Source organism: Triticum aestivum, chromosome 4D, assembly GCF_018294505.1.
Source record: "Triticum aestivum cultivar Chinese Spring chromosome 4D, IWGSC CS RefSeq v2.1, whole genome shotgun sequence".
Lineage (NCBI taxonomy): Eukaryota > Viridiplantae > Streptophyta > Magnoliopsida > Poales > Poaceae > Triticum > Triticum aestivum.
In genome coordinates this window covers 3780273-3851841 of record NC_057805.1, presented here as the reverse complement: position 1 = coordinate 3851841, position 71569 = coordinate 3780273, and the positions used below count along the sequence as shown (strand labels likewise).

Sequence of the window (71569 nt, the reverse complement as noted above, 5' to 3'; positions counted from 1 at the left end):
CACGCATCAATAGTTCAATACCAACTACATAGAGCTCGCTCGGGGATGGGTGAGGCGGTGCTCAGCTTTGACATCGAGGCCGGCGAGCTCGCGGTGGCAGCGAGGAACGGCCGCCGGTCAGTGGAATGCATGGTGTGCACCGTCGGCCTCCTCACCGCCTGCATGTCGGCCGCCTCGGCCATCTACAAGGCCCCGGCCGGCATCTTCGTCGGCCACAGGTGGGCCTACTATGTGTCCGTGGTCGCCGCCGGCGTTTTCTGCCTGGCCGAGGCCTGTGCCGCGGTCGCCTGGCTATCGGCCGTTGCAGATGGCCCGGGGCAGGGGCAGCAGCAGCGCCTCACACGCCGATGCGTCCTGTGCGCTTCCCTCCTGCCACTGGCGTTCATGGCGGGCATCGGTGGAGTCCGCATACTCGTCAAGTGAGAAGAAGAAATGTATTGCTGCTCCTGCTCCATGCATTCATGCATGGCGGCAGCCCTTGCCTGCTTGTACGTACGCAAGTCCTGGTTAGACTTGCATGCGCACATGATTTTGATACAGTTTGTGTGTATGTATGTATGTATGTGCTCTGTACTGTAACGGTGTATGTGTGTATATGTACGTGTAGATGCCAAGCTTCGTGTCCATAGTGTATATGGTGCCTTGCTCGGTCCATGAGTTCACCCATTGCCAGCTTCCGATTCAGCTCAAAATCTGCACAATTATCCTGCTAGTAGCATGCTCTATCCAGTTTTCTTTTTGTCCACGCTGTTGCACCCGTCGAGTCCTGCGCTCTTTATTTTTTCTTCCGTCACTTTCAAACTCCCGATGGTGCAACTCCGTCAACTTCCGATGATGACTCCTCCCCATCATACCATTGGAAATACTCTTCTATTTTAGTTTTCTTATTGCTTATGCGCTGTTAAAATGCCGATGCCCACATAAGTGGTTACCACATACCCATGGGCAAGCCCGCCACCACCTTCGTCTCTCCCTATTTGTTCCTTTAAAAATATGTGAATATTTTATTACTTAAGTGCATTTAAAAAAAGTGAGTGAAAACATTTTAGGTGAACAAACTTTTTTAAAGCACATTAATCTTTTTAAAAATATGTGAAAAATTCTTATAAATTACATAAATATTTTCCAAAATATGTGAACACTTTATGAAAGCATACACATATCTACTTATAACAAACAAGTAGGTTTTATATTTTATTACACAAATTAACTATATAAGTTAATACGATAAAAAAAATTCTTCCCAGAAAACAAGATACCTTTTTGGTATAGAACTATACTGTTTCTAATGGACCATATTGATGTGGCGATTTAGCTCCGATTGGGCCGGCCCGATACTATTGCCACAATAGTCTTCGTAAGTTCGTAGAACTTGGGTGCGTCTATGTCTCTGCTTGACGCCAGATAGACGAAAGCAACTAATGAGTACCCCTTGCAGGAGCCCCTCAACGGATACTTTGGGTGCGCTGAGAGCGCATGGCGCACTCTCAGCCGCCGCCACGTATCACGTTTTGGGCGCTCCCTTGGGATTTTTTATTTTATTTTTATGTAAGTGTTTTTGGGTTTTATATGTTTTTGTTTTTGTTTTTTGCCTTTTCGGCTTTTGCCTAGGCTTTGGACGCCAAAAGAAATATTATTACACGAAAAACCATGTTTTTTCTTTCATGAGAGACACAAATTTGCTTCTCGTGGAGGGACAAGTCTGGTTCCGTGAGTTGTGCCTCTTGAAAAATAAAAAATAATTTTTTTCTTTCACGAGAGGTACATATATGCCTCTCGAAGGAAAACATGAGTTTGTTTTTCTTCCATGCCTCTTAGAAACGAAAAAACGTGTTTCTTTTTCTTCCGCGAGAGGCACAGTTGTGCCTTTTGCAAAAGGAAAAAAATCATGCTTCCGGCCCAGTTTGTTTTCCTCCGTTTTTTTAATGGAAAACAAAGTTCGTCAAAACGTAAACATGGGATCTATTTTCATGGATCTCGACGCAAAAATTCTAACGGTGAAAACAATATGCTATTTGGACGGACAATTTATGAGATAAAACGATTTGAATCAACGAGTCTATGAAAAAAGGGAAACTCCCAGGTTGTGGCAAGTGACGCAAATATAGTGCGCCACTTGTTACAACTTGGAAAGATGAGAGTGATCTTTGCAAAGATTACCCCTTAATACCATTGGAAATACTCTTCTATTTTAGTTTTTCCTTTTCTTATTGCTTATGCTGTTAAAATGCCGATCCCCACATAAGTGGTTACCACTTACCACATACCCATGGGCAAGCCCGCCACCACCTTCTCTCCCTAATTTGTTCTTTTAAAAATATGTGAATATTTTTTTACTTACGTGCATTTAAAAAAAGTGAGTGAAAACATTTTAGGTACACAAACTTATTTAAAAGCACATTAAAAAAATAAAAGTATTTGAAAAATGGTAACCAAGTACTTGAAAAATGTTAAATGTGCATAGAAAATATGTTGACCTTGTATTAAAAATTGGTAATATTGTAGTTGAAAAATGTTAATTAAGCATTTGAAAATGTTAAATGTGTATAGAAAAACTGATGATCATATATTAAAAAATGTTAATCTTTGATTTGAAAAATATTAAAACTGTATACAGAAAATGTTGACCATGTATTCAAAAAATGTTAATCTTGTATTTGAAAAAAATAATCATCAAAGCAGTTGAAAAGTCATTAAATGTATATAGAAAAAATGTTGAACATGTGTTTAAAAATGTTAATTTTATATTTAAATAATATTATATGTATATTAGGAAAATGTATTAGATATGAAAAATGTACAATTTGTATGAAAGAATTAGACATAAAAAATATAAGTTCTCAAAAAAGGTTTATCATGTATTTAAAAAATGCCCGTGTATATAAACAATGTTTCTGATGTATGCTATGAAAAATGTTGAATTTGTGCTCAAAATAAAAAACAAACAAACAAAACCGAAGAAAGAAAGAGATAAAAGCAAAAAACAATGAAAACCAAAAAAAGAAACAAATAAAATGAAGGAAAACGGAAAATCGGTGAAAATCGAGAGCAAAACTAAGAAAACCCATGAAGCAAAGAAAACAAAAAAACCAGGAAGAAAAAAGAAAGAAGGAAAGGAAAAACCCAGAAGAAAACTGGACCGAAACATTTAGCAACCAACCGAGCGAACCAGCAAGCTCGATCAAATGAAGGAAAAAAACATATGAAAACGGGTTGGGTCAGTAGCTACAACGTTGGGGCAACAACTTGAGTGTGACGAAACGAGCAGTCGCGTGAAGTGAGATGTGGTCGCACCGTGTTAGTAAGGCCGGCGATGAGCATGTGCAAGTAAGGCCCCCAAAATAACCCCCTCCCCCCCCCCCCCCCCAATTCGGCCAAATTCCTGCATATGGCCCTCTCAGAACTGGAAGTATTAGAGTTCATCAATCCATTTTGGTCTTCGTTATCCTTCACTTGGAGCTCCCATTTTAGGCCTCGTGAGCTCGCTGGATTGTTGTTGTCACGGACTTCACGTAGGGCATGCGGCAACGGTCGTTTGGTTTCTATTTCTAAATCGACATGATCGTTTTCATTTCTATTTCCTCAGTTGGTCCATCCACCGCGGCTCTCTTAACTGTCAGCCTTCCAACCTGCAGTCCCTGCCAAGAAGATCAGGAGGTACTTGATCTAAAAAAGAAGATCAGCTGGCACACCAGGTCCTGGCGGTACCTGGAGAGAGGCTCAGCGATGCCTTTTGCCACAGCACATCAGCTCTTACTACCAAGCCAAACATGTCTTTTTCTCTCCAGCAAATTTATCAGTAAAATGTAGAGACAAAGGGAATAACCGCGCGCGCATGTTGCGCTCCAGTTGTTTAATTTTGTCTTTATGGATTGTGATTAAATATTTGTAGTTACTTTTATGTTGAGCTCCAATTTTTTAATTTTTTCCAACATTTGAGTTTTGCAAATAAGTTCCCATGCATTCTTAAAGTTCGGGAGAAAATACAGGAGAACCTAATACTTGCATGAATATGAATTGATTCCATCTTGTCTTATAATGTCCAGAATACCCGACACATGAGATTTTTTTTCTTTGCTAGTTTTATAAGTTTTCTCCTAGTTTTTTATTTCACTTATTTTTTTGTTTTCCTTTTTTATTTTAAAATTCTTGAATATTTTTTGAATTTGCAAACAATTTTTTGGATTCATGAATATTTTTCAAACTCATGATTGTTTTTTAATTCACAAACTTTTTTGAACTTGCAAATTCTTTTAAATTAGCGAACATTTTTAGAAATTCAAGAATACATTTTGGAATTCATGTACATTTTTTCATATCCAAGAACATTTTCCAAATCCACGAACATATTTGAAATTCATGAACATTATTAAATTCATATTTTTAAAAATTCACGTAGGAAAGTCCACATAGCCTTTATGAACTCCTCCCATGCTCCGTCTAACATCGAGCTCGATGCTCATGCACATGTCTCGAGTGAGCTATGCATCATCAAGAGCTAGAACATCCTGCATCCAATAGCACTGTACCGACGAAGCACCATCAGGGCATTTACAACGCAGGGCGCGAAGGCAGGTACCAGGGTCAGGATCCCGGTCGTGGATGAACGGCACCGTCCCAGGAGGGATGCAACTCGTTAGCAAAAAACAGAAGAAGAAAAAAGATAGAAGTGACGGGGCCCAACTCAGCCCAGCCCAGCTCAGCCCAATGAACGAGAATGATGAATCCGGTTCGGAGACGAGAGCCGAGTCTGACCCGAGGCGGCTAAGCTACGGCTGGCCGGACATGTATATAGGCCAGCCCCCGCCTCCTCCCCCGTTCGTTTCCCATTGGATCCAGCGAGCGAGAGCGAGAGAGATCCAGCGATGGCCGGCGAGAAGAAGCAGTTTGCCATGCCGATGGCCGCCGGCGACGAGGTGAAGAAGGGCAAGGCGGAGGAGCCGTCGTTGGTCGTCAAGGCGGGGTGTGGCTCCACGACCAAGGCGTCGGATGAGTCGTCGTTGGTCGTCAAGGCCCGACCGAGGGGCGCCGGTATGCCGGAGCCGGGCGAGGTGGACTACTCGTCGGACGAGGAGTTCGACTCGGACGAAGACCCGGAGGTGAGCTACGCCAAGATCTGCGAGCGGTTCGAGCGGCGCACACGGCAGACGCTTGCTGCCCTGCCATGGCTCACGTTCGAGTCCGACGCCTCCATCCTCGAGAGGCAGGAGGAGTACGAGAGGGACCAGGAGCTCAAGAGGCAGCAGCAGCAGGAGGTTTCCGTGGCGGTCTGAGAAGCACATAGATAAAGAAACAGTGCTATCTATCATGCATCCATGTATCAGGTCCAAGAAAAGGGGAAGGGCTAAAGCCATTTGGCCAAACATATACCGTATATTTACATGTTTTGGATATATGTTAGTGTCAAAATCATCTTCATATAGTGATGATATATACTACTCCCTCTGTCCCATAATGTAAGACGTTTTTTAACACTAATGTAGTGTCAAAACATGTCTTACATTATAAGACGGAGGGAGTATTAAACAATCAATTTTATAAGTCCAGCGAAAAACAATTCATATTTTTTTATCATGTTCATACTGATTGAGGAATTAATTTGTTTGTCCATGCATGCTACTCTTGATAAATTAGGCGCGCATGCAAGCCCAATAAATTATTTTGTGTGATACGTGCATGAAACTATTTTTTGATACTATCTACTGAAGATACTTTTTATGTAATGCAAAACAAGAGTTAATAACTATAAAAAATTATTCAATCTCTTCAGTTGAGGCGTTCGTCCATGTGTTTGAAAATAAAGTAGATCATCAAAGCCCAATAAATTATTTTGTGTGATACATGAAACTATTTTTTGGATACTCTCTACCGAAGATGTTTATGTAATTCAAAAGGGTGTGTCTAGGGCACATCTAGATGTGCTCTAGTTATTGCACATCTAAGTGAGTGAATCAAGCATAAAGATGAAAAAGAAAAAAGAAAAGGAAAATATCCACACGAATCTCGATGTAAAATCAATGATATAGGACTTAGATGTGCAATACTTATAGCACATTTAGATGTGCTTTAGCAAAACTGAATTCAAAACAAGAGTTAGTGACTATGACACACATTATTTAATTTCTTCAGTTGACACGTTCACCCGTGTGTTTGAAAATAAATATTCACGAATATGAAATAAGTAACGGCATGTCTCCGAAAGTTGCCCTTGTATTTTCTCTAATACAAACGTAAAAGAGGAAAAATACCCAAATGATAACTGTCACACGTGTGTCATGAAGCACTACGGCCCTGATGTTTTATACAACTAAAGTTGTCATCCGAAAAGAAAAAAATAAACCCAAAGAAAAACTAAAGGGCACCGCTAGGAGCCGGTGCGCCGAAATTTTTCGGCCGGTCCAGCCCTAGCCGTTCGATGCGAGCCGCGCGGCGGTTGGATCTGGAGCAAAAAAAACTCGCCCCAGCTTCTTCTTCCTTGGGCTCGATCCCCTTGCTCGGGCTACGCGGCGCCGCGGATCATATCCCTTCCAGTAGCCGTCCTCGTCGCCGGTCCACACCCTCGCCAGCCATCCCCGTCGCCGGTCCCCAACCTCACCGCCCGTCCCCGTCGCCGCTTCCAACCCTCGCCGGCCGTCCTCATCGTCGCCGTGACGCATTAAACAACTGCATCTGCGGTTGCAGCTTGCAGCGGCGACACTTGTAGCTCTCCCCGGTTGTAGCTCTGCCGCCGCCCCTCGCCGTTGATGCTCATCACTGCACGAAATTGCGTCCACGACGGCCACCAGGCCATCAACTGTGATTGCAGCTCCGGTGGCAACGCACGCCGGTTGAAGCTTTTCGCACATACGATTGAAGCTTTCTCTACAACAGATGCAACTTTTCTGACTATGGTTGTAGCTTTCTCTTTCAATGGTTGTAGCTTTTTTCATCTACGGTCGAAACTTTTCTATCAACGGTTGCAGCTATTTTTCTTTGTAGCAGCCTTGGTTAATGTTTTCTCTATCGTTTCGGTTGAAGCTTTTTTCATCAAGGGTTGTAGCATTTTATGTCAACGGTTGTAGCATTCCGCCATGGCATTGACTGCTTGCAGATTTTCGTATATTTGGTTGAAGCTTTTTTCCATGGCCATTGAAGCTTTTTCACTCATCGGATGAATCTTTTTTATGCACTGGTTGAAGCTTTTTCCGTTTTTGTTACAAACACAAAGACAGCGAAAGTGTGGCCGGCGACGAAGGTTGCGAATTTGTTGCAACCGGCAGTGGGAAAAGCTACCTCCGGCGACCGAATTTGCTACAACTGGTGTGCGGTGGTGCGAGGAGCCGGCGACATAGGTGACCACGCCAGCAGCAGAGCGGGGGGGAAGGAAGAAGAAAACACGGGCATGGAAAAGGGATGAGGCTGGAGGTAGGGGATGAAGGTGTGCGGTTGGGAATAGAGAAGGGAGGAGGGCACGATCTATGTGGGGCCACAAAAACGCGTCTCGTGCGGGGGCGCTGTTTTCGTGTGCGCGGGATGCCAGCGTGGCTTGCGTCCGGCTGAAAATTCGGCCGGCGCACCGGTCAAAATCGTTTCCCAAAACTAAATTAGTTTCCATGCTTGATAAATAAGGTTGCCCCTTGTCACTAAGCTTGCCATAAAAAATGTTCGGAGTTGTCATGTGTTCATGCCACACGTGTGGCACTTGCTGGGGTCCAACAAATAAAGAGGCAAACCTAAAAACATTAATAAATAATAAATGAAAAACATATGACAAATTAAAGTGAAAGAAAAAGAAACATAATGATGAAAATAAAAGCGGGACGACAAAAAATGAAAGAAAGACAAAATGAAACATAACAATGAATAAAATGCGAATAATGAAAAAATGAACTAGGAAAACTAAAAACAAAGATAAAAAACATTCAAAAGCATAATGAGTAGTTCGTTTATAAGTTGAACAAGTTGCACGTTTTAGATATGGTTGGTTGCAAACATTAATTGTGTGCATCAGTGTCTATAAAGATCAATACTCTCTAAAAAGGGACAGTAAAAAGCAACTAGAGAATACCGGTAAAAATGTGTCAAATATTTAAAAGACTTTAACTCAAAAGTGCGTACATAAAATCATAAGCTATATTAATAAAAAAATTATATCAACTGAAGAATGTTTTTGTGGAACAACAGAGTAGAGTTTCTGGCCGATAGCTCTTGTGGCTCGCAATCCGGTCCATCGAGGTGTTGCGTGTTTTAGACCAGACATAACCTTGTATGGGCCTAGGCCACTGTTGGTAGTGTCGTCGGAGTCCGGCTACTTGTTTGGCTAGGGATTGCGCTCGGTGGATCGACATGGCTAAACGTGAAGACAAGGGACTTTACCTAGGTTCGGGCCTACCAGGAGGAGGTAAAACCCTGCTCTTGCTTATATTATTGAGATTATATTGTTGGGGGGAGGGGGGTCGACGGAGACTGGTTGTTCTACCGCAAGATCTAAGATGCTATTACAACTTTCTTGCCCCCCCCTAGGGTTACCGGCTTGCCTCTGTATTATATCACCCTTCCTCTTCGGGTAATCCAACAAATCCATTGTGAGTAGCATGGGTCGGCTGAAGAAATTCTCGCGGCTAGGAGGCATAACCTAGCCACGGCAATTGTCACATTTCACCAACATTTTTCATCACCTCCGATGTGTTCTAGTTGGTGAGATAGATCACTATCGGCCTCTTCATAGTGTTCCTAGGTGTGATCGTGTATAGGAAAAGAAATTATGTAGTACGTTCCCCAACATGATACAAGTATATGATGATCCCCGTTAGGATTCATTGGATACCTGGAGGTTGCATGTAGCTCAACAAGGAACAGATCACATATTTTATCTCGAAAACGCTAGTAGAACCAGCTCTAACTACTCATCGACAAACTCACCATAAACACTTAGCATACTAGAATCCTCCAACAAGATATTCGTTAGATCATGCACTTTAGAGTTATGTACCAAACTTATGAATAATAATGCACGCGACACACAAATATGTACGTGAGATTCCATTGCTCAAGTGAACTGAGAAATAGTTGGTTCTAAGTTGGCGATATTATCCCTAACGGTGAATTAAGTGAATGGACAATTTGAAAATTAGGTGTATACATTTAGAAACATTTCTAGGCCTAAAAGTTGCACAAACATTTTCCTATAGATAGTTTTGATAATGTGCAGCTCCATGATCTGAGTGATAGCTATTTTTCTCAAGAGACTAAAATCATAGTGAATCCCTAACACACACATACACACTATGATCCGAGCAAAATCACATGATTTAATACTAATAGTGGGTTGCAATATTGTCATTTCTATCTTTTTTTACTTAAAGATTTTTTTTGTTTTTAAATGAGGACTTTTTAAGGAGCAATGTCTTAAAAATTGCAAAGAAAAATCTTTGACTACAATTATTAATAACTTTGACAAACATCATTATATTGTTAATTAATCTAAGCAGGCAATAGAATATATTATAGCTAAGCTCATGGCTGGTTAAAATAAATCATATAAATGTAAAATTGTTTTGTATAAAATAAATATATAGAACACGACCCATCGTTTCCCTTCTGAAAATAAAATGCATCCAATAATTTCACATAGACCAAAATAAATAAATGTTCGTCAGGAAGTGGGACATAGCTTCCTCTAGTCCTCGTCAAAGTCGAAGATCACCAGAGCAAAGCAAGAGCAAAGCAATCGGAGATGGTGACGAAGTGGAAGGCGTTGGTGTTGGCGTACATCTCGATGGTGCTCTTGATGAGATCATAGAGATTGATCATGGCGATATCAAGGTGAGCGAAAGCAAAGTGGCACAGATCATGGACACATGCGACAAGGAAGGCAAGAGAGGATGCTGTGGAATGAGTGTCAGCCAGCGTGGCGGGTTGACCTCAATTGCTTGGCTAGTAGAGTGTGTCGATGAGCGCTACGACACGACGAAGAACTGAACATAACTTGAAGAATTGACCATCAGCTATTTGATAACCTCTCTGATTTCCACTAAAAGAAACCACAATGTCTTTACATGTACCAAAAGAAAACGCAACACAAAATACAATGATGCATGATCATCTTGAAAGAAGAGAGGCTATGCCCCCCTCCCAGTGATCACCTAGACCTAACCTCAACAAGACTAGGGGCGGTTCCCACCTAATAGAACGAGTCCAACATAACAAAATCGCCAGACCCCACTACGATCCCACAAGGACCAGGTCTCTAGTGAGATAATAACATAGTGTCCTCTAAACATAACCTACCAAAAGCAAATAGGTTTACCGAACACAAAGACAAAACTCGAAAAGGAAAACATGCAGAGAGAGTGCCTTCACAGCAGCATATGTCAGGAGGATCAAAGATTTTTTTTCTTTGTCACAACAAATTCAGTTGGTCATGATCCTGTTAGATCCAACCCTCCATCCATGCACTACTTTGAAGACATCCCCCGCTACCCGTTCAACCAGTCTTACGCGCAATGTCATTCATCATCATCTTCTTCGTTAACTTCAGTGGCTTTGTGAACATCTTTCTTCCTCTCTATTCAGGGGTGCACTCTCTCGCAACCCGTTGTAATCCCCTACTTGAACATGGTGTTGGATGCTATAAATTATTGGACGCGTCTAGCGGGTGGCCGGTTGCCTGCTACCGCTCCGCAGTGGCCGGCTAAAAAAGGAAATAATTTGTCCCCCTAATCCATATTAGAAAAAATGAATATGTGTGAACATGTCTGAAGAGGACATTAAAAAGTAATTGCAAAGATCCCATGTGAACAGATGTGGACACATTTAATTCGGGTTGTCAAATTTTTAAAAAACCATAACTTTGAAACCACGCATCGAAATTAAGATCCGTTTTCACTTTTGGAACTCTCGCGGCGTGCTCTTCGAAACTAGGTCCCGCATGGGTATGTTTTGACGAAATTTTTTTGTGCAATTTTCTCTCCGTTTTGTGCAACTGTCTAGCCTTCGGTGTGCAACTATCTGACAGGGATGTGCAACTTTTCTTCTATACTGTAAATGCGCAGTTTTCAATGATGGTATCTTCACCCCCAAACTACCTCCTTCCAATGAGATGTGAACTTCGTCTGTTGCCCAGACCAACTGCATAGTAGTTGATGTGCAACTTTTCCCTGCCCGTGGATGTGCTTCACTGTTTGCTGCATCGGCCAACTACCTAACAGTGGATGTGCAATTTCGGATACTGCCATGGCCAACCGTCTAACAATGATTCGCAATTTTACTCTCGTATCCCCATGGATGTGTAGTTTCCCTGCTAGCACACGGCCCAAATCACCCCTGCTAGTGAGATTTGCAACTTTAGCACTTTGTTTATATGTAACTTTTCACTACCCTCATGAATGTCATTTCTTTACCATTCAACTGTCCCTGCCTGTGAGATGTGCAACTTCGTATGTTGACCTGGCCAACTACCTAGCACTAGTGCAGAACCGGGCTTTAGCGCCGGTTCGTAAGGGCCTTTAGTGCCGGTTCTGCAACCGGCACTAAAGAGTGGAGACTAAAGCCCCCCCCTTACTACCGGTTCGGCACGAACCGGCGCTAAAGTGCCACCACGTGGCACGAGCCAGGCCCGGGTGCTGGTAGACCATTAATTTTGGTTTTAAATGTTTGGGGGGTTTTGGTTTTAATTTTTATTTTTCCATTAATTTTGTGTTTTCCATTTAATTCTTTTTTGTTTGCTGGTATTTTACGATACTACATATTGTACACGTTATGCATATATATAAATAGATTTTCTCGTAGAACCGATCATATATATATATATATATATATATATATATATATATATATATATATATATATATATAATCGAATGTCTCACAACCACCATTAATTATTCACACATACACATGTATATATATACAATTTCTCTTACATGTTGCCATGGTGCCTTCGGAGCACGATGACAAGTGGTTCATGGAGGCGGTAGCGGGTAATAGTATTCTCCTTTGGGATCTATGACCTGATCGAGCAAAAATCCCGCTATTTCCTCTTGAAGTGCTCGTATGCGCTCTGTTGGTAGGAGCTGGTCCCGCACCTCTTTGAACTGTTAAGAAGGAGATCAATATGCATGTGTATTAGTTGTGTGACTAGATATCGACAATCATGTAAGATTTGTGAATAGTGTTCTGGCAAACGTACCCAGTCCTGTCTATCAGATCTGCTCCTTTCGGACGCCATCATGTGAATGTTCTCGCAAACATAGTATGCACACACTTCAGTCCCCGGCGCCTGCTTCAGGGCCTTTATGAGAATAGAATTTGATCAGATAATAATTAATCAAGCATGTTAATTAATTGATGGTATCGAAACAAGAATTAAAGAGATGGTAGCTAGCTAGCTATTACTACTTAATTATTTACCTTGGGTCGATACCAACATAGCTTTTGTCGCCATTTTCCTGGAGTCACCTTGATGTACTTTGCCCAAGCCCTGCCCGCCGGCAAAGAAAATTAATAAAGGGGTTATTAAAAATAATTCATATCAGGAAATGACGAACTAAATAGGCCGAGATATAGTTAATAATGATTGAAATAACCTGTCGACTATCCCCTTCACGATGCTGTAGTCACTATCTTTTTTAAGTAGTGAGTCCAGTACTTCAACTTTTCCTTCGTCAACTTTAATGTCTAACAAGATCCAATGGAAGCTGCATGCGCATACGTTTGCATGTATAAATTAAGCGGGCATGTGCATAACACTAATCAACTATAACCCTAAACCCTATACACTTATTAACATCTAGCTAGTAAGCAAAAACAGAATTTGTAGTACAAGACAGTGTGACTCACTCGAAGTTGTAATGAAGTAGTATATCTTCATTGCTATTGAGGCGCTTCAAGAACTCTACCATGTTTTTCTCTACATCTTGTCTACATCATTCCAATTTCCATGTGTATTCATTAATGGTATTTGGGTCAATGAACCCAATGCCATAGCGTACAACTTTTTTCATTTCATACATCTTCATCCTGCATAATACCACAGAAAAGAATATATAGTGGGGATATATAATTACAGATAATTAATGATCAATCAATGAGCGATAGAGAGCTAGCTTGAGACTTAAATTACAGAAAGAAATTACTTACAGACAATAGCAACTGATGATAGATTTGTCGAGTGCATCTTGATTGAATAACTGAAATTGTTCTGAATACTCAACGGACAGAGCTTTCTTATTGAAGTAATGATCTTCCTCGACTTGCACCATGAGGGACTCTCGATTGAAAATCTTGGTAATTTTCATGTACCAATCATGCAATTCATACATTCTCGTTGGGAGGTTCTTGACCTCCTCGGGCTCGACCAAAGGTTGGCCCCGGACATATTTCCGTTTTATTTCCTCCTCTCTAAGCGCAGACATGGGCTCGATATCGAGGAGTTGTCCAACAGTGACCTTGAGCATTTCAGCCTGCATTATATGCTCCTCGGTTATTACCACATCGCCCAGCTCGGGAACGTAAACGGTTTGCCCACAATAATATTGGGCGCGCGTACTCTCATATGTTGTTGGCACAACAAGCGGGGGGGTCGATTGCGCCGCCTGTTCTCCCAGCTGGGGAACGGTTTTCCCGCATTTTTTGACAGCTGCTTGTTGGCTCGAGCTCGAGCTCGCTTCTTTCTGTAGTCGTGCTCGATGTGCCTTCCTGATTTGGCACTCATAGTCTGAGTCAACAGGCTTGGGAGCTAGTGGTCTAGCCATATGAATGAAGTGGTCAATCTTTTCCTCGGGCACTTTCTCCCTCGGCGGCGTTGCCGGTATCGGTCCAAAATGAGCGTCCACTTCGGCCCGCACTATTGCATCGTTTTGCTCCTCGGTCATGTCGTAAGGCCTCTGAGGAAGAGGAGCAAGGCTGCTTGGACCATATTTATATCGCTTGTCTCCGCCTGTACTTCCTGTACTACCTCGACTCGTACCGCTACGCACCATAGCTGCGGCGTGTCTTTTCTGCGATTGCTTAGGCGGCGGAGACGGCTGACGTGGCTTAGTTGGAGCAGGAGGAGTGGCCTGACGCTGTGCCGGACTTGAAGCGGGAGGTGTGGCCTGACACGGTGTCGGACTTGAAGCAGGAGGTGTGGTCTGACGTTGTGCCGGACTTGAAGCAGGAGGTGTGGCCTGACACGGTGTCGGACTTGAAACAGGAGGAGTGGACTGACGCTGTGCCGGACTTGAAGCAGGAGTCTGCTCATGCATTCGTGGACTTGGAGGAGCGGGAGTCTGCTGACACGGTGGCGGACTTCGAGGAGGAGTCGGCAGACGCGGTGTCGGTGGAATTCGAAAGATGATGCAATCCTTTCTCCATAGGATGATACGATGTATGGCCTCTCCCAGTGTGTGCTCGTCGTGACCTCCAGGAATGTCAAGCTCTAGCCCCGAATATGGGTCCACCACCTCATCAACCAAGACACTAGCATAGCCCGCTGGAATCAGGGCACAATGCAAGGTTGCTTCGGGGGTAATTGTAAAAGCAACGGCGTCCGCCACCTTCATGGATATGTTCTTCATTTTGAAGTGTAGCTCACAGTTAGTGTTCTCTATGATGTCATCCACGGGGCATGTATCCAGCAGTGCGTCGCCCGGGGCGGAACCAACGCTGCTTCTCGGCATGGATGGGACGGTGCTATCCAATGCTGGATGATCATCCGCTTGCTGCTGCCGCTGCTGAGACCCCCTTTCCTGGCTAAGTGAGTCGATCTGCTGCTGCTGGAATTTGAGTGCCAAGTCCGCGTGCCTTGCTTCTAGGCCTTGAAGGCGTTCCGCGTCCTGCTTCCTCTGCTCCTCCTCCAGCTTCCTCTTCTTCTCCTCCTCCATCTTCTTTCTTGCACGGGTCCTGTAGTCGTCGTTCCATTCCGAAAAGCCCTCATACCAGGGAATAACGCCCTTGCCTCGTGTTCTTCCCGGGTGTTCAGGATTTCCCAGGGCGCGCGTAAGCTCGTCGTTCTCTCTGTTGGGCGTGAACACCCTCTTTCGAGCAGCTTCTATTACGTCAAGTAACTTTTGTTCTGCTCCTTTTAGACTTGCCTTCTTCGAAACCGGGCCTGTCTTCGGGTCCAACGCCCCCCCATGCGCATAGAACCAAGTTCTGCACCTGGGGGCCAGCTCCTAGTAACCGGAGTGACCCCTGCATCCTCCATCTCTTGCTCAGACTTATCCCACTTAGGCATTGCCACCGCGTAGCCACCTGGACCCAGCCTATGGAACTGCGTCTTTTTTGCGGCATTGGCCTTGTTTTTTCTCGACCGTTCCTTAGATAATTTTGATTCCTTGAATTTCACGAAAGCGGGCCAGTGTTCTCTTTGCTTCTCTAGTGTTCCCTTGAATTCTGGAGTCTTCCTTTCTGCAGCGAGGTAGTTGGCCCATACAGTTTTCTTGTGGGTGTTGAATGCAATTGCCATCTTCTTAAGAGCAGCGTCCTTGACTTTCTGCACATCTGCATCAGTGAAATAATCTGGTAGGGTGAAATGTTCCATCAGAGATTCCCAAAGCTTTTGTTTTGCTCTGTCGTCGACCCAAGTAACATCTGGGCGTTTAGTTTTTGGCTCTTTCCATTCTGGAATGGAGATCGGGAGTTGGTCCTTCACAACAACTCCGCACTGACGAACGAACTTGTTCGCAATGTTCTTAGGCGTGAGGGGTTCGCCACTAGCTTTGATGGAATCGATGTTGTACTTTACACCCTCCTTCAACTTTTTGCCCGGGCCGCGCTTTGTCCTGCTGTCTGTAGAAGCAGATTTGCTCGATCTGGAGGGCTGAAAGAAGAAAGATCAATTCGTTAATATATCTTCAAATAAAAAAACATGTGATGATCACTAGATGCCTTCTTATATAAATATACCTCGCCAGTAGTCTTTGTTATTTCAAGATCAACAGTGTATTCGTCATCATAATCATTGTCTGCGTCATCATAATCATAATCATAGTTCATGACTTCATCAGCTCGGTCGTCGAGATCGAATATCTTATCATCACCCTCCCCGGTATTGTTCAGATATTGGGAGCCGTCATTTGCTTCATTCAGATCATCTGGCCTGTTAGGGCTGCGTATGATCTCGAACAGGGCCTCTTCTCCCTCTTTGCCGGTATTGTCCGCCATAGCTTTTATTTAACTAATACAGAAGAAATATAAAACAATTTAGTATTCAAATTACAATGCATGGATGCAATCAATAAGGAAAAACTGAATCATATAGTACATAATATGCATCATCTCGAATAATATATAATCTCGAATACATCGTCTCGAATAATATATAATCTCGAATACATCACTGGCTAGGTAGCTAATAAAGATCGAATACTATAGAAAAATCTAGGCCACTCGCGGTTCCTGGGGCGCGGGCGGTGGACACCCAAAGACAAGGAACCATCACAGGATCATATCTCCGGTCATCTGCCCAAAGAACCTGCCAGGTATTAGAGAACCTGACGTCCATAGCAGCCATGTAGCGATGGACGTGCTCGTCCTCCTCCCTGACACGACGACGCACCACCTCCGGCGGGGCCGGCTCCCTCTGCACCGAATGTGGCCCACGCGAACGCCACCAAAGGAGATCAGGGTCGACGACGGGACCTGAGGCCGGGTTCCTCACCAAGCGGCGCGCCCTCCAGGTAGCACCTCCCAGTGCCAGCCCGGCGGAGCCCAATCCCGGACATGGGTCAGCCGAACGTCGTCGCGAACGGGTCGACGGCGAGGATGCGGGCCGGGCATCGTCGAGAACAAATACTATATGCCCGCAAAAAGTAACATTTTTTAAATGATTGGATTGTGATAACTAAAATTCTATATGCAAATTCTAACAATTTGACATTAATCTAATTCATCTAACTAAAACTAATTCTAAAATTTATTTTTTTATTTATTTTTTTGCTTTATTTTCTTATTTTTTTGCTTTATTTATTTTGTTTTATTTATTTTTGAGTTGTTTTTTGCTGTATTTAGAGTTTCTTTGTGAATATTTTTGTTTTAGGTACAAAAAATTACAATTTCTATTAGTGCCGGTAGTTTACAAATTTGAATAGTTTACATTTTGAATTATTTGAAATTTGTGTGAATCACTAGTTTGTGAATAACTTAACTTTGAAAATAGATTTTTCAGTGATTCTTTTTTCTAATGTTTAATATTAGTGTGTTTTATCATTATATTCAATTTGGTAATGCTTAGGTTACTTAAAAAATGAAATGTCTTTGTAACGGATGAGTTTTCGTCCGAAACCCTGATACTTCGAAAGAGATTGTCCATTTTGTACACGAAGTGCATCCAGTTTTTGCGGTAACCCTCTCTACTTTTTTGCTCATGCTATGTGGGTGAAATTATGATACCATGCCAACTTTCAACCTTTTCTGAGTTTATTTGAAATGCTTTTCAATTTCAGGGTCATTTAGCTGAAAAAATCAGTAAATGCATGAAAGAATTTGTTTGCACATAAAATTTCTTCGGGTTTCAAATGCCAAAACACATAACTACCCTAACTATTACAGAGATTCCCTCCTGGGTGTGAAACACAGAAGAAAGTGATGATAGTGAAGCCGATCACATCCCAGATCTTTGGGTGTGAAACTTTTTCTTCGCGTGTGTCCCTTTGCGCCGTAGCCATGGAAAATCTTCATCATTTAACTGGATGCTCGGGTCAATATTCACTATGAATGGAGCAATTTCATAACACTTTTCACAATCTTCAGACATGTCTGTCTTGTCATCCACTCCCATGATGTTTCTCTTCCCAGAAAGAACTATGTGGCGCTTTGGCTCATCGTATGATGCATTCGCTTCCTTATCTTTTCTTTTTCTCGGCTTGGTAGACATATCCTTCACATAGAAAACCTGTGCCACATCATTAGCTAGGATGAATGGTTCGTCTGCATACGCAAGATTGTTGAGATCCACTGTTGTCATTCCATACTGCGGGTCTTCCGTTACCCCGCCTCGTGTCATATTGACCCATTTGCACCGAAACAAAGGGACCTTCAAACCACGTCCATAGTCAAGTTCCCATATCTCCTCTATGTAACCATAATATGTTTCCTTTCCCGTCTTGGTTGTTGCATCAAAGCGGACACCACTGTTTCGGTTGGTGCTCTTCTTGTCTTGGGCGATCGTGTAAAATGTATTACCATTTATCTCGTACCCTTTGAAAGTCATTATATTCGAAGATGGTAACTGGGACAGCGAGTACAGGTCATCTTCAATAGAGGCGTCATGCATGGTACGTGTTTGCAACCAGCCGGCGAAACTCCTGGTTTGTTCACGTGTAATCCAGTCATCAGACCGCTCCGGGTGTTTGGAGCGTAGAAAATTCTTGTGTTCGTCCATATACGGAGCCACCAAGGCGGAATTCTGTAGAACTGTGTAGTGTGCTTCAGTGAGAGAATATCCGTCCATACATATTTTTTGATTCCCTCCTAGCGTGCCTTTTCCATCCAGTCTGCCCTTATGTCGCGATTCAGGAACACCAATCGGCTTAAGGTCAGGAATAAAGTCAATACAAAACTCAATGACCTCCTCATTTTCATGGCCCTTGGAGATGCTTCCTTCTGGCCTAGCACGGTTATGAACATATTTCTTTAAGACTCCCATGAACCTCTCAAAGGGGAACATATTGTGTAGAAATACAGGACCCAAAACGTTAATCTCTTCGCATAGGTGAACTAGGACGTGCGTCATGATGTTGAAGAAGGATGGTGAGAACACCAACTCGAAACTGACAAGACATTGCACCAAATCATTCTCTAACCTTGGTATGATTTCTGGATCGATTACCTTCTGAGAGATTGCATTGAGGAATGCACATAGCTTCACAATGGCTAATCGAACGTTATCCGATAGAAGCCCCCTCAATGCAACCGGAAGCAGTTACGTCATAATCACCTGGCAGTCATGAGACTTTAGGTTCTGGAACTTTTTCTCTGCCATGTTTATTATTCCCTTTATATTCGACGAGAAGCCAGACGGTACCTTAATACTAAGCAGGCATTCAAAGAAGATCTCCTTCTCTTCTTTGGTAAGAGCGTAGCTGGCATGACCCTGATGTATGCCGTCTTTTCCATGCATACGTTGCTGGTCCTCCCGTGCCTCAGGTGTATCTTTTGTCTTCCCATACACGCCCAAGAAGCCAAGCAGGGTCACGCAAAGATTCTTCGTCACGTGCATCACGTCGATTGCAGAGCGGACCTCTAGGTCTTTCCAATAGGGCAGGTCCCAAAATATAGATTTCTTCTTCCACATGGGTGCGCGTCCGTCAGCGTCATCCGGAACAGGTTGTCCGCCAGGACCCTTTCCAAAGACTACCTTCAAATCCTTGACCATATCATGTACATCAGCACCAGTACGTGGCGAGGCTTCGTCCGGTGATCCGCCTCACCTTTGAAATGCTTGCCTTTCTTTCTTACGGGATGCCTGCTCGGAAGAAATCGATGATGTCCCAGGTACACATTCTTCCTACAATTGTCCAAATATATATTGTCGGTATCATCCAAACAGTGCGTGCATGCGCGGTATCCCTTGTTTGTCTGTCCTGAAAGGTTACTGAGAGCAGGCCAATCATTGATGGTCACGAACAACAAGGCCTTTAGGTCAAATTCTTCCCCCATGTGCTCATCCCACGCACGTACACCTATTCCATTCCACAGCTGTAAGAGTTCTTCAACTAATGGCCTTAGGTACACATCAATGTCGTTGCCGGGTTTCTTAGGGCCTTGGATGAGCACTGGCATCATAATGAACTTCAGCTTCATGCACAACCAAGGAGGAAGGTTATACAAACATAGAGTCACAGGCCAGGTGCTATGGTTGCTGCTCTGCTCCCCAAAAGGATTAATGCCATCTGCACTTAGACCAAACCATACGTTCCTTGCGTCATCTGCAAACTCCTTCCCGTATTTTCTCTCGATTTTTCTCCACTGCGACCCGTCAGCGGGTACTCTCAACTTTCCGTCTTTCTTACGGTCTTCTCTGTGCCATCGCATCGCCTTGGCATGCTCTTTGTTTTGGAACAAACGTTTCAACCGTGGTATTATAGGAGCATACCACATCACCTTGGCAGGAATCTTCTTCCTGGGGCGCTCGCCCTCGACATCACCAGGGTCATCGTGCCTGATCTTATAGCACAATGCACCGCATACCGGGCAAGCGTTCAAATCCTCGTACTCACCGCGGTAGAGGATGCAGTCACTAGGGCATGCATGTATCTTCTGCACCTCTAACCCTAGAGGGCAGACAGCCTTCTTTGCTTCGTACGTACTCTCGGGCAATTCGTTGTCCTTTGGAAGCATATTATTTATCATTACCAGCAACTTTCCAAATCCCTTGTCAGATACACAATTCCCTGCCTTCCATTGCAGCAATTTCAGTGTGGTGCCCAACTTTTTCTTGTCAGCTTCGCAATTCGGGTACAACAATTTCTTGTGATCCTCTAACATGCGCTGCAACTTCTTCTTCTCCAAATCACTTGCGCAGTTTCTCTTTGCATCGGCAATGGCCCGACCTAGATCATCAGCGGGCTCATCTGATGCCTCTTCTTCAGCTTCTTCCCGCATTGCCGGCTCAGCTTCTTCCCCCATTGTTGTATCATCGTATTCAAGGAACCCATGGCCAGGATAGCTGTCGTCGTCCTCTTCTTCTTCATTGTCTTCCATCATAACCCCTCTTTCTCCGTGCTTGGTCCAAACATTATAGTGGGGCATGAAACCGGACTTAAACAGGTGGACGTGAATGGTTCTTGACGTAGAGTAATTGTGATCATTCTTACAGACTAAACATGGACAAGGCATAAAACCATCCGCCCGCTTGTTTGCCTCAGCCGCAAGCAGAAAAGTTTGCACGCCATTAATGAACTCGGGAGAGCATCGGTCATCGTACATCCATTGTCAGCTCATCTTCATTACACAACACCGAAAAGACCAAATTAATACAAGTTCATACATAAAGTTCATACAAGACTTAAATGCAACAAACAAATAACTCTCTAACTAAAGAATTTAAATGCAACAACAAATGCGATCAAGATCGCAACTAAGGTAACAATTGATCCAACAGCATAATGATACCAAGCCTCACTATCAATGGCATATTTTCTAATCTTTCTAATCTTCAAGCGCATTTTCTTCATCTTGATCTTGTGATCATCGAGGACATTGGCAACATGCAACTCCAATTCCATCTTCTCCCCCTCAATTCTTTTTAATTTTTCTTTCAAATACTCATTTTCTCTTTCAACTAAATTTAACCTCTTGACAATAGGGTCGGTTGGAATTTCCAGTTCACAAACCTCCTACACAAAAATATCTATGTCAACTTGATGGGCATAATTTGTCATAACACGAAATGCAACAACTAGTTTTAAAAGAGAATATACCACATCCGAATCATAACAAGGACGAGGGCCGACGGGGACGGATATCAAAACCATGGCACTATGTATAACAAACAACGTACGGGTAAGATAATTATACGAGTAACTATATATCCAAATCACACAAACATCAATTTGGTAATGTAAAACATTCATGAACAAGAGGCTCACCACAAGGTGGTGCTGGCGACGGAACGGTGCGGGCAATCGACTGTGGTTACGACGGAGATTTAGAAGGCACTAAGTAAACCACACCTACATATGCAAACTAAGTGTTATTTTTGACCTCAAATTGCATATAAATCAAATACTAGCACATATATTTCCTCCCAAATTACTAAACTCATAAATTAATCACTATACAAAGCATTGCAAGAGCTAATCTAGCAATGAGAGATGAAAGGACAAAGTTGCTAACCTTTGTGATCATTTGAATGGATGGGGGCCTTCAAATCTTGACAAATTTTGGGCAAAATGTGTGATGAGCTAGAGAGGAAAAGGGGAAGAACAGAGAGGAGAGGGAAAAGGGGAAGAACAGAGCGAGCTCGGATGGACGAAGGGTTTATGTAGGACGACCTTTAGCACCGGTTCGTGCCACGAACCGGTACTAAAGGTGCTGGAGGGGCCCCGGACTGACAACATCCTGCCACCACTCACTTTAGTACCGGTCCGTGGCACGAACCGGTGCTAAAGGTCGGCCACGAACCGGTACTAGTGAAAGCGGCCGGCTAGCCGTTGGAACCGGCACTAATGCACACATTAGTGCCGGCTCAAAAGCAAACCGACACTAATGTGCTTGACATTTGACCCTTTTTCTACTAGTGTAGTAGACTATATGCAACTCTATCTGTTGCCTCCGCCAATTGAAAATACATGTCCACAAATAGGGAGGGGAAGGAGTTGCACATTGACTAAAAGGCAGTTGGCTTGAACATTAGACTAAGTTGCACATATCGCTTGCAGGGGTGAGGGTAGGGTGTGCCAACAGTGAAAAACTACGCATCCACGAATAGGGAGGAGAGTTGCACAATGACTACTAGGTAGTTGGTCGAGACAGTAGACCAATTGCACATCAAAGTTTTCATGGTTGCTACAACCTTATGGAAGTTGAATCACGCAGATCCAAAAATTGGTTTTTGAAAAAGTTGCACAATGTAGTACTAAAGTTGCACAATGCAGTACTAAAGTTGCACCATATAACATGAAAGTTGGCATCGAAAAAATTTCAACAAAACATACACATGCGGGATCTACTTTCAAAGATCTCGTCACGAGGAATCCAACGGTGAAGACGGATCTGCCGACACATGGTTTGAAAGATATGACTTTTTAAAAATTTGAAAACCCGAAACAAATACAGGTGGATCTGTTTTGTCCTTCACAGGTTACAAGTCTGACCGCATTTAATGCCGGTAATCACATGCACTACCAGACAAACACATGTATGCATGCATGCATGCGAGTGACCGAGCGGCCGCTCATCCTCTCCAACAAGCGCGCGCACTTTTTAGATTTCAGGCAAATTATTTTCCAATGTTTTCTTTCATCGCTATTATGTCTGAGTAGTTTCTTTTTGATCTATGTGTTAATTGTGATATGCTATGGTTGATTTGAGTTGCATGTTATTATGGTGTTGTTCTATGGTGCCCACCCTTTTTCGCACATGTGTGTGATTCTGGAAGGGTGATGCAATATATGATAAGTTTGCTTATGATATATGGTAAACTTTTTTAGTACAATAAATTCCGGTTTTTTAAACTAGACCTTCACAACCCTAGGGGTGTAAACACTAGAATTAAAACAAACATGCGTATGAGGTCTCGATTCTTACAACCATCATGATATTAATTTGTGCTACCCGTTAAGATGTGCTTGCGATGCAATGAAGTGGGGGTGTGTGTGTCTAAATTACGTCTTGACCAGTTCACGACCTGCATCAAGAGTACCGTCTCGCGAGGTTACCTCGATTATCAAGAAGAATAAATATTCGGGCAAAGGCATCGGGCGTTTAACGGCTACACCTCATGAACCCCTAAGGAATAATCCGGGTTTAAACAATGGTGTGATAAGCGTGAAAATATCGCTCATCATACAAGTCGTCCACGGTACAAAATATGGTCAAACCCTAGATGTTGCTCGCGAAGTGCTGGATCCATCTCTTCCAAAGCCTTGGTTTGCATCTAGATGGCCCCAAGTGCGTGCGTGCGTGCACAGGCAAGGCAAGGGATCGATGGAGGGAGAGAATGTCTCCCGCGTAAGGCCAAGGCAACGCACCGCACGTAACGTGCCGTGGGCGTGATGGAGAGCAGACCGCTCCGCGTACGGCAGGCACACCCGCACCACACCACACCAACCCCGACCGGAGCCGGCACGTGCACCACGAGCCCGGGCGCGACCCGGGCGACCGAATCCCCGAAACGCCCCCTGTCAGACGGGCGGGCGCGGGGGGCAGGAGGGTAACTTCCCGTGCCCGCGTGCGTGCCGCTAGATGAGATGAGAATGAGATGAGATGAGATTCCCTTGGACCCTTCTTCCTCCCCACAAATCCAGACCAGACCAGGCCAGGCCAGGCCAGAGAGGACCAAACCCTAGCCAGCTCGCCGCGCGCAACCCTCCCCAGATCTCGCCGTCGATCCCCGACCCCCGATGGCCGCTCGCGCTTCCCCCGCTCCCCGCCTCGCCGGCTTCTAGCTCGCGAGCTAGCCGCGCGCGGATCGGGGTAACAAAGCATGGAGGAGGACGCGGTCGCGGCTGCTGCTTCTGCGGTGGCGCCCGACTCGTGGGAGACGGCCGACCTCGACGGGGCCATGAGCCGCCTGCTCCTCTCCTCCTCCTCCTCCTCCTCCGGTGGCGCGGCGCGAAGGGTCTCCTCCTCGCCCGACCTCGCCGACGACCGCCAGGCGGACGCGCAGCAGGAGGAGGGGCAGCAGCAGCGGGCCGACGATCCGGCCGCGCAGGTCGACCAGTTCCTCCGCGAGGCCCTCGAGAAGCCCCGCGAGCGCCTCCAAGGTACGCACGGCCTCGACTCCGCGCTCCTCTTCTTCTTACTAGACACACGGCGTCTGCTCCCTAGTTTCGGTTGCTGCGAGTCGCGCTAGCTAACTAGCTAGCTAGCTTCCGTGTAGAATTTCAGGCGCTTGCGCACAGCGAGGAATTTGGAAAGCGCGCAAAATTCTCACGTCCTTGCTTTAAGCACCGCGCGGTCGTTAAGGTCAGGTGCACCGACCCATGGCCAGTGCTAGCTCCGTGGTTTGTCGTTCCAGGTAATAGGATTGCAGGTACTTGTGCAGGACGAGGAGTTCGCGTATTGAAAAATTGGATGGCGATGTTGCGATTACTCGGCGGTATAAGTCAAGCTGCATATTGACAAATTGTGTGGCGATTTTGTACTAACTCTTGGACGAGGAGTTCCTGCTGAGACAGGCGCGTGTTCCTGCTGGATGCACGGGAACACGCTGCAGAGCATCGCTATGCGACATAGCTCCGAAGCCTGTTCCTTCTTCTTGTTTGCGATTACTTGGCGGCATAAGTCGAACTGCATGTTGACGAATTGTGTGGCAATTTTGTACCAACTCTTGGACATGAAAACGCTGGAAGACGTGCGCTAAGCTAGCGGATAACTTGTGTGTTCGTCTGGGTTGCTCAAGTATCATCATGTCAGCTATTGAAAACATTTAAACACTCTGAATTGTTTCATAGGCAGTTGCTTTATGTTGGTCGGATTCCCCCCTTTAACCTGCTGTGTTGCATCATGTTTCTGCATCTTGTCGTACTATGTGACTATGTGATTATATTCCTAAATATGAAAAGTTGAACATTGCTTCAATAGTTTTATTATCTCACTGAAATCTTATCTCTCATTGCAGTGCTGCGGATGGAGCAAGACATTCTCAAGTTCCTTCGTGACCCTGGACAGACGCAGTTTGAGTTCCAGGGTCTTCCGACTTCGTACCTGCGTCTCGCTGCACACCGTCTGGCACAGCATTATTTCCTGATATCAATCGCCCTGCCGGATAACAGCCTGCCTGATGGCACCAGTTCGCGGATCATCCTTCGCAAAACGTCGGCTGAGTGCCGATTGCCTGCTGTCCGCCTAGCTGATATTCCAGTTAATCTCCCTCAAGAAGAGAGCAGCGCTGTGGCCACCAAAGTAGCTATTAAGCAAAGGCCTCAGAAGAATCACCATGGCGGTGCAGGCGCAGGTGCCAACTCTAACAGAGGCAACCTTCAGAAAAGCGTCGAGGAGAGGAAAGAGGAATACAACAGGGCACGTGCTCGCATATTTAACAGCAGTAGTGGTAGCACTAGTCCGGTTGATGGAAGACCAGCTGATGAAGTGGTTTTGCCCAACACCCTACATAGGTCCACTTCCTTGGAGTTGAACTCAAACACCAGGTTCGGTGAATTGACTGAAGCTACCCTCGAAAGGAGTTTGACTAGCACTGCATCTAGCAGCAGATCAAATAATAGAAGCAGGATTGACAAGGAGCCTCCAGTCAATAGGGGCAGGCAAGGCAATAGGGTGGCGATATTTCGAGACCGTGACTCTGATCGCAAGGATCCTGATTATGACAGAAGCTATGACAGGTTTGCTCCACATAACACAGTTTCTTTTTGTTGCTAAATCTCATCTGGGGTTTCATGTGTCGTAATAAAGAACACCTGATCTGTTCTATTGATCTTTCGCCGCTGATTAATTTTTCCTGATAACACTACCCTTCATAAACCACCAAAGCATGTGGCTAAGTTCTATTGATCTGTCATATGTATTTGATTGCTGATGATTAGAGAAAATGCATGCGAAACATGTAAAGAATAGGGTGTAATGTCAGAATTTTTTAAAGCATGGGGGGGGGGGGGGGGGTTAGAAATCACATGAAAAATATTCCATGTGTATTTTGATAAAAGATGAATTCAATCTTACTGTTTCAGACACTTGTTAATGTTACTCTACACAAGTGCATATAGTACATGCCATGGTTCTTAGCCTTTTTAATCACATGTTGTCATTTTCATTACAAGGACACACATATCCTTTTGATTGTGAACTTCATGACCAGTTTACTCACCGCTGAATGGCCATTTCAGGTACATGCAAAGATTTGATCCTGGATTTGGATTCAATGGCGGCGCGTACACCATTCAACCTCTGTATGCTCCTGCTGTTACCTACAACACTGAGTTCCCCCAGCTTGGGTCACCACAAATGTCTCCTGTTCCTGTTGAACAGCAGCAGCCTCATCCAATGGCTCAGCACATGCCTGGGCCCTGGTCGCCGGCTCAATCACCTAATGCAGTTGGCTACAGGCCTCCAGATGGTGTTATGCCACCCTACAGTCCTGGTCAAGCTGGTGCTCCTGTCAGGTCTTCTGTTTTCATGCATGCTTCCCAGCAATATGCCATGCCTTCACGCCCAGGAGTCACATTTGTACATCCACAGGATTCCATGCGACCATTTGCACAGGTCTGTGTTTTTTCCTATCATTTGTACTGAGCTGATTTCCTAGAGTAATCTTTTGATGGCCATGACTGCCTATCACTGTTTTACTTCCTTTTTATGTTTTTGGCATACAATCTTCTCCTTAAACAAGCCAACTTCTGTTTTTTACCTCCAGTGTTCAGTGATAGACATTTTTCTAATGATTTTAGTTTCTGTATTTGGAGATGTGAAATGTTACCTAGGCAGTATACACTATAAATTCGTATCTATGAGGTTGGAAAGTGGGAAATGTGTGCATGCAGCTTTTTCATAAGATTGAATCGTATACTATGTACTTGCAGAGTTTCTTCATGTCTTGACACACCCCATGTTTTTGCAGACACACCACCAACAACAATCTGAAGCTAGTCTACGCTTAGCCCGGCCCCGGTGAGGGGCCTGGGCGTGCCTGCTCCTGCCAGCATGGGCCGAACTTCCAACTCAAATCGGATGGGACATCCTTCTCATTTCTGGCTGGCAGGAGCAGGCATGAAAGAGCCGAGAAGCGCCGGGCCGAGCTAGTCATCCGCCTGATCCTGTCATGCTCGTGCGCTTCTCGGTATTGTTCCTCCCTGCACATTGAGATGCAGGCGGGGTACCGTACTCCTTCGACGGTGGAGTAAACTGCAGACAGTTGCGTGGGCCTCAGAAGTCCATGATCACATGAAAAGAAGCTGAGAGGTCAATGGCAGTGCTAGTCGCCGCCTTGCCCCCTTGCCCCCTTGCCCGGTTTCTTTGTTCTTGGCAATGCTGTTCCCCCTTGCATATGTGAGTGGCGCCACGGGGCGCATGTTGCCGCCACTGGCTCCTTGGAACATGAGTGGCGCCACGTGGGCTGCAAGAGAAGAGAATGGCGTGGGGGTATCCAGCACGTGGGTCGACGACCAGGACCTGGGTTAGTCCCGTGATCTTTGTGCTCCGCTTCTTCACTATATCCTTTTGATGAAAACTAATGACGATGAACTGCCACGTGCAGCTGCCGGACTGGATCACCAGGCCCTATTGTGTCTGGCTGAAGCCGCACTGGTGTGAAGCTGCGTGACCCGAGCTGGAGCAGAGGCAGGCTCCATCGACCGCCGCCCTGGCGTGACACCCTCTCTCTCTCTCAGGGTCTGTCTGCAGGGAGCTGCCGCTGATGATGATGACGACGAAGAGTTTCCAGTCCTCGCTTTGTGTTGTCTTAAGATTCTTCAACTTGAACTTGGTAGTAGTATAGAGTACTGGTATGTGTGTCTGTACATACATGGTAGTAGCAGTTGGGTGACCCCCAAACTTGTTTATTAACCGAGTATTATGTTGTTATTATGTTGCTACAACTTGAGATGCTGCTTCTGCTCCTGAGACCCGTTAGCTTTTTATCATGACATATTTGTGCTGTGAAATCGAGTATGTTGCGCGCGTGGTTGTTGGTTTGGTTCATGTTGATGTTTGGACTTTGGTTCAAACGATGAGCCAAGTTCTTTGTTTTGAAACGAAGTCAGAAGCTTTGCCCAATCATGATGGGCATTCTGTTGCGATGATGTAGCACTTGCTGGTGTTGGGTTAAGTTGTTGCTGCTTGTGTCCAATTATGTGCTGGAAACTGCCAACTTGACAAAAATTTCAAAGACGAAGAGTCGAGTCGCCGAGGCTGAAGGGGGAAGACAATCCCGGTTCAAACCTGAGTGTTTGAAACTGGATTATGAACAAGAATTCCTCAAAAGAAGAGTAAAATCAAATTCGAGCTGGCCGTTTCGCACCTTTTCGTTGGGCTGGCGAACGCACTCCCCAGCTCCTTCCTTCCCACGGCCCACATCCTACGTTGCCTCGGCCCACGATCGGACGGCCGTGGCCCCATCCATGCGCCGAATCCAACGGCCGGCAGCGACCGAGGGAGCAGCCGCACCTGCCACGCCATCCCTCTGCCCCAAAGCCTGGGGCTTCCACAGGCCACGAGAGCCACAGCCACTCCTCCTCCCCGCGCCGCCCCTCCCCAAACCCAAACCCTAGGCCGCACCAGGTAGGCCCCTCTCCACCTCGTCCGCTCCCCGCCGCCGGGCATCTCACCGTGTTTCTATCTCCCTTTCCCCGCAGGTGAACCGGCGCCCGGTGAGTCGGTCCGTCCCCGCGGCGAGCCATGAGGTAACACCGCCCGCCCGCCGCCGATACCCCGCTTCCCCGTGCGATCGATTGATTGGCTCCCCGCGAGGGCGACCGTCGGATGTATTTCGTGCTGGGAGAACCGGCGCCTACCAGAGATCCGCGAGGTCCTCGCTCGAGCGGACACCGAGATGGATCGATAGATGGATCTCGCGCGTTTTTCTTAGACCGAATGAAATTCTGATGAATATAAACGGCGTTCTATGGTTCTGATGAGTGGCAGGAATTCGCTTGTCGGAGATTTGCTAGGTAGCAGTCCCGTTGTCTAGTTACCTGGGGTTTACATGCATGATTTTGTGATAAGATCTCTGCCGACCTCCCTGCTGCGGGCGCGTCAGACACCCTTCCCGTGCTGTCTCTTACTTTAAGACGTTGGCATATCTGCCGTATCTCGATTAGTAATCAGCTGCCTGTTTGCATCTGTGATGTGTAGAATCAATCCTTCTTCTGGTAAATAGATGGGGCTTATTTATACTCCTTTGTGGTGGTAATTAACATTTGGAGTTTGGTACGTACGTAGCGGTTCTTCGTCTAGTTGTCTTGGATCATACTGTGAGACGTTACCGGTTTCGTGTCTGGAGTAGATCAGTTTGCTGTTTGCATCTATGAGTTGTAGAAGAATCTACCACTGCTGCTCTGGTAAATAGTTGGGTGTTTATTCTCCTTTGTGGCCTCAATTAACATGAGGTGGTTCGGTTCCTATCAGTTCTTAGTCTGATCCTCTTGGATTAACATGGTTTGTGGCTACCGTGTGATGCAGGGTAGGCTGCTCATGTACTATATCTGTTACCTTTCGATAGCTAAAGTATGTCCATTCATTTCAAGTTCGTTTGCCAGGTGGTTCGTCAGCAGTTGGTTGGTTGCAACTTTAGAGTGTAGTTGCAATCGCTGTTTAGACGTGGGATGTTTTGCGCTTCATTCAGATGCTCTTCTTTTGACATTGTATATGCTCTGCTTTGCAGTAAGCTATCGACCGACGCACTCAAGGAGGCCATCACCCAGGTGGTGGCGGATGCCAAGGAGAAGAACAGGAAGTTCACCGAGACCGTCGAGCTCCAGATCGGCCTCAAGAACTACGACCCGCAAAAGGACAAGCGTTTCAGCGGCTCCGTCAAGCTGCCCCACGTCCCTCGCCCCAAGATGAGGGTCTGCATGCTCGGTGACGCCCAGCATGTGGGAGAGGTATGTACCTCTTACTGCTACTGCTAGTCAGTTCTCCATTTCCTCTGTAACATAGATGGTGATGTAGTGTTATTGTGTTCGTGCCGTGAGCAATCTTTGGTCGTGAGAAATTTGAGCTGTGCTGATAACTTTGTTACATCTAATGAATGTTACTTGCACGCTAGTATTGTGGGCTCTTTAAGCTGATAGTAGTGTGATGCTGTGATTACAATCTACTCTTTACATGCGTTATGGCATCATGCCATGGAATGTTGACCTGTTCTAGAATCTTCTTTTATTATTATATCGTTGTCTAGTCTTAAGCTAGTGTAATTCTACAAGGGATTAAATTTATTGGGCTCACTTGAACCCAACAACAATGAATGCCTCCGCCTTTGTGTAGCTGATATGACAACTAACTTTGTTACATCACATGAATGCTATTTGTATGTAAGAACTGTAGTCTGAAGTGATAGCTGGATCATTGTTCTTGCAGCCTTTCTCATAGCTTATGTTTATTTTTAGTATTTACATTTGCTTATTCTCCTAATTGCAGGCTGAAAAGATTGGTCTTGATTCCATGGATGTTGAAGCTCTTAAGAAGATGAACAAGAACAAGAAGCTTGTCAAGAGGCTTGCCAAGAAGTACCATGCTTTCTTGGCCTCGGAGGCTATCATCAAGCAGATTCCACGTCTCCTTGGTCCTGGTCTCAACAAGGCAGGCAAGTATTCTGATCTGTCTCTGTTAGTTTACTTGTCTCACAGCTGGTTGGTTTACTTCTCGTGGTTAGAAGTAGAATGCCCTTTCTTTGGTCATGTCTTCATGTAGATGCGTGTTTTTATGTCTCTTCTGTCTTGGGCTTATTGATTGTTATATTTATGGGTTTATTTTTTCTGTAAACAATTACTTTCTTGGTGAACCTTCTAAGCATGTTTACTTGCACTTTGTCTCGAGATGCATTAGAAGCCTCTTTTGTCTGGTGGATACGTATCCATATGGCCGTGCACAGTTGCAGACAACCCATATAATTTTCATTTGCATATGTGCTTTTGCAGAAGTAATCCATTGTCCGACATTCTGACATTTTCTAGAGCATAACTGCATTATATGGCGTTCTAATATTCTGTGCCCTATCTGATGAGAGTTCCATACTTCATCCTTGTTGTGCATAACATAGACGGCTTCACCATCCTGTTCTGATCATGCATACTGAGTCGTTTGTGCTGGTGGCATTACAGGAAAGTTCCCGACCCTGGTTTCTCACCAGGAGTCTCTGGAAGCCAAGGTGAACGAGACGAAAGCGACAATCAAGTTCCAGCTCAAGAAGGTGCTGTGCATGGGCGTCGCGGTGGGCAACCTGTCGATGGAGGAGAAGCAGATCCAGCAGAACATCCAGATGAGCGTCAACTTCCTGGTTTCCCTGCTCAAGAAGAACTGGCAGAACGTGAGTCCCGTTCAGACCTCGCATCCTCTTGAGCTTCTGTTTTGTCTTCTCCCGTGCCAGAGTGCAAGTGAAACCTTGCACCCTCTGAGTTTCTGTTCTATCTGCTCCCGCGTCGAGTGCAAGTGATTGATTTTGCCCAAAAGACTCAAGTTAGACAGGATATGACATGACATTGGTTATTCCTTTGCATTTGCAGGTGAGGTGTCTGTACATCAAGAGCACCATGGGGAAGCCGGTCCGGGTGTTCTAAGCTCGTGCCCCTGCCGCCCTATATCAATGCTACCTACAGTACTGGACCTCCTTACTATGTTCAAGCTTAAATATGTCTACTTGTCGTAGTTTTTATCGAATTTTGCGCGTGTCCTGGTTAATGAAGATGATGAAAGACCACTACTGTTTCCCCTGAGCTGTGATTCTGATGGAACAATATGTTCATCAAGATCATTCCAGTGCCTGTTATATATAATGTTGTGGTTGCATGTTTTGTACCCTCGTATGTTTGTCGGGTCTCTGATGCATCTGTTTTTCGTCGTGCCTTTCTATATGATATGTACCCGTATATAGGGTTAGAATAACTTGTTGGATACACTTGATGATCCGTTGGAGCAGAGCTGGCAAAACCTGATGCTTTCGGCTGTTGGTTTGCTTCAGCCTCTGCCTAGCTAGCAGCAGCATTTTTGAAATTTCTCAAATCCTCAATACGAATGATGTGCGATATTGCATGCAAATTAACTAGTTTTGAGAGGTTCAGCAACTTGCATTGCGGGATCAACAACAAATCAGATACAACCTGACTAATAGGAGTTGTTGATACCGCAACAACAAAGGATGAACGCCGAACCTTTGTCATGGAACAGCGGATTTTTAATCTTAATCTGGAGGATTTAGGATATTCATACCAAAGTTCTTAATATAAGAATTACAAGATCCTCATGGCCCTATGGCAGCTATTCAATGTCTTCGGAGCACTTGTTGTCATGCTGAACACTAAGCCATGCTGCGTGGAAAGAACATCATTGAAGACTACTCTTGTGTCATGAGTGGGCAACATTCTAGAGAGTAGAGACTATGGATCATTTTGCCCAGGCCTCCTGACACTATTTATGGTCATATTGTGAACAGTAACCGGTAAAAAAATTGTAAATTGTTTCCAAAAATTCAGATTTTTTGTGTGGATGTCAGTGTTAGTGTCGCAAGCAAGCTTGAGAATTTTCATGCGAGACGGAGCAATAGTGTTTCGGCGGTGAAAAAAATAAAATTTTAGGGTGACATTTTGGGTTAACATTTGGTGTCTCATTTTTTATTTTATTTTGGCACAGGCCAAAATGTTTAACCCTTTTTGCCTGAAACTTTGCAGGTAGCATTTGAATGTGACTATGAATACATAAAAAGTTTGTTGGGATTTTCTTGACACTTCAAAAATCATTTCCGCGCGCAAGAGCACGTGCTGCCTGGAGCCAAATTGGATTTCCGCATCTTGGGCTCCAATTCAGGGCACATTCAAGAGCAATGTCAACCAGCTGACCTAAGGCAACACATTCATATCGTAACTTTATTAATTTTACAGGAATCCAAAGATGTTGAATTTGCAGTGATGTGAGTGAATGCGCATACGATCACCTAAGACAAACTGTAACAATAGTAGAATACTCCCTCCGTCCGGGTGTATAAGTCATTCGCGTAGTTCTAGGTCATCGATTTGAGGAATTAAATATGTGTTATATGTCATGAAAAGTATACCACTAGATTTCCACACGGATGTAGTTTCTAAATATATATTTTTTGTCACATATAATACATATTTAGATAGTTAAATTATCAACCTAGAACTACGCGAATGACTTATACACCGGGACGGAGGTAGTACTAAACTCAAATGAAGATAAAATGTAGAGGAAGTCCTGTAATGATTTTTATGGAATCAAATCTAATAATCTTTCAGGTTTAAAATCTATACCCTGGTAATATAAACTAAAAGCCAACCTCATTGATCCAATTAATCCCAAAGAAAATCGGGGCCGTGTGACCCCTTTGCTTGAAATTTTTTAATCCAATTTAATTATTTGTAATAGATGTAGTTAATTTTTTTTAGTATGATGACGATTTTTTATACTACTCCCTCCGTCCCACAATATAAGAGCGTTTTTAACACTAATGTAGTGTAAAAAACGCTCTTATATTACGGGACGGAGGGAGTAGCTCACAGTGGTTTAATTTTGTAATGGTAATATGGCATACCTTGGATTGGCGTCGGTCGGTCGGTGATCCGGCGCTAGGCGAGGGCTGCCTCCCATGGCGGGCGCTCCGCTCCAAGTTGTAGTCTAGTGAAAATCTGCGTCGGCGTTGCTAAGTTTGTGCCTTTGTGTTGTACAGTACTTTTCTAAACCAATTTTTGAAATCTACTTACTTTTCTAAACCTTGAAAATTTATTAAAAAATGAGTCACCGTGGACATGTTCGGTCAAAAAACAGCAAATCAGATAGTAGTACACATCAATCATCATCTTGCAATATCCACCGACAAGAACCAAAAATCATATATCCCCAAACAACGATCAAGTATTGTTGGATCATCGTTAATTCATAATACTCAACTGATTTCGTAACAATAAGAGCTTGGAGTATTACATTACGATGCTAGAGAAGATAACTGTAATTAGACTGGACGGCGGTCGATCGGATAGTGATCATGTTGGTACTCCTAGTCCTAGTCGAGCAGCTGCTGCATCCACTGGTCGTCCGGCGGCGGCGGGGCCAAGTACAGCTGGGACCACGGCTCGCCGTCGTCGTCTCCCTCTTGCATCCACTGTCCGTCCAAGACGTCATGACGACCCTCCTCCACCGGCGACAGAGGCTGCAGGAAATGATACGGTTCGCCGTCGCCGCCCTCTTGCATCATCCACTGGTCGTCCAAGACATCATAACCGGCCTCCTCCGGCGGCAGCGGCTGTGGGAGCTGGTGGGCGTCGGCCGCAGCCGGCGGCTGAGGAACCCACGCCTGCGGCGGAGCAGCATCAAAGACGGCATGGCCCTGCTCCTCCGGCGGCGGCGGTTGCGGGAGCTGGTGGGCGCCGGCCGCAGCCGGTGGCAGAGGAACCCACGCCTGCGGCGGAGCAGCATCAAAGACGGCATGACCCTGCTCCTCCGGCGGCGGCGGTTGCGGGAGCTGGTGGGCGTCGGCCGCAGCCGGCGGCAGAGGAAGCCACCACGCCGGGGCCCGAGGAGCGGGTTGACCCGGAGCAGCAGCAGCAGGGTTGTCGTCGTCGTCGTCGTCGGGGAGCGGGATGGGGAACAGCTCCCGGAACTCTTCTTCTTGGGACTGTGACCACGGCTGGCCGCCCTTCTCCTCCAACTGCCTCCACCAGACGTCATCGGAGAAAGGGAATGGCTCTTCGGGCTCCGGCCCCATGACGACCAGCTCGTCGTAGGGGTAGGGGTAGGGCCACGGCTCGGCCGGCTCCATGATCAGCTCGTCGTAGGGGTAGGGCCACGGCTCGGCCGGCTCCATGATCAGCTCGTCGTAGGGGTAGGGCTCCGCCGCCATGGACGCCGACCGAGATCGATCTCGCGCGCTTCTTCGAGTTGGATTGGATGGTGTGGTTCCTCGATCGATCTCCGGCTCTTTGGTGTCGCGCGTGTGGACCGCTGTAAATATAAGCGGCCGGCCTGGGTGAATCCGAGTCCGAGTCCGAGTCCGAATCCGAGTCTGGCAAGGAGTCCAACTCAACCAGAAAAAAGGCCCAATACGTGATACATCTTGGGGCATGTTGCAGATTGAGTGGAGGACGTGCTGAGCCCAAAGCAGAATTTGCAAATTCTTCTCCGTGTCATGAGGCTGGGCTTCCACACTATTTGCTACCTCAGCAATACTTACTTACACTCTTTGCTAAAAAAAACAATACTTAAACTCGGCAAGTTTCTCAAAAGGAAAAACTTACATTCGGCATATTTCTGAAACAACAAAAAAAAGTATATTCTGCATTCTTATATTAATAGTATTTTTTTACCTTGCATATATGCATGTATGGCCCTTTTCTTTTACCAAATCACTCCATGATTATAAGACGTGCATTGCACGTACTAGTATTAGTTTTAGTTTATTACAGAGGGAGTAACATCAAAACTAATACCACATAAATAGAATATCCCAGACCAAATTTCCCTTCAACTTAAATATTATTGTTCATAGAAATTTTGAGCATCTATATGGCTTTAAAGCACACACAACATAACCATAAATCCTTTTAAAGCCGAGAAAAGTGTTTGAAAATTCGGGATAGCCCCCAAAAAAGACAAAAACCAGTAAGCCGGACAAAGCCTAGCCCATTCTCACCGGCGGCAGAAGAGAGAATGGATGTTCGCCATAAACCCTGGCGTCTGGCCAGTTCGCTGGTGCGCATCGATGGGACGGTGCACGTGACTCCGTCAAACTCATCGACCACGTCGCGACCATGTTGCCCACTGGACAGGAGCGCAAGGGAGAGATGACGCGCCGAGCATGAGGGGTCGATGGTGACACACATGACAGGAAGCCCAACTCCTTTATGTAAGTCCCCAATCTCCTTTCTTTAGGTTTTCAGTAGTAATTCTAGGCAAAGGGCAGGGAACACATATATGCTAGTAGCAGGTTAGTAGGTATATATGCTACTCCCCAAAGGAGGAAAATGATCGTCGTCGTTCGACATGACAGATTTATCCACGACCAAATTACTTATGGACCCGTTAGTGCAGACTAGTTTTGCAGTGGTGCATTGTCTCTTCGCACAATGATACAATAGTACATGTTTGAATTTTTTTACAGTAGTACATGTTTGCTAGCTCCATATACACCATAATATGTTACCTTTGGTATCAGTTACAGAGGAAACAACACTTTTTAACCAAGTAGCTAGGTAGGTAGCAGAGAAGAAACCACATGATACAAATTAATCATCCATAGCCACATGCACTACATCACAGGAAAGGTGATGCCGGCGTGCAAATAATCAGCACGATCTTCACAAGCTTTAATCGTAGATAGCTCGTCGCTGGCACGTCGTGCCGTTGGCCTGCGGGATGGAAGCGGCTCCAGGCACCGAACTGCGACACTGAGCATGCAGTATATTTCTATGGCGGATTCAGCATCCGGGAGGGCAAGCCTGGAGTCCAGCAGATCCTTCATGCACACAAAATTGTTCTTGGTGGTCAACGAGAGGGATGAGAGCAAATCGCCTGGATGAGATCCCATAAATAGCTCCAAAACGAGCACTCCGAAGCTGTATACATCACATTTCTCCGTCACGTTTTCTGTATATGCCAGCTCTGCAATTAATACAAATAAATTAGTGCATATGTTACAACTGAGAATTTCAAAGTCCATCAGTCCTTTGATTACATCAATCTTTCCATCTATGTACACATTTTTTTTTGCCAAAACTGCAAAAAAAAGGTAGATAAGGTTTGTAGTTTTGTTTACCTGGGGCAAGGTAGCCTTTCGTCCCAGCTAGCCTTGTGAGATTTTGGCCATAAATATTGAGTATTTTAGCCGTACCAAAGTCAGAGATGCAGGCTCTAAATTCTTGATCAAGCAAAATATTGTTGCTTGTTATGTCTCTATGGACTATTGTTGATGAACAGTCATGGTGCATGTATGCCAAAGCATGAACCACATCCAATACAATACATATCCGCCTTCTCCAATCCAATTCAATTGCCCTTTCATTGTCCTTCAACATTTTTGCCAAGTCTCCTCTCTCCATATATTCATAGATAAGGAACCTGCCTTGGCTAGAGGAACAATAACCTAAAAGTTGTACGATGTTTCGATGACGAATCTGCACCAATGCCTCAACTTCACGATTGAACAACTGCTTGTTCATGCAACACTCATCTTCTATCATGTGTATCTTCTTCACTGCAAATATTTCGCCTGTTGCAAGTATAGCTTTATAGACAGATCCATATCCCCCGGTTCCTATGCAATGCATCTCGCTAAAATGGTTGGTTGCTTCAACTATTTGCTTGAACACATTTGCCCCATCAAAACTCCAAATAGAGAAGACTTTTTCTTGTGTTACTTTATCATTGTTGGTTTCCTTGGTTTTCTTTCTTTCACGCCAGAACATCAATATCATCACAATAAGAATAAGACATATCAGAGCCAGAACAGGAGCTAGTACAAGTATTTTGTATCCTTTCCACTTGCCTCTGCTCTGAGTTACACTATTGCAAGGGGGTAATCCATTCACCACACCACATAGCATCTTATTATGCATGAACCGCTGGTTTGGAGCTTGTTGGAAGAGCTTACTGTTCGGGACTGGCCCTTCCAATTCATTATAAGATACATCAATGGATGTCAAGCTTTCCATACTCTGAAATGATGATGGGATGGAGCCATTTAGTTCATTATGTGAAAGATTCAGATTTTCTAGCATGCTCAAACCACTAAGTTGGCTTGGTATTGCCCCAATAAATGAATTGTCACTTAAATCCAATTCGTATAAATTGCGCAATGACCCTAGCTCGGCATGGATGTTTCCAATGAAGTTATTGTGATTCAGCTTTAAAAGGCGAAGTTTCAAACAATGCTCAATTGAATATTGTACCAAACCATTTAGGTTATTTGATGACAAATCCAGTAATTCCAGACTGGATAGTGCTCCAATTTCTTGCGGAATACTTCCATGCAACAAATTGTCCGCGAGGCTCAAGTTGAATAATTTTTTCAGATTTCCTAGTGCACTTGGAATCTCTCCTTCAAGCTTGTTTGATGAAAGATCAAGTAACCCTAGTTGAGATAGTTGCCCCATACTTGCGGGTATTTCCCCCGTAAGGTTGTTGTTTGAAATTCGTAGCATCTGAAGATTATGGCAATCACCCCAGAGAAAAGATAGTTGACCAAACAGGTTGTTTGATCTCATATCCATGTAGACAAGATTTGGATAAATCCCCATCTTAGAAATATCTCCTTCTATCTGATTCCTTTCAAGACGAACTCTAACTAGGCTTCTGCAGTTTATCAAACTTGACGGCAAAGGCCCATTGAGATTGTTGTCAAATGCGATCAATGTCTTGAGCATGCCGCCAACACACAAGCTTGGTGGCAAGGGACCAGAGAGATTGTTACCATCAAATTGTATATATTTGAGATCCATTAAGGTGCCAATTTCTTGTGGAACATGTCCGGAGAATTGGTTATCATCAAGGAATAAGGTATTGAGCTTTGTCATATTTCCAAAGGTATTGGGGATGCAACCCATGAGTTTGTTTTTGTCAAGTTCCAAGTCTTCTAGATTCACCAAGTAGCCTAGTTCTTGAGGAATGCCCCCTGAAAGTTGGTTTCCCCCTAGGTTCAAGGTAGTAAGTTTGGTCAAGTTTCCCAAGGCATTGGGGATGGAACCAAAGAGTTTATTTCTATGAAGTTCCAAGTCTTCTAGATTCACCAAGCACCCTAGTTCTCGGGGAACATGCCCGGAAAGTTGGTTATCATATAGGTACAACGTAGTGAGCTTGGTCAAATTTCCAAATGTATTGGGGATGGAACCCAAGAGTTTATTTTTGTAAAGTTGCAAGTCTTCTAGACTCACCAAGGAACCTAATTCTTTAGGAACATATCCAGAGAGTTGGTTACGGAAAAGGTACAAGGTAGTGAGCTTGTTCAAATTTCCAAAGGTATCGGGAATGGAACCCGTGAGTTGGTTTTTTTGAAGCAACAAAAGTTCAAAATTCACCAAGAAACCTAGTGCTCGAGGAACATGTCCGGAGAGTTGGTTATCATATAGGGACAAGGTAGTGATTTTGGTCAAATTTACAAAGGTATTGGGGATGGATCCCATGAGTGTGTTGTTGCTAAGATCCAACAATTCTAGATTTACTAGGGAACCTAGTTCTTGAGGAATATGCCCGGATAATTGGTTATGATATAGGTACAAGGCAGTGAGATTGATCAGGTTTCCAAAGGTATTGGGGATGAAACCGATTAATTGGTTGTTGTGAAGCGACAACACTTGCAAATTCACAAGGGAACCTAGTTCTGGAGGAACATGTCCAGAGAACTGGTTACCATAAAGATACAAGGTAGTGAGCTTGGTCAAATTTCCAAAGGAACCAGGGATGGAACCCGTGAGTCTGTTTTTGGCAAGTTCCAAGTCTTCCAGATTCACCAAGGAACTTAGTTCTGGAGGAACATGTCCGGATAGTTGGTTATCCCATAGGTACAATCCAGTGATGTTAATCAAACTCCCAAAGGTATTGGGGATGGAACCCATGAGTTTGTTGCTGCTAAGTGCTAACTTCTGTAGTTTCACGATGTAACCTAGTTCTCGAGGAAGATGTCCAGATAACTGATTACCATCAAGGTACAAGATGGTGAGCTTACTGCAATTCCCTAGACTTCTTGGAATTGGGCCTGTGAGGTTGTTGGTGGAAAGATCTAACATTTTCAACTTGTTTAGGTAGCCTAGTTCAATGGGTATAGGACCAGACAAGTGGTTGTTTGACAAGTCCAACCCAACGAGACTCTCCAGGTGTTTTATTTGTCTCGGTATTTGACCGGAGAGTCCATTCCCCTGGAGCAGGAGGTGGCGGAGGTTTGGCAAGTTTGATGCTAAAGCGGGTGGAAAGGGGCCTCTTATCTGATTGTAGGGTAGTCGGATACTCGTGAGAGTATGCAACGCCGTGAAGTTGATGTCCTCCAGCCTCGCTCTCAGCCACAACCCCCGGAGAGAGATCTCGGTGATCACCACCTCTTGCTCTTGGTGCCTCGCTTGTTGCTTGCCACACTTGATGCCGTACCAGCCACATGGCTGGGTTGTGGTGTTTCCCCAAGATCGGAGCTGGGCTGGGGGGTTGTGTATGGTAGCTTTCCAGGCGAGGAGGGCTCCGGCCTGTTCTTCTAGGAGGGAAGGGGGTAGCGCTGCCGTGGCACAGGGAAAGGGAAACGAGGCTAGTAGGAGAGCGAGCGAGACGAGCTTAAGGCGAGGGGAGGTCTCCATGGCGGCTAGTCGCATGGCAGCTGGAGTAGGTTCTTGGTTTTGTGCCTGTGAAACTGATCCGTGGAGTCTTCTTATATATGTAGGTGCACCCAGTCGTCGCAAGAAGTCGGCACCAAGAATGCTATACGCTGACTTATATTGATATACCGACATACCGTGAAATGCTGGGCTCTCGTACTGTCCATGCATCACACACACACACACACACACACACACACACACACACACACACAGAGGTGGAAATTCTGTTACTCTCAACTGCTGAAGTATCAAAAAAACTGTGTCCACGCAAAATGAATTCTGGATCTCTGTGAGCTGCGGCGCCGATTTTTTGGACTGGTACTAAATCCCGATGGAGACGGGCAAGTCGCTGCTAGTGGAGATCGAGAAAAGTCACTGTTTGATTCCCTGCTGAAAAATACACCGCCGATTTATTGGACTAGTGACTAGTGAGTGATATGGTTGGACTCTGACTCGAGGCTAGAATGCCGACGTGCCGACATGCTTCTCGATCGAGTTCATCACCAATGATGGATACGATTGTATTGTACTTTCTCGGTCCTGATTTATTGGTCTCCTTTGTATTTTATGTCAAATTTTGATCAGATATTTAACTAACAAAATGTTAATGCATGTCACCAAAAATTATATCACTGGATTCGTATTTGAACATAGTTTTTAATGATATTATTTTTTATAAGATGCATTAACATTTTATAGTTAAATCTATGATCAAAATTTGGCACAAAATACAATGGGGACCAATAAACCAGGCTGGAGGTAGTACTACCATGCCCTTATACTATCTGTGTGCTTGAAGACTGTTATTATTACAAGAAAAATAAAGCACGGTCATATACTACCGGCGTTTCGAAGGGTGCCTGTATCTACGATTTCTTTAATTACGTGCTTGAAGCTTTGCTACGTCGCAATTAGTTGACCCACTTTATCACCTATTTTTTCCTCTAGAGAATAAAATTTTGATCTGCGATAGTAATAATAATAATAATAATAATAATAATAATAATAATAATAATAATAATAATAATATAATACAGAACACTCGATTCCAATCATTTCTCTCTAAGTGGAAAATTCCAGGGAAAGGGAAAACCTTGAGTTCCAGACTAGTGATGGGGTCAAATCATTATGATCCAGCTTGTTCCAATACATTCGGTAAAAGTTTGTTTATTTAGGTGTTTGTGACAACCCTCTGGATGATGTGATCACAACCTAATCTATCACGTTGTTCATAAACCGATATAGAAGACATAGGTGGCGTCAAGCAACAGGATAGTAAAGATTTCATTTCTCCAGTGATGTTGTGTGCGCGCGGTCGGTGGTAATGAGGAAGGGCTGGCCAAAAACTACTAAACTAAAATGGATTATTTGGAAAAAAAGATGAAATAATTGAAATCGTTCTATGAAAATAATTGAAATCATCTTTGAAAATTAATGAAATCATTAATTTGAAAAAGATCAAATATTTCTTTTTAATAAATTATAATTGGTCTTTTCAAACAAATAGAAATAAATCTTTTGGAAAAAATTGAATTGGTAATTGGAAAATAAGTCGTTGAAATAATCAAAATCTCTCTTTTAAGCAATTGAAAATAGTCTTTTGAAACAACTGAAATCGGTCTTTTCAAACAATTGCACTCTGTCTATTAAGATAATTGAAAGCAGTGAAATAATTCAAATTGATCTCTTGTATAATTTACCGGATTATTCCCTGGGGTTGCACCTGATTCTTTGAGTAATCTCAGGTTCAATTCAATGTGTGGAACACCAGAGCCTTGAATGACCTTTTCCGGCTCTCTCTCTGACCTACTCGCTGATGTGATCACCCAGGGAGTTATCGATGCAGAAGCCGACCCACTGGTTTGGGACGAGCGTCGGCAGAGGCAACTTGTCCACCATCACCTTCTTGTTCTTCCGGTCGGCCGGTTCCTCCTGCGTGTCCGACGTATACCTGCCATCGGGGGTGCCTTCGGCGCTTGTGCGAGAGAGGGATGAAGGCTCAAGGTTGGCGTCGACAATGACGACGGCGGCGGCGACACACTAGGGTTGAATGGGGACATTTTATTTTGAGCAATAATAAAATTTATTAATTGCAAATAACGGTTACATCGACTATAAGGAGAGATACAATCTCATTCAAGGGATCCTAAAACCAATCCCTTGTCTTTGAAAATTTCGCTAACCTAGCAAATTCGTTGGCAACTTTATTCACTTCCCTATTACAATGTTCAAAGTTAGTAAAACGAAAACCACAAGCCAAAAAATAGCAGTCATCGAAAACTGCCTTCTGTAGACAGTCCTCCATTCTTCGTTGTATCAATGACTTTCGTATTATCCGAATTAATAACAAGGCGATTGAAGCCCGCTTTTGGTGCAAGAGATAGGCCAAATCTTAGAGCATGTGCTTCAGCTGTGAGAACGTCAGCACACTAACTGATCTTTCAATTTCCACCAACAATGAATTTTTCTTTGTCATCTCTAAGTACATTGCTTGCAGTTCCCCTAAGCAAATCCTAATCAAAAGAAGCGTCCACATTCAACTTGACAAAACCCATAGGAGGTCTGCCCGATCCCCATTTTTTACTGGTAGTATTAGGGGACTGAGCATTGACAAAATTTGCCGTATAGCACAAACCCTCGTAGACGTTTGGATTGCATCTTGAAACTTTCCTTCATGAACCAACTTACGTCTATCCTACCATAAGTACCCGTGGTTATGGCAATCAATTCAGAAATGTTCTCTCGCGAAGCACGTCACGGGAGGAGGCCGCGCCACCGCCGGAGATCCCGCCTCCTCCCCTCCACGGGTGGCGCGGGGCGACGCATCTAGACGGAGGCGCGACGCGTGTGGGGGGCATGACATCGTGGCGAATGCCGTCGGGCGACACCGCCTGGTCGCGGTGGTTGCGCAGACGGCTCCATGTCCGCGAGGGTGGATGGTGGGCGTGGGCGGCCATGGCTGGGCGTGCCCAGATCTGGCTCCTGGTGTGCCTCTGGGAGGCTCGGGCTCGATGGCCGCTGGGCTGGTTCGGCTCGCCTGGGAGTTCGGCTGGCGGTGGATTTGGTTTCCGTTGGGCCTGTTCCGCGGGAGATGGTGGTGGTTGGCGCCGGATCTGACATGTGGATCCAGGCGGATGGTGCGGGTGGGGCAACTGCCGGCGTGGTGGTTGCTCTGGCCGTGAGCGGCAGCAGCTCGGTGGGTCTGGCTTCGCGGCAACCTTCCCGTGACGTGTCGGCTACACGGTGGTTCGGCGGTCTCGGCTGCAGCGACGGCCGGTCTCTGCTCCAGCGCCGACTCGTCTGCGGGCGGATCGCTTTACAGATCGACTGCGGTGGCGACTAGCTTGTTCCGGTGTCGACTCGTCCGTAGGAGACCTGTGTCCGCCTTCGATCCCTCTCGGACGCTACTTTCGTCAAAGGGTTGGCCCTCTCCCAATAGCTTCTGAAATTGTAACCCTATTATTTTAGAATACAATTTTCCATTTCCTCGCAAAAAAATAAAAAACTATGTGTGCATGCATGTGTTCAAGGTATGCATGTGCCACTAATACACATAGTATGTTGCGTGTTCAAGGAATGCATTAGTGCCATTAGTATAACCTTTCTTTAAAAGAAATAAAAAAAAAGAAAATAATGATAAAATTTCCCAAAAAAAAGTCCAACTCATCAACACACATCTTCGCTACGACGAAATAGGCTTTTGTCCTGCTATATAGATATAGCAACCATCCGATACAACAATGAGTCCAATGCTGGAAAAAACAACACAAGCACGTCCAAAAGAAACAAAAAGAGAAAGAAGAGAGAAACTAATGTCTACAACGTCCGATCGACGAAAGCGATGATGACCTGCAACCGCTGCACCCACTGGAGAGTTTCCACGTAACTCCCAGCACCTCGAACCTCTGCATACCACACAACACCTTCAGGAAGGAAGGCGATGACGACGCTGCTGCCCGGACTGGTCCTAGATTTTCCCCCGGTACGTGGATGGACGTAGGGAAGGGGAATACCCGACGCCCTTCAGGAAGGAACGGCGGCGGCCACGGGCGTCACCGCGTCGGTGTCGGCAAGCCGGCAGGGATTTCTCCCGTCTGCCAAACACCCACAACCCTGAACGGCCCGACGTGTTCCACCAATCTAGCCGTCCACCAACATGCGCCACCACGGTCTTGCCATCATTATTGCCGCCTCACCATGGTCAACAAAGCGAGACTGACGAAGCCGAGAGGGAGCAGCCGGGAACAAGGAGCGGCAGCTTCAGCAGCCACGCAGGAGGGGACAACCTCCACCGCCCTTTAGGCCCGGCCGAGCCCGAAAGGGGCTCGTGAAGCTCCCGTCGCCGCGCTACAGTAGGCGCGCCACCGTCTCCGCAACCCCTGCACAAGCCACTCCTCTGCTCGCCGGAGCCGTCATAGGTGAGATCGGGCTAGGCCCGCCTAGATCCAGATCTGGGTCGGGAGGGCGCCGCCATCAACCACCGCGCCAGCCCGCTGCCAAGTAGCCATGCCACCGCCTCCTGACCACCCGGAGCAGCGCCGCCCGGGGCAGCCGCCGTCGCCGGAACCACCACAGACCGAATAGCACCTTTGCCAGCGGCCAACACCCGGGTGTTGGGATTCGTAGCATAATTTTAAAATTTTCCTACGCTCACCAAGATGCATCTATGGAGTATACTAGCAACGAGGGGAAAGGAGTGCATCTACATACCCTTGTAGATCGCGAGCGGAAGCGTTCCAATGAACGTGGATGACGGAGTCGTACTCGCCGTGATTCAAATCACCGATGACCGAGTGCCGAACGGACGGCACCTCCGCGTTCAACACACGTACGGTGCAGCGACGTCTCCTTCTTCTTGATCCAGCAAGGGGGGAGGAGAGGTTGATGGAGATCCAGCAGCACGACGGCGTGGTGGTGGATGTAGCGGGATCTCGGCAGGGCTTCGCCGAGCTTCTGCGAGAGGGAGAGGTGTAGCAGGGGAGGAGGGAGGCGCCCAAGGCTGTAATGTTGCTGCCCTCCCTCCCCCCTTTATATAGGCCCCCTGGGAGGGGGGGGGCGCCGGCCAAGATCCATCTGGAGGGGGGGGGGCGGCGGCCAAGGGGGGTGGCTTGCCCCCCAAGGCAAGTGGGGCGCCCCCCCACCCTAGGGTTTCCAACCCTAGGCGCAGGGGGGAGGCCCATGGGGGGGCGCCCAGCCCACTAGGGGCTGGTTCCCTTCCCACTTCAGCCCACGGGGCCCTCCGGGATAGGTGGCCCCACCCGGTGGACCCCCGGGACCCTTCCGGTGGTCCCGGTACAATACCGGTAACCCCCGAAACTTTCCCGGTGGCCGAAACTTGACTTCCTATATATAATTCTTCACCTCCGGACCATTCCGGAACTCCTCGTGACGTCCGGGATCTCATCCGGGACTCCGAACAACTTTCGGGTTTCCGCATACACATATCTCTACAACCCTAGCGTCACCGAACCTTAAGTGTGTAGACCCTACGGGTTCGGGAGACATGCAGACATGACCGAGACGCCTCTCCGGTCAATAACCAACAGCGGGATCTGGATACCCATGTTGGCTCCCACATGTTCCACGATGATCTCATCGGATGAACCACGATGTCGAGGATTCAATCAATCCCGTATGCAATTCCCTTTGTCAATCGGTATGTTACTTGCCCGAGATTCGATCGTCGGTATCCCAATACCTTGTTCAATCTCGTTACCGGCAAGTCTCTTTACTCGTACCGCAATGCATGATCCCGTGACTAACGCCTTAGTCACATAGAGCTCATTATGATGATGCATTACCGAGTGGGCCCAGAGATACCTCTCCGTCACACGGAGTGACAAATCCCAGTCTCGATCCGTGCCAACCCAACAGACACTTTCGGAGATACCCGTAGTGCACCTTTATAGTCACCCAGTTACGTTGTGACGTTTGGCACACCCAAAGCACTCCTACGGTATCCGGGAGTTGCACGATCTCATGGTCTAAGGAAAAGATACTTGACATTGGAAAAGCTCTAGCAAACGAAACTACACGATCTTTTATGCTATGCTTAGGATTGGGTCTTGTCCATCACATCATTCTCCTAATGATGTGATCCCGTTATCAATGACATCCAATGTCCATAGTCAGGAAACCATGACTATCTGTTGATCAACGAGCTAGTCAACTAGAGGCTTACTAGGGACACGTTGTGGTCTATGTATTCACACATGTATTACGATTTCCGGACAATACAATTATAGCATGAACAATAGACAATTACCATGAACAAAGAAATATAATAATAACCATTTATTATTGCCTCTAGGGCATATTTCCAACAGTCTCCCACTTGCACTAGAGTCAATAATCTAGTTACATTGTGATGAATCGAACACCCATTGCGTCCTGGTGTTGATCATGTTTTGCTCTAGGGAGAGGTTTAGTCAACGGATCTGCTACATTCAGGTCCGTATGTACTTTACAAATATCTATGTCTCCATTTTGAACACTTTCACGAATGGAGTTGAAGCGACGCTTGATATGCCTGGTCTTCCTGTGAAACCTGGGCTCCTTCGCAAGGGCAATAGCTCCAGTGTTGTCACAGAAGAGAGTCATCGGGCCCGACGCATTGGGAATCACCCCTAGGTCGGTAATGAACTCCTTCATCCAGACTGCTTCCTGCGCTGCCTCCGAGGCTGCCATGTACTCCGCTTCACATGTAGATCCCGCCACGACGCTTTGCTTGCAACTGCACCAGCTTACTGCTCCTCCATTCAAAATATACACGTATCCGGTTTGTGACTTCGAGTCATCCAGATCTGTGTCGAAGCTAGCGTCGACGTAACCCTTTACGACGAGCTCTTCGTCACCTCCATAAACGAGAAACATATCCTTAGTCCTCTTCAGGTACTTCAGGATATTCTTGACCGCTGTCCAGTGTTCCATGCCGGGATTACTTTGGTACCTTCCTACCAAACTTACGGCAAGGTTTACATCAGGTCTGGTACACAGCATGGCATACATAATAGACCCTATGGCCGAGGCATAGGGGATGACACTCATCTTTTCTCTATCTTCTGCCGTGGTCGGGCATTGAGCCGTGCTCAATTGCACACCTTGCAATACAGGCAAGAACCCCTTCTTGGACTGATCCATATTGAACTTCTTCAATATCTTGTCAAGGTATGTACTCTGTGAAAGACCAATGAGGCGTCTTGATCTATCTCTATAGATCTTGATGCCTAATATATAAGCAGCTTCTCCAAGGTCCTTCATTGAAAAACACTTATTCAAATAGGCCTTTATACTTTCCAAGAATTCTATATCATTTCCCATCAATAGTATGTCATCCACATATAATATGAGAAATGCTACAGAGCTCCCACTCACTTTCTTGTAAACACAGGCTTCTCCATAAGTCTGTGTAAACCCAAACGCTTTGATCATCTCATCAAAGCGAATGTTCCAACTCCGAGATGCTTGCACCAGCCCATAGATTGAGCGCTGGAGCTTGCATACTTTGTTAGCATTCTTAGGATCGACAAAACCTTCCGGCTGCATCATATACAACTCTTCCTTAAGGAAGCCATTAAGGAATGCCGTTTTGACGTCCATCTGCCATATCTCATAATCATAGTATGCGGCAATTGCTAACATGATTCGGACGGACTTCAGCTTCGCTACGGGTGAGAAAGTCTCATCGTAGTCAACCCCTTGAACTTGTCGATAACCCTTAGCGACAAGTCGAGCCTTATAGATGGTCACATTACCATCCGCGTCTGTCTTCTTCTTAAAGATCCATTTGTTTTCTATGGCTCGCCGATCATCGGGCAAGTCAGTCAAAGTCCATACTTCGTTTTCATACATGGATCCTATCTCGGATTTCATGGCTTCTAGCCATTTGTCGGAATCCGGGCCCGCCATCGCTTCTTCATAGTTCGAAGGTTCACCGTTGTCTAACAACATGATTTCCAGGACAGGGTTGCCGTACCACTCTGGTGCGGAACGTGTCCTTGTGGACCTACGAAGTTCAGTAGTAACTTGATCCGAAGCTTCATGATCATCATCATTAACTTCCTCCCCAGTCGGTGTAGGCACCACAGGAACATTTTCCCGCGCTGCGCTACTTTCCGGTTCGGAAGGGGTGACTATCACCTCATCAAGTTCCACTTTCCTCCCACTCAATTCTTTCGAGAGAAACTCCTTCTCCAGAAAGGACCCGTTCTTGGCAACGAAGATCTTGCCTTCGGATCTGAGGTAGAAGGTATACCCAATAGTTTCCTTAGGGTATCCTATGAAGACGCATTTTTCCGACTTGGGTTCGAGCTTTTCAGGTTGAAGTTTCTTGACATAAGCATCGCATCCCCAAACTTTTAGAAACGACAGCTTAGGTTTCTTCCCAAACCATAATTCATACGGTGTCGTCTCAACGGATTTCGACGGAGCCCTATTTAAAGTGAATGCGGCAGTCTCTAAAGCATAGCCCCAAAATGAGAGCGGTAAATCGGTAAGAGACATCATAGATCGCACCATATCCAATAGAGTGCGATTACGACGTTCGGACACACCGTTTCTCTGAGGTGTTCCAGGCGGCGTGAGTTGTGAAACTATTCCACATTTCCTTAAGTGTGCACCAAACTCGTGACTTAAATATTCTCCACCACGATCTGATCGTAAGAATTTTATTTTCCTGTCACGTTGATTCTCAACCTCACTCTGAAATTCCTTGAACTTTTCAAAGGTTTCAGACTTGTGTTTCATTAGGTAGACATACCCATATCTACTTAAGTCATCAGTGAGAGTGAGAACATAACGATATCCTCCGCGAGCCTCAACACTCATTGGACCGCACACATCGGTATGTATGATTTCCAATAAGTTGGTTGCTCGCTCCATTGTTCCGGAGAACGGAGTCTTGGTCATCTTACCCATGAGGCATGGTTCGCACGTGTCAAATGATTCGTAATCAAGAGACTCCAAAAGTCCATCTGCATGGAGCTTCTTCATGCGCTTGACACCAATGTGACCAAGGCGGCAGTGCCACAAGTATGTGGGACTATCGTTATCAACTTTACATCTTTTGGTATTCACACTATGAACATGTGTAACATCACGTTCGAGATTCATCAAGAATAAACCATTGACCAGCGGGGCATGACCATAAAACATATCTCTCAAATAAATAGAACAACCATTATTCTCGGATTTAAATGAGTAGCCATCTCGAATTAAACGAGATCCAGATACAATGTTCATGCTCAAAGCTGGCACTAAATAACAATTATTGAGGTTTAAAACTAATCCCGTAGGTAGATGCAGAGGTAGCGTGCCGACGGCGATCACATCGACCTTGGAACCATTCCCGACGCGCATCGTCACCTCGTCCTTCGCCAGTCTCCGTTTATTCCGTAGTTCCTGTTTTGAGTTACAAATATGAGCAACCGCACCGGTATCAAATACCCAGGAGCTACTACGAGTACTGGTAAGGTACACATCAATTACATGTATATCACATATACCTTTGGTGTTGCCGGCCTTCTTGTCCGCTAAGTATTTGGGGCAGTTCCGCTTCCAGTGACCACTTCCCTTGCAATAAAAGCACTCTGTCTCAGGCTTGGGTCCATTCTTCGACTTCTTCCCAGTAACTGGCTTACCGGGCGCGGCAACTCCCTTGCCGTCCTTCTTGAAGTTCTTCTTACCCTTGCCCTTCTTGAACTTAGTGGTTTTATTCACCATCAACACTTGATGTTCTTTTCTGATCTCCACCTCCGCTGATTTCAGCATTGAATATACCTCAGGAATGGTCTTTTCCATCCCCTGCATATTGAAGTTCATCACAAAGCTCTTGTAGCTTGGTGGAAGCGACTGGAGGATTCTGTCAATGACCGCGTCATCCGGGAGATTAACTCCCAGCTGAGTCAAGCGGTTGTGCAACCCAGACATTCTGAGTATGTGCTCACTAACAGAACTATTCTCCTCCATTTTACAGCTGAAGAACTTGTCGGAGACATCATATCTCTCGACCCGGGCATGAGCTTGGAAAACCATTTTCAGCTCCTCGAACATCTCATATGCTCCATGTTTCTCAAAACGCTTTTGGAGACCCGGTTCTAAGCTGTAAAGCATGCCGCACTGAACGAGGGAGTAATCATCAGCACGTGATTGCCAAGCGTTCATAACGTCTTGGTTCTCTGGGATTGGTGCTTCACCTAGAGGTGCTTCTAAGACATAATCTTTCTTGGCTACTATGAGGATGATCCTCAGGTTCCGGACCCAGTCCGTATAGTTGCTGCCATCATCTTTCAGCTTGGTTTTCTCTAGAAACGCGTTGAAATTGAGGACAACGTTGGCCATTTGATCTACAAGACATAGTGTAAAGATTTTAGACTAAGTTCATGATAATTAATTTCATATAATCAAATTATTTAATGAACTCCCACTCAGATAGACATCCCTCTAGTCGTCTAAGTGAAACATGATCCGAGTTAACTAGGCCCTGTCCGATCATCACGTGAGACGGACTAGTCAAGATCGGTGAACATCTCCATGTTGATCGTATCTTCTATACGACTCATGCTCGACCTTTCGGTCCTCCGTGTTCCGAGGCCATGTCTGTACATGCTAGGCTCGTCAAGTCAACCTAAGTGTATTGCGTGTGTTCCGAGGCCATGTCTGTGCATGCTAGGCTCGTCAACACTCGTTGTATGCGAACGTTAGAATCTATCACACCCGATCATCACGTGGTGCTTCGAAACAACGATCCTTCGCAACGGTGCACAGTTAGGGTGAACACTTTCTTGAAATTATTATAAGGGATCATCTTACTTACTACCGTCGTTCTAAGCAAATAAGATGCAAAAACATGATAAACATCACATGCAATCAAATAGTGACATGATATGGCCAATATCATTATGCTCCTTTGATCTCCATCTTCGGGGCACCATGATCATCTTCGTCACCGGCATGACACCATGATCTCCATCATCATGATCTCCATCATTGTGTCTTCATGAAGTCGTCACGCCAACGATTACTTCTACTTCTATGGCTAACGCGTTTAGCAACAAAGTAAAGTAATTTACATGGCGTTATTCAATGACACGCAGGTCATACAAAATAATAAAGACAACTCCTATGGCTCCTGCCGGTTGTCATACTCATCGACATGCAAGTCGTGATTCCTATTACAAGAATATGATCAATCTCATACATCACATATATCATTCATCACATCTTCTGGCCATATCACATCACATAACACATGCTGCAAAAACAAGTTAGACGTCCTCTAATTGTTGTTGCAAGTTTTTACGTGGTTTGTAGGTTTCTAGCAAGAACGTTTCTTACCTACGTATGACCACAACGTGATTTGCCAATTTCTATTTACCCTTCATAAGGACCCTTTTCATCGAATCCGTTCCGACTAAAGTAGGAGAGACAGACACCCGCTAGCCACCTTATGCAACTAGTGCATGTCAGTCGGTGGAACCTGTCTCACGTAAGCGTACGTGTAAGGTCGGTCCGGGCCGCTTCATCCTACAATGCCGCCGAAACAAGATACGACTAGTAGCGGCAAGAAGAATTGGCAACATCAATGCCCACAACTGCTTTGTGTTCTACTCGTGCATAGTAACTACGCATAGGCCTGGCTCATGATGCCACTGTTGGGAATCGTAGCATAATTTTAAAATTTTCCTACGCTCACCAAGATGCATCTATGGAGTATACTAGCAACGAGGGGAAAGGAGTGCATCTACATACCCTTGTAGATCGCGAGCGGAAGCGTTCCAATGAACGTGGATGACGGAGTCGTACTCGCCGTGATTCAAATCACCGATGACCGAGTGCCGAACGGACGGCAGCTCCGCGTTCAACACACGTACAGTGCAGCGACGTCTCCTCCTTCTTGATCCAGCAAGGGGGAGGAGAGGTTGATGGAGATCCAGCAGCACGACGGCGTGGTGGTGGATGTAGCGGGATCTCGGCAGGGCTTCGCCGAGCGTCTGCGAGAGGGAGAGGTGTAGTAGGGGAGGAGGGAGGCGCCCAAGGCTGTAATGTTGCTGCCCTCCCTCCCCCCTTTATATAGGCCCCCTGGAAGGGGGGGGGCGCCGGCCAAGATCCATCTGGAGGGGGGGGGGCGGCGGCCAAGGGGGGTGGCTTGCCCCCCAAGGCAAGTGGGCCCCCCCCCCACCCTAGGGTTTCCAACCCTAGGCGCAGGGGGGAGGCCCATGGGGGGGCGCCCAGTCCACTAGGGGCTGGTTCCCTTCCCACTTCAGCCCACGGGGCCCTCCGGGATAGGTGGCCCCACCCGGTGGACCCCCGGGACCCTTCCGATGGTCCCGGTACAATACCGGTAACCCCCGAAACTTTCCCGGTGGCCGAAACTTGACTTCCTATATATAATTCTTCACCTCCGGACCATTCCGGAACTCCTCGTGACGTCCGGGATCTCATCCGGGACTCCGAACAACTTTCGGGTTTCCGCATACACATATCTCTACAACCCTAGCGTCACCGAACCTTAAGTGTGTAGACCCTACGGGTTCGGGAGACATGCAGACATGACCGAGACGCCTCTCCGGTCAATAACCAACAGCGGGATCTGGATACCCATGTTGGCTCCCACATGTTCCACGATGATCTCATCGGATGAACCACGATGTCGAGAATTCAATCAATCCCGTATGCAATTCCCTTTGTCAATCGGTATGTTACTTGCCCGAGATTCGATCGTCGGTATCCCAATACTTTGTTCAATCTCGTTACCGGCAAATCTCTTTACTCGTACCGCAATGCATGATCCCGTGACTAACGCCTTAGTCACATAGAGCTCATTATGATGATGCATTACCGAGTGGGCCCAGAGATACCTCTCCGTCACACGGAGTGACAAATCCCAGTCTCGATCCGTGCCAACCCAACAGACACTTTCGGAGATACCCGTAGTGCACCTTTATAGTCACCCAGTTACGTTGTGACGTTTGGCACACCCAAAGCACTCCTACGGTATCCGGGAGTTGCACGATCTCATGGTCTAAGGAAAAGATACTTGACATTGGAAAAGCTCTAGCAAACGAAACTACACGATCTTTTATGCTATGCTTAGGATTGGGTCTTGTCCATCACATCATTCTCCTAATGATGTGATCCCGTTATCAATGACATCCAATGTCCATAGTCAGGAAACCATGACTATCTGTTGATCAACGAGCTAGTCAACTAGAGGCTTACTAGGGACACGTTGTGGTCTATGTATTCACACATGTATTACGATTTCCGGATAATACAATTATAGCATGAACAATAGACAATTACCATGAACAAAGAAATATAATAATAACCATTTATTATTGCCTCTAGGGCATATTTCCAACACCGGGCTGGGGCGCCACGCGCGGGGAATGACGAGGCCGCCGCCGCCGACGACACCACGCGGGCAGGTCCCGGGGCGCAGGCCGGCGGCGGCAGGAGGAGGGTTAGGGGGAGGGGGCGCTGGGTGGAGGGGAGAGGAGCCCCCGGTCTGCTCGCTTGGGGAGGCGACGCGGGGGCGAAGATCCTTTCTGGGCGTTGTTCATCCACACATCTTCGTTGCTGCTTTCTATAGTCAGATTTGCTAGCTCTCACCAAACTCTCATCAAGCTTCTATACCATTTAATTAATAATCAAGAAATAAATGAAGGAAAAATCCCCACGTAAAATCAAATGCTGTAGAAATTAGATGAGACTTAGTTAATTCCCATCTAGATAAGAGTTAGTCACACCCTTTTACAATTTGTGATAGCTTCTTCTGCCATCTTTGTGAATTTCAATTTCTGTACCCTCTTTTTGTAAATTTGCCATGGTGTTTATCCCGTTTAGAATGCCCTACCACATTTTACTCCAAGGTTGTTACATGGTGTCGGATTTAGCCTTGTTTAACATATTTTCAAACAAGTTGTCGTCGGCGCCATTGGCATATGCTAACCCGGAAGTGTAAATTCATCTAGACATGTTTTTTTCCCCTACCTTCTCGTACGACCCGACCTAACTCGACCCGCATCCTGTCCGGCTCGATCACTTGACTTCACCTCTTCGGTAGTTTGTCAAAGATACACACCCACACTCACCGAGTGGCGGAACTACAAAGAAATTGTCTGGATCAGGCCGAGTGTTTTGTCCATAGGCTAGTCGTATCATGGCCCGGTTTCGCACTCACATAGCTTCACCACTTCACTCGCTTGTTTCGATGGAAGCCATGAGTCGAAAGACGAACATAGGGTGCAAGGAGGTGGAGAGAGGAATCGGGGCTGTAGCTGTCGAGGCAATATCAGACAAGAGTTAGCTAGAGAACGCTCATTCTATAGATTTTTCAAAATAAAATAAAATCGGTTGTCATCTTGCCCATCCAATGGGAAGAAACCAAAATTATCCCTGTTAGATCAAATGCAAGTATTGTTCTATCACTGCTAATTAATGCTACTCAAGTATGACAGCTAGAGAGGAAGTTCAGAGGGGGCAATATGGTAAAACATATGGACTTGAGGGGGCCAAATACTTTTTTCTCATCTAAACCACTGGCATGCATGGAAGTACTACCTCCGTTCCAAAAAGTTTGTCTAACAAATCTAAAACAAGATTTTTGGGACGGAGGTAAATCTAAGACAGGTTTTTTTGGGACGGAACGAGTATCTCAGCCTCTCAGGTAGTCGTTTACTCAGGTACAAGTGGAAGAACGTCATCGTGGCCGTCGCCAACAAGGCCAGAGAACAGCTCTGGCGAGGACAGCAGAGCCACCACCATCAAAGGAACCCACACTCACTCCGTGACGTGATCGTGCCCCGAGACCTCCTCGGGGATGTACTTCGACAACGACCACAGCTCCCCGACGTAGCAGCTGGGCGAGGTGGTTCTCCGAGGACGACGACGGCGGAGCCGCCCCGGTGAGGTGCCATGGCCATCTCCTCCAAATTGATGTCCATGGCCATGGCTGCAGCTTGTGCTCCTTCCATCCGGAGATCGATAGCGAGTTGGTGTGATGGTTCCTCTGCTTTGTTTAATTTGGTTTCACTAGCTAGCTTTGGTTCTCTGTGTAGAGCTAGCGCCGGGTAAATATATACCGAGATACTATTGGACGAACATTCGCTTGGAAAGGGCTCCCAGAAAACGTCCTACGCCTTTTGATCGAAATCAAACTGATGACATATAAAAAGTTACACCACATTTTTGGCAATTCTTCCCTATACATCACAATTTCCTCTTCCATACATAGCAATTCTTTAACAAACACATTGTATTTTTAGTCGTTTTCGCATGGCAACTCGGGTGTTGGCAGGCAATTTCTCTCCCAACAATCGTTCACCAGATATTCACATCCATATATAAGCTCTGTCGCTCAAGGTGGGGATTTGGCTAAATTCGAACACCGAGTAGGAGTGATCATCGGCCTATCCAAAATAGAATAGCCACGCAAGCAATTAATATATGAGCTAAAAACATGGGGAGCGGCCGGTACACTGCCACACGGCCTCGTGGACCGTTGCTGGCTTGGCCATTCCTCTGCTCCCACCTCCCTTCTCTGAGGCTGGCGACCCTCTCCCCTCTTCAAACAAACACACGTCAACCCTCGGTTTCCCCTTTGCCGGTGATGTGGTGGTGCCCCCTTCTTCAGATCATTCCTGGCTTGCTCTCGCCACGGCTAGTCGCATCATCCCTCGTCTCTGACTCGACCCGTTGTTAGAAATCATCTTCACAAAAATCAACCGGCGCTGAATTCATTTTCAGGCAAGTGACAATTATTTTCACAAAAATCAACTGGCGCCGAATTCATTTTCAGGCAAGTGACAGTTATCTTCACAAAAATTAACTGGCGCCGAATTCATTTTCAGGGCAAGTGACAGTTAGCAATTGCAGAAAAGATGTTTATCATGTGGAATGATCATGATACCAAATTATTACTATATCTTTATGTATTTTTTTCCTCAAAAAAGAGGATAAACCTCCGGCTTCTACATCAATTGATGCACACAACCATACTACATCTATCATCATGTACCATCTAAAAAAAAAAAGATGTCTTCCATGTAGTACTGTAAAAGCTAGTCAGCCCCAGTGTTAACAAGTGCTATGCTAGCTACCATGCAGTACAAATTATTTGCTGCTTTGCCAGCCAAGTGAATAATCTATCAGCCACCTGTCCTTGATCATTGCTGCTTCACATTCTGACTCGGAGTAGAACGTGAGATTCAGGAAGGATCATACATAGGGCCTGCCTGGAGAGTCTTGAGTTGCTGCTTCAGCAGCGTCCGGAGGAGCTCATCGTACCCATCCGGTTCAGAGGGAGGGTCTTTCCATCATTCAGAGCCTCCTCGTACAGCTAGCGCTGGGTACACATTCCCGGCTGTCGGACTGCCCGAGGACACACGCACCAGTGCCACCGCGTTCACCAGGCCGCACCTGCAAGCACCACATTGCACAACATTCAGTCAGCGACAGCCTCACCGACCGTGGGAGGCACCACGGCAGCAAAGATGATGGATTGGCCTACCTTCATTAGAGACCTCGCGACCTGAAGAGATGCGCACCCAAAGATGTGTGTGGTCATACTATTGGACAATACTGAACCAAGGTTTAAAAAAAACTGGCTCAAGAGATCAGATATTCCGGTGATCTACTAGAACTAAGATACGGGCCTGCAAAAGCAAAACGACATTGTCTCCATTACTGCTGTTTCAGGAAATAACCATGGCCCCTGAAGAGCTTTCGGCAATTCAATCGCATCCTGCTTATTAATATTAACAGGGAGAAGTACCAGCGTTATTAACAGAACATATAAACTGAGAAATGCATGGCCAGTCCTAATTCTAAGCTGTCACTGGAAGGACAGTTTGTGAGCTTGCATGTTCCAATCGAGCTAAAATGACTGGATTGAATGGAGAAATTTTAAGCTCCGGTTTTGGTTGACAACAAGAGATAAAGATGAACTGATTGGAAGGATCCGCTTGCACAATCGGTATAGACCAGTAAACAAGTACATTAATTACAATCAGACCAAAAATAGGCGGTTTACAGAACAAGGTCTTATAAAATTTATGAAACATTTTCACTCGATTCAATCCATACAATATATTGTGCTACGGTACATTAAGTACCTTTACAGGTAACTGATAATAGCACCAGAAACTAGTACATAGTAGCAGGACACACACCATAGTACCGCTTATTCTTAAAATTACAAAGTACTCCCTCCGTCCCATAATGTAAGAAAAACGTCTTACATTATGGGATGGAGGAAGTAGTAACATACAGTTCTTGAGCAGTCCAGTCCAGCTGCACATGCTGCAGGCTCCTCACGCTGCATCGTCATGGGTCTTCTTCATCAGGCGAGCCCAAGTTATAACCACCAGCACATAAGCCTTGTCATACAGCTTGTCAATGATCTGAAAGTAGGCAATCGCCCAGGTTCTCCTCAGTAACATGGTGCAGAACACCACCCAAAGGCCGACCACAAACCCTATGCCCATCCCAAGGTAGAGATATGAGATATGATCTGCATCTTCATGGTCGGCACTTTGCTCCGCATCAGTAGTACTAGCAGAGCAGTTCTTGGAGAGAGGGTAGCCACATAGACCGGGGTTGCCGATGTAGGTATAGTTCAGGTTGTCCAGAACCTGTAGCTGTTGCCCGGATGGTACCGGGCCTGATAAGTTGTTATACGACAAGTTCAAGTGGCTCAGAGAGGTTAAAACTGACAAACTTGATGGGATTTCACCAGATAACTCGTTGTAGGATAGATCGAGGGACTCCAACCGCTTCAGATCGCCAATCTTGTTTGGAATTTTGCTGATCAATTGATTACCGGATAAGTTCAGACCGGTGAGCTCAATGAGCAAACTTATCTCCTCGGGGATCTGTCCTGTTAAACTGTTACAAGAAAGATCAAGATTCACCACTAGTCTGTAGATTTCAAAGGTATATTCACGTGTCTGGCCTTTTGTGATGACCTGCATGCTCTCCTCAAGAATGCTCTCCTCAAGAACAGGTTTCAAACTCCTATCCCCAGGTATGCCAATCCTCATGGCTTCCAAGTTTGATAGTGACCATGGTATACTGCCTGATATATTGTTATAGGCCAAGTCCAAATAGTGAAGTCTTTCAAGGAAAGTAAGGTTCTTAGGAATATGGCCACTAAACATGTTTGATCTCACCCTCAGGATTTGCAACAGTGGCGTTTTTTCTGGTAACCACTTTGGCAATGCTCCAAAGAACCTATTGTATGAAAGATCAAGGAAACCCAAATGTGAGGACCTCTGAAGAAATTTAGGGAATTCACCTGAGAGATCATTGTTGTTCAATGCTAGAGTACGCATATATGAACCAAATTGATCAGCAGAGTTTGCATCGAACGCCGAAGAATTGTTATCTGACTCCTTCCAGCACTGCATAACATCTCCTGTTAATTTGTTCCCCGATAGGTCCAACCGCACCAGACCAGTCAATTGGCACATGGATGATGGAATGGTGCCTGTAATTTGATTATCTGCAAGCAACAAGGTCTGAAGCAGTGGAGCTTTTAGCACTGATGGCAATGATCCCGAGAAAGAGTTTGAAGCCAGGTTCAAAAATGATATATTTATAGGGAGTTGTGGAACTTGACCTGTAAGCTTATTGGATCCAAGATATATAACGTGAGCCGACATGTGTTGTAGATTTGCCGGTAGTGAACCACGCAACATGTTCTCTGATGCATCCAAGTACTGAACTCGGGAAAATGTCACCCAGAACCAATCAGGAATGACGTCATCCAAATTTGTATTTCCAAGATCAAGAGATTCAATGCCAGTCTGCCATCTAAGCCACCCAGGAAAATGGGGGCCCACTATGCATGAGTGTAAGTTTATGTCCTTTAGTCTAAATGGAGGAACCCAATGTGGTTCAATGTCCATTTTCAAGGAGTTGTAGGACAAGTCTACATACTCTAAATTCAATAAGCCTGAAAAATGCTCCTTCACGAGGACACCATCGAGTTTATTGGAGCCGAGATCCAAATTTGTCATGTTACCAAGTGTTCCAACTCCCAGTGGTATAGTACCAGTTATCATGTTTCCATGGGCTGAAAGAACACTGAGTTTGGTCATGTTCCCAATCCAGATTGGTAGTTTTCCGGTCAAATTTGTGTACTGCAATGTCAACACTTGTATTATACTCCATGAGCACCTTGGCAATCGATCCATGAACTCCCCTATGCTCGTGTTGATGTTGTTACCGTCAAGAAGCAGCACTTCCAAATTGCACAATTTTTCTAAGTTGCTCGGTATCAAGCCAACGAGATCATTGTAACTGAAATCTATGACTTGAAGGGACGTCACGTTTCCCAGTTCTTCAGGAATAGGTCCATACAAGTAGCAATCGAATAGGTGCAGCTCCTTAAGGCTTGTGAGATCCCAGAAGAACCAGTTGTGTTCCAGTGGTGCGTTAAATGAGTTTTCTGACAGATCTAGTACTTGGAGATGTGTGAGGTTTGATTTTGAAGTAGCAGACCTTGTGCTCTTAAGACCACAATCTGCTAAGCGGAGAACTTTCAGAGGAGAAAGCATGTTAACCATGTGGAACCAATCCCGCACAAGACTGAGGTTTGCATAGCTCAAGTCAAGATAACTCAACAATGGGAGACGCTCCAACCATGCAAGATCCACCACGTGCAGATTACTATCGGGATCGAATTGCCCACTAACATCAAGATATTGCAATTTTGAAAGATTGCCTAGTTTAGAAGGTATTCTCCCACCGAAATATGACAATGAGAGGTTGAGATACCTTAGGTTCTCCAGAGAGCCCATGGACACAGGAATGCTTGTGTAGTTGAAGTAATTCCCACTCAGATCAAGATACCTCAACTGTTGCAAATCAGCCAAAGAGGAGCTCAACTCATCTTTGGACAAACTCAAGCTGTACCTCTTGTCAGTTGTGTCCGTGTAGTACTCAAGTGTGTAGGTGTTGCGGAGGTTGAGCTTGATGACATGGCCTGTTCTGCTGCTGCACCGGACACCATGCCACTGACAGCAATCTTCGCCATGCCATGACGAGAGACGGCCAGCAGGGTCCAGAAGGCCTTCCTTGAAGGACAAAAGTGCATCCCGCTCGCTGGTGATGCAGGTTCCAGTTCCACCTGGTACCCTCGCTTGAGCAAGGGAATCAAACGGTGTAACATGGAAAATCAACACGCAGAGAATTGCTGCAGCTGCTCGGGCGAGATGCCCAAGCTTGGCAGCCATATTGGTTCGACCACGGAGATAGCAGCGAGCTACTGGATGAGAAGGGCATGCAATGGAGAGACTAGTTCATCTTGCGTTCACCCACAAGCGAAATATATGTATGGTCTACGATATTTTCCAAGTCTTGGTCTTGGTCTTGGCACACATACTTTTCTTATACAGAAGTTGTGGCTGGAAGTAACGATTGGGACAGAAAACCATGCAATGCACTTCATAGGAATAAATGAGGAGCTAGGCACCAACCAATGGACGGCCATGGGATCAATCAGGCAGCACCATTTCTACGAAAGACTGCCTCAAAGGGACAGAAAATGGAGAAAATCCCACACGGTGAGTTATGTCAGGAAATTCCTGAGATCATCTATATCAGCAATTTTAGCAGCACAATGATTTTTCGCGCGATTGGCTTTGCCGGAAACATTTTTGCAGAGAATCTATAGGCTAGTGTCTTGCTTTTGTCAGGAAGACATTTTTTTTAGTAAAGAGGCTGGCGCCCGGAGTGCAGCGGTTTGGTGCCCAGGCTCATCTGCACAAGATTAGAAAAAAATACTACGAAAATTCAAAAAATTCCAAAAAAAATTCTATGGTAGACAATTTATTGCGTGAGGTTCGCTCCAAATATTAGCTCATTTGGACATCTAAGTAACTCTCAGCAAAAAAAGACAAATCGGGTCAAAACAGTACATAAACAGTAAACTGTTTTACTGACCCCGAATTTGTCTTTTTGCTGAGAGTTGCTCAGTTGTCCAAATCATATGAAAATTGGGTCGGACCTCACGCACCAAATTGTCTATCATGGGAAAAAATTGGAATTTTTTGAATTTTTCTAGTATTAGTTTTGAATTTTTTATTCAACACAGGTGCAGATGAGCCCGGGCTCAGAAAAAGATTTTCGCTGGCGCCTGGCTTTAAATTAATAAAGTCCTTACAACCAACGCAACAGTACACGGCAACACAAGAAAAGCAAAAGAAAAACACCTGCAAGATACAAGGATGCCCAGGAGCAGCAACAAGGCTCAAAAAACATAACATCAAGACATCGGAGTCCTCGAAACGTGAACGGAGGGCCAACAATGCGAAGGAAGCCAACTCGAGAAAGAGACCAGCCGACAAAGGAAGCTACGCCATTGCCATCGCCTGTGCATCCGACAGATCAGTGTCATCTTGTCCCATCGCCAGAAGGAGCACCCCCAGCTCCTCGCCCCGGCTCGAAGGGCGCCGCACCGTCGGACGATGGAGTGCTCACCACCCTAGAACGTAGATGGAAGCTGATGCCAAGACAACAGAGGGAGGCCTTCAAGCACATCCACATTGCCGAACCTAGCTCCTCAAGAGTGCGCTACCGATGAAGCATGGCTCGCCACATGACAAGAAGAAGCTGTCATCCACGGAGCTTACCTCGGCAACTAGCTAAATGGGACCTTGCTCATAGGACGGAGCCTCCAAGGAGGAAACAACGCCACAACGCCGCCACCTCCCGGTCTGGAACATGCCAGACCAAGAGTTTTCACCCAAAGCCCATGGTGGATGCAGGTCACCCACGATGACACCTCCAGGGAGGGGAACGGCACACAGAGGCGAGCCGAGGATCCTCCCTGGAGCGTCGCATGCTGCAGAGGAAGCACGGGATTGGCAGAGGCATCGCTATTGGGATTGGATCTTTGCAGTCCAGGCTAAGCCCACAACCCATTTGATCCTCGTTGGGTCCACTAGTAGAAAAAGGGGCTTTTACCCCGGTTGGTAAGGGCCTTTTGTCCCGGTTTTCGAACCGGGACTAAAGGATCGTTACTAAATCCCTAACCCTTTAGTCCCGGTTCTTACACGAACCGGGACAGAAGGTCCTCTACGTGGCCGCTGCTGCCAGCCCAGGCAGTGGGGCCTTTGGTCCCGGTTGGTGCCACCAACCGGGACCAATAGGCAGGGCCTTTTGTCCCGGTTGGTGTCACCAACCGGGACCAATAGGCATCCACACGTCAGCATTTCAGGGGCTGGGGTTTTTGTTTTTTTTGAAGGGGGGGGGGGGTTGGGGGGTTTTGGGGGGTTAATTTAGGTGTTCCATATATTGTGTTAGCTAGCTAATTAATAGAGAGAAGTGTCCTCTCTTATCTCCGTGCTTGGTCGACGCTACGTACTATATACGTATGGAGAGGACTAGACACGCTAGCTAGTAAGCAAATGAAGGAAACAGAAGATCGTCATGAACATATGCATACAGAGAGAAGTGATATCGACCACCTCTCCTTCTCCGAGAGATTGGTCGAACAACAAGTTCTCGTATATCTATCTGACACTACCGGCTACATATATACAATAATTATCTCTTACAATATAATCTCCTAATTAAATTGTAAGAACACAGGGTCCACATAGTATTCTCCGTTTTCAGCGATCACGTGGTCAAGGAAGAATGCCGCCAATTCCTCTTGAATTGCTCGCATACGATCTTCTGCTAGGAGTTCATCCCGCATCCGAAACATCTAATTTGAAGAAGGGGCTCAATACATACATACATATATATATATATATATATATATATATATATATATATATATATGAATAAATGAAACTCGACACAAATGATGGTAATAAAATAAAATTGTGAATATTATTGCTTACGCACTTCATATTGTTTGTCAGAGTAGCCCCGCTCACAGGTCGTGTGGCGGATAGACTCGCAAACGTAGTATCCACAGAAATCATTCCCTTGTTCCTGCCACAACCACTTTACAAGAAATAGAGGTCAATCTAACTGATAAGCAAGCATGCTAAATGGTATTGATGAAACTAGCGCTTGAATCACTAGGAGATGTGCGGAACATGCTACTATAGTACTTACTTTCGGGTGTCTAAATTGCAGCTTCTTCGGCAGTCCCGGAGCTTTTGTGGTGAATTTTCTCCAAACCCTGCCAGACAAAGAAAACAATTACTTGATATCAGGAAATGAACAAAGTTGCTGATATGGTGGATAATGATCGATTTAACTTACTTCTCGAGCATTTGAGTCATGTCCGCATAGTCCTGGGGATCTTTTCGTCTCGAGTCTAAGACGGTTACTACTCCCTGCTCAAGCTTAATCTCTAGGAGAATATAGTGGAAGCTGCGCGTGCATGCATAAGTCATCAATTACATTACCATAACCTAGACTAATAAGGGAAACCGTATATGCACAAGACAGTAACACTCACTTGAAGTTGTAAGGAAAGAGTATTATATCTTTGTTTTGATTTAATACCAACGATCGTAGCAAGTTGGCCTCGGCTTCTTTGGCATGTTTTTCAACCGTATATGCATCTATGAGATTTGTGTTAATGAACCCAATATCACCGATTTGTCTTTTCTTCAATTCGCGATCTTCAATCTGCATAATATAGTGAGGATAATTATAAATACATGCAATGAAAGAGCTGACCTATATAGAGAGACTTAATGACAGAAGTAGTACTACTTACACACAGTAGCAAGTGATCGTTGATTTATCGAGGGCCTTTTGATTGAAAAACTGGAAGAACTCCTCAAATGGAACATTCAGCAGTTCAATTCCAATGAGGTCATGCTCCGGTTTAACTCTCAGCGTCAAAGTATTCATCCCATCAGACTCTCTGCAGGTTTTCATATACCAATCATGTAATCTTCGCATCATCGTTGTTAGAGATCTTTCATCTTTGACGAGGGGCTTCCCGTAATGGTATTTGTGTTCGCCCACCTCCATGATTTCATAATGTACATCGTCGGGCAGGTAATCTCCAAGATTTCTATAACCGGCCACCATCCTCGGATCATTAGCGACGATGTCTTTAGACACCTTGAGCGGGGGGCACGATTGGTTCGCTTGTTCGCCGAGCTGCGCAATTTTTTTCCCAGCTCGTCGTTCTTTTAACCTTTGATCACTGACAGTACTTCCCGACCGCTCCGCTTCGACAAATGTCTTTGCAATAATGCGCTCATAGTTGCCTTTCGGCGGAGACTTTAGTGGTTTTGTCAGGGCATCCAGAGTGCGCTTCGCTTTCACCGGATCTACCTTCTCCTCCGGAGGTGGATGTTTCTTTGCTTTCACCCCTTCAAAGAAGTTCTTCACTTCGGCTCGCACGATCTTCGCGTTCTCCTCCTCGGTCCTCTCGTATGGTAACTTCTCTGGAGTCTTCAGAGAAGGACCGAATCTGTATTGCCTCCCGCCTCTGGCAGCTGTACTGCTAGACGCCGGCAGAGCAGATGGAGCGGCTGCGGCTGTCTTCTTTCCTTGCTTACGAGGCGGAGGAGAAGGACTACGACGCGCCGGAGCAGCCGGAGTGGCGGCGGGTCTCTTCCGCCCTTGCTGACGAGGCGGAGAAGGAGGAGGCTGGCTGCACTGGCACGCCGGCGCAGGCGGAGAAGGAGGCGGAGTGCCGCCACGCGCCGGAGAAGGAGGCTGAGTGCCCTGATCACTCGCCGGAGGAGGAGGCGGAGGAGGAGGCGGAGTGCCGCCACACGCCGGAGAAGGAGGCTGAGTGCCCTGATCACTCGCCGGAGGAGGAGGCGGCGGCGGAGTGCCCTTACTCGCCGGAGGCGTCCAGTTCGGAAGGTTAATGAGCTCCTTCCGCCATAGGCACGGAGTCTTCAGAGCTAAACCCAGCCGAGTCTCCCCTTCACCGGTAGGGTGGTCAAGCTGGAGGTCCTCAAATCCCTCCGTTATTTCATCCACCATCACCCTAGCATATCCTTCTAGAATCGGCCGGCAGTGGTAGGTTGCGCCGGGTTCAGGAGGTAAAACAGAGCCAACAGCCGCCTTGACTTTGAAGTTCTGCCATTGCGCCATAAGGTGGCAATGTTGAGACTCCGTGATAGCATCCACGGGGTAGCTAGCAGGAGCCGTCAAGACATGCTCCGGCTGAAGCAGCTCGGTGGAAGCCACGCTGCTTCTCCGCTGAGATGGCGGGGTAGCTTCGGGGGTAGTTTCGGCATGTCGATTGCCGTCTCGTTCCTCTAGCACTTGAACCCTTTCGTGCAGCTTCTGAATTTGGGTCTGCTCCATTTTTTTCCTCCTCTCTTGGCTTTTGTAACCGCCTGCGTCCGGAAAACCAGCCTTCCACGGAACGGAGCCTGGCGTGCCTCGTGTCCGTCCAGGGTGCTCAGGATTCCCGAGGGCCATTGTGAGCTCGTCGTTCTCTCTGTCTGGAACGAACGTCCCTTCCTGCGCTGCATCGATATATTGCTGAATCTTCTTGACTGGTATTCTCAAAAGCTCGTTCGTCCAAACGCACCTCCCTGATACAGGGTCCAAGGTTCCGCCAGCCCCGAAGAACCAAGTCCGGCAACGGTCTGTCCGGTTCATTGTCTGTGGTTCGATCCCTTTTTCAAGCAGATCATTCTCAGCCTTGGCCCACTTAGGCCGGGCTTTGAGGTAGCCACCTGACCCCGTGCGATGGTGAAGCTTCTTCTTCGCAACATTCTTCTTGTTTGTCGCTGACATCTTCTTACTCTTTTCCGATGTCTTGTGGGCCACAAATGCGGGCCAGTGATCTCTGATCTTCTCATACCATCGAACCACAGACAATGAACTGGACAGACCGTTGCCGGACTTGGTTCTTCGGGGCTGGCGGAACCTTGGACCCTGTATCAGGGAGGTGCGTTTGGACGAACGAGCTTTTGAGAATACCAGTCAAGAAGATTCAGCAATATATCGATGCAGCGCAGGAAGGGACGTTCGTTCCAGACAGAGAGAACGATGAGCTCACAATGGCCCTCGGGAATGCTGAGCACCCTGGACGGACACGAGGCACACCAGGCTCCGTTCCGTGGAAGGCTGGTTTTCCGGACGCAGGCGGTTACAAAAGCCAAGAGAGGCGGAAAAAAATGGAGCAGACCCAAATTCAGAAGCTGCACGAAAGGGTTCAAGCGCTAGAGGAACGAGACGGCAATCGACATGCCGAAACTACCCCCGAAGCTACCCCGCCATCTCAGCGGAGAAGTGACGCCCCCGATTTGACCGTACACTAATCATGCACGCAAATGTGTACGATCAAGATCAGGGACTCACGGGAAGATATCACAACACAACTCTAAAACATAAATAAGTCATACAAGCATCATAATACAAACCAGGGGCCTCGAGGGCTCGAATACAAGTGCTCGATCATAGACGAGTCAGCGGAAGCAACAATATCTGAGTACAGACATAAGATAAACAAGTTTGCCTTAAGAAGGCTAGCACAAACTGGGATACAGATCGAACGAGGCGCAGGCCTCCTGCCTGGGATCCTCCTAACTACTCCTGGTCGTCGTCAGCGGGCTGCACGTAGTAGTAGGCACCTCCAGTGTCGTAGGTGTCGTCGTCGACGGTGGCGTCTGGCTCCTGGACTCCAACATCTGGTTGCGACAACCAGATAGAAAGGAAAGGGGGAAAAGAGGGAGAGAAGCAACCGTGAGTACTCATCCAAAGTACTCGCAAGCAAGGAGCTACACTACATATGCATGGGTATATGTGTAAAGGGCCATATCAGTGGACTGAACTGCAGAATGCCAGAATAAGAGGGGGATAGCTATTCCTGTCGAAGACTACGCTTCTGGCCATCTCCATCTTGCAGCATGTAGAAGAGAGTAGATTGAAGTCCTCCAAGTAGCATCGCATAGCATAATCCTACCCGGCGATCCCCTCCTCGTCGCCCTGTTAGAGAGCGATCACCGGGTTGTATCTGGCACTTGGAAGGGTGTATTTTATTCAGTATCCAGTTCTAGTTGTCATAAGGTCAAGGTACAACTCCGGGTCGTCCTTTTACCACATAACCCAACACGCTCGATCCCATTTGGCCGGACACACTTTTCTGGGTCATGCCCGGCCTCGTAAGATCAACGCGTCGCAGCCCCACCTAGGCTCAACCGAAAGGTCAACACGCCGGTCTAACCCTATGCGCGCAGGGGTCTGGGCCCATCGCCCATTGCACACCTGCACGTTGCGAGGGCGGCCGGAAGCAGACCTAGCCTAGTGGCGTTCCAGTCCAATCCGGCGCGTGCCGCTCCGTCGCTGACGTCAAAAAGAGCTTCGGCTGATACCACGACGCCGGGATACCCATAACTACTCCCGCGTAGATGGCTAGTGCGTATAGACCAAATGGCCAGACTCAGATCAAATACCAAGATCTCGTTAAGCGTGTTAAGTAACCGCGAACATCGACCAGGGCCAGGCCCACCTCTCACCTAGGCGGTCTCAACCTGCCCTGTCGCTCCGCCACAAAGATCCACTTGCGGGTACTCCTACGAGCCGACCCGACTTTAGTCATCACATGTGTCATGTATATAGTATATAAGTATATACCCGTGATCACCGCCCAGGTGATCACGGCCCGATAGTATAGCATAGCAGACGGACAAGAATGTAGGGCCACTGATGGAAAACTAGCATCCTATACTAAGCATGTAGGATTGCAGGTAAAGGTAACAACAGTAGTAGCAAGGATAGGCTATGCATCAGGATAGGATATCGGAAAGCAGTAACATGCTACACTACTCTAATGCAAGCAGTATAGAGAAGAATAGGCGATATCTGGTGATCAAAGGGGGGGCTTGCCTGGTTGCTCAGACAAGAAGGAGGGGTCGTCAACTCCGTAGTCGAACTGGGTAGCAGCAGCGTCGGTCTCGTAGTCTACCGGGGAGAAGAGGGGGAAGAAACAGTAAATACAATGCAATATAACATGACGATGCGTGACATGACAATGAGCAGTGCGAGGTGTGTCCTAACGCGACAGTAGGTGGTACCGGCGAAGGGGGGGGAACATCCGGGAAGTATTCCCGATATTTCGCGTTTTCGGACAGACGGACCGGAGGGGGAAAGTTGCGAGTTCGATAGGTTAGGGAGGTGTGGTGGACGAACGGACTGCGTATCCGGATTCGTCTCTCGTTCTGAGTAACTTTCATGTTGAAAATATTTTAATCCGAGTTACAGATTAAAAGATATGATTTTCTAAAGATTTTATTAATTTCTGGAATTTAATTAATTATTTAATTTAATTCGAAAATAGATTTATGACATCAACATGATGTCATGCTGACATCAGCAGTCAACAGGGGTTGACTAAGTCAAACTGACATGTGGATCCAGTGGGACCCACCTGTCATTCTTTGTTTAGGTTAATTAGGGTTTAGCTAAATAATTACTGTTTAATTAATTTAAATAAGATTAATTAACTTAATTAATTTAGTTAATTAATTAATTAATTAAAATTATTTTTATTTTTATTTTCTTTATTTTCTTTATTTATTTATTAATTTTATGTTTATTATTATTATTATTATTTATTATTATTTTATTATTATTTTATTTATTATTATTTATTTTTTAAATCCCTTTTCTCTTTTTTTATTCATTCTGGGGCGTGGGCCCATCTGTCATTGACACAGGGGGAGGACCCACTGGTCAGTGGTCCAGGGGCCCGGCGGAGCGGGCGTAACGGGTGGCGGGGCGGGACGAACCCGCCAGGGCTCGCGAGCACACGCCCGAGGCGTGGCCGCGGCCAAGGCGCGCCGCCGGCGAGCCAGGTGCGGGGCGGGCCTGCGGCGGCCGAAGGCGGGAGGCGCCGCGGTGGCGCATGCGGGTGGTGACGGGGCGAGGCCCGCCCGGGCACAGGGGATGGCCGCGGGGCGAGGGCGGTCCCCGGCGGGGCGCAGGACGGCGGTGACCCAGGCGACTGCGGGCACGGCCAGGTGCGGGGCGCGGCACCACGGGGCAGAGGCCGAGCCGGGGCAGGGGAGAGGAGAGGGGAGCGCTCACGGGGGGGGGGGTGTAGGGCTCGTTGCAGCGGGGGTCGAGGGGGATGGCGGGGACGGCGGCGTAGAGGATGCTGGCCGGCGGGGAGCTACGATGGCGACGGCGATCCGGGCAGCGGGGCGAGCGCGACGGCGAGGGCCTCCGGGCGGCGACGCGGGATGGGGTCGGGGTCGCTGCCCCCGATCCAGATCGAGTGAGAGATGAGGGAGAGAGGGATCGTGGGGGTGTGGGGTGCGGCTAGGGTTTCGGGGGGGGGGGGGTAGAGGCCTAAGTAGGCCATGGGCATGGGCCGGCCTGGCTGGGTCGTGGCCCAGTTGGGCCAAGGGGTCCAATGGGGGGGCTTTCCTCCTTTTTTCCTTTTTTTTGTTCTGTTTTCTTTTCTTTTATTTATTTCTTTTCTGTTTTATTTCATTTAAAGTATTTAGGCATTTTATAAAAATGTGTTTCCACACCATATTACTTAGGCAAAATACGGCATCTCCCGAACATTTTTATTTTAATATTTGAAAACTTTTGTTATTGACATTAATTTGAATTTAAATTTTGAAACGGTTTCGAATCATCGCGAGGTTAACAACAGTAACCGCGGTGACGTGGCACCATTAGCGTGGGATTACTGTAGCTTAATTATCCGGGCGTTACAAATCTCCTCCACTACAAGAAATCTCGTCCCGAGATTTAGGAGGTAGAAGGAAACAGTGCGGGGTATTCATCACGCAGGCGATCCTCGCGTTCCCAAGTGGCCTCATCTTCAGAATGGTGCGACCACTGGACATTGAGAAACTTGATCGCTTTCTGACGTGTGCGGCGTTCAGCTTGGTCGAGAATGCGGACCGGATGCTCCTTATAGGAGAGGTCTTGCTGCAATTCGAGCACTTCATGATCCACAGCTCGGATTGGGTCCTTGAAGCAATGGCGGAGCTGTGACACATGGAACACATCATGAACCTGAGAAAGGTTCGGTGGTAGCTCCAGTTGGTATGCCACTTTTCCACGCCTTTCGAGAATAGTGAATGGGCCAATATAGCGAGGAGCTAGTTTGCCCTTGATTCCGAAACGGTGAGCACCCTTCATAGGTGTGACTCGAAGATAAGCCTTTTCGCCAGGTTGATAGACCATGTCTTTATGATGACGGTCATACTGACTCTTCTGACGTGACTGAGCAGTCTTGAGATTCTCACGGATAATGCGGACTTGTTCTTCGGCATCTTGGATAATATCCGGACCGAAGAGTGGACGTTCCCCAGTTTCTGACCAGTTCAGAGGGGTTCGGCACTTTCGTCCATATAACACTTCGAAGGGGGCCATCTTCAGACTAGCTTGATAGCTATTATTATAAGAGAACTCAGCATACGGGAGAGATTCCTCCCATTTCTTGCCGAAGGAAATAACACAAGCTCGAAGCATGTCTTCGAGAACTTGGTTGACGCGTTCAACTTGCCCTTGCGACTGAGGATGAAACGCAGTACTGAATGACAGATGAGTTCCCATGGCTTCTTGGAAACTTGCCCAGAATCTTGAAGTGAATAAGCTACCACGGTCTGAGCTGATAACCAATGGAATACCGTGGAGTGAAACAATCCTGGACATATAGAGCGTTGCCAACTGGCTAGCAGTGATCGTTTCTTTGACCGCCAGAAAATGTGCAACTTTGGAAAGCCGGTCAATGACGACAAGAATAGCATCATTACCTTTCTGTGATTTGGGAAATCCAGTGACGAAGTCCATCTCAACATGGTCCCATTTCCATTCAGGAATAGAGATAGGTTGCAGAGTTCCAGCAGGCCTTTGATGTTCTGCTTTGATACGACGGCAAACGTCACACTCAGCAACATAACGAGCAATGTCTTGCTTCATATTAGACCACCAGAATCTCTGACGGATGTCTTGGTACATCTTTGTACTACCAGGATGGATACATAGAGGCGTATCATGAGCTTCTTTCATAACTTCCTGTGTCATATCCAGGTTTTTCTCTGCACATGGCACCACTAGGCG

General features: G+C 46.3%; 4 protein-coding genes across 5 annotated transcripts; 1 reads left to right on the top strand and 3 right to left on the bottom strand.

Annotated features, from left to right (window-relative positions):
- The first annotated feature begins 23902 nt into the window (after positions 1 to 23902).
- LOC123095587 (60S ribosomal protein L10a) lies at positions 23903 to 32086 on the top strand. Of its 2 annotated transcripts, XM_044517102.1 has the most exons (12): positions 23903 to 24388; positions 25246 to 25966; positions 26468 to 26843; positions 27199 to 27248; positions 27340 to 27477; positions 27632 to 27753; positions 27835 to 27884; positions 27981 to 28081; positions 29959 to 30178; positions 30714 to 30879; positions 31397 to 31602; positions 31799 to 32086. In XM_044517102.1, the coding sequence occupies exons 1-12, from the start codon at positions 24109 to 24111 to the stop codon at positions 31850 to 31852; spliced, it is 2484 nt and encodes an 827-aa protein (XP_044373037.1). In that variant the 5' UTR covers positions 23903 to 24108; the 3' UTR covers positions 31853 to 32086. The 2 variants fall into 2 exon arrangements, with proteins under 2 accessions (XP_044373037.1, XP_044373036.1); XM_044517101.1 differs by lacking the exons at positions 23903 to 24388; positions 25246 to 25966; positions 26468 to 26843; ... (3 more) ...; positions 27835 to 27884; positions 27981 to 28081 and adding exons at positions 28709 to 28856; positions 28931 to 28978.
- Positions 32087 to 34092: 2006 nt separating this feature from the next.
- Positions 34093 to 35209, bottom strand: LOC123095586 (neural Wiskott-Aldrich syndrome protein-like). The gene is made up of 2 exons (XM_044517100.1): positions 35083 to 35209; positions 34093 to 35037 (listed from the first exon to the last, which is right to left on the bottom strand). Exons 1-2 carry the CDS (start codon positions 35143 to 35145, stop codon positions 34309 to 34311), a joined length of 792 nt encoding a protein of 263 aa, XP_044373035.1. The 5' UTR covers positions 35146 to 35209; the 3' UTR covers positions 34093 to 34308.
- Positions 35210 to 36466: 1257 nt separating this feature from the next.
- Positions 36467 to 40599, bottom strand: LOC123095585 (MDIS1-interacting receptor like kinase 2). The gene is made up of 2 exons (XM_044517099.1): positions 37057 to 40599; positions 36467 to 36902 (listed from the first exon to the last, which is right to left on the bottom strand). The coding sequence occupies exons 1-2, from the start codon at positions 40589 to 40591 to the stop codon at positions 36550 to 36552; spliced, it is 3888 nt and encodes a 1295-aa protein (XP_044373034.1). The 5' UTR covers positions 40592 to 40599; the 3' UTR covers positions 36467 to 36549.
- Positions 40600 to 57670: 17071 nt separating this feature from the next.
- Positions 57671 to 60904, bottom strand: LOC123099311 (receptor-like protein EIX2). Its single transcript, XM_044521489.1, has one exon. The coding sequence runs from the start codon at positions 60832 to 60834 to the stop codon at positions 57910 to 57912; it is 2925 nt and encodes a 974-aa protein (XP_044377424.1). The 5' UTR covers positions 60835 to 60904; the 3' UTR covers positions 57671 to 57909.
- Positions 60905 to 71569: the final 10665 nt, after the last annotated feature.

Coding starts and splice junctions, on each gene's coding strand:
- LOC123095587 (XM_044517102.1), top strand. CDS start 24,109: ATGGAGGAGGACGCGGTCGCGGCTGCTGCTTCTGCGGTGGCGCCCGAC. Junction 26,844..27,198: donor CCATGCGACCATTTGCACAG/GTCTGTGTTTTT, acceptor ATGTTTTTGCAG/ACACACCACCAACAACAATC. Junction 27,754..27,834: donor GGTCGACGACCAGGACCTGG/GTTAGTCCCGTG, acceptor TGCCACGTGCAG/CTGCCGGACTGGATCACCAG.
- LOC123095586 (XM_044517100.1), bottom strand. CDS start 35,145: ATGGCGGCGGAGCCCTACCCCTACGACGAGCTGATCATGGAGCCGGCC. Junction 35,038..35,082: donor CGGCCGAGCCGTGGCCCTAC/CCCTACGACGAG, acceptor CCGTGGCCCTAC/CCCTACCCCTACGACGAGCT.
- LOC123095585 (XM_044517099.1), bottom strand. CDS start 40,591: ATGCGACTAGCCGCCATGGAGACCTCCCCTCGCCTTAAGCTCGTCTCG. Junction 36,903..37,056: donor GAAAGGCTACCTTGCCCCAG/GTAAACAAAACT, acceptor TATTAATTGCAG/AGCTGGCATATACAGAAAAC.
- LOC123099311 (XM_044521489.1), bottom strand. CDS start 60,834: ATGGCTGCCAAGCTTGGGCATCTCGCCCGAGCAGCTGCAGCAATTCTC.